Below are 72,089 nucleotides of genomic sequence, written 5' to 3'. Positions count from 1 at the left end.
CCAAAGGTGTATAAATAGGCTTATGGAGTCACAGAATGGGTGACGGAGAGTTTGGGGGAGATTACAGAGCTGTGAAAGTCGAGTTGCAGAAGACACACCACTCCTGCTGTTGTGAAGAACACCAAGAACATTAGGCGCGCAACAGCAGTCGTTTCTCAACAGTGGAAAAGACACACAGGCGAGGGTCGAGAATCAGCGACAGTACTCTGTTCTATCGTTCTTTTCAGTTTGTAACACTTATAACTGTTGCAAACCCGATTTTTAATAGTTTTTCTCCATTTCATCTTTGTAAATACCCTTTGAGCAATAAAAATGAATTTTTAGTGTGTTTCCAACATGATGATGAGCTAATTCTCCCACAACCAACGCAATGAGGAAGCTATTCACGCATGAATAATGGGTAACTATTTCATTTTCTCTAATTTTAATTATAATTCACTCAATCACTGATCTTGCAGAGTTTTTAAATGTTTACATAATTTTCTTAATTATTTTTGATTCAATTTGATATATTATACTTTGTTTAATCAATTGATAGTCTATGCTTGGGGAATACAATTAATATTTGAGAATATGTTTGATTAATTGTGAATAAGAAATAAGAGACTTAAAAGATAATTAGAGTTTTGGATTATTTTCCATAATTTATTCATGTGTGATAGTGGAATCAGTGTCTTGGTTATTCCTAATAATCTAGAATTAAGTTTCGTTTGTTTTTAAATTTCATTAAATCTAAAATATTTTCTTTCACAAGTCTCAACGAACTTTTTACTACAACTCAATTTGAAATAACATCAGAGACCTTGAAGGAGATATACCGTGGAAATCAAACTCCGAGGATCATAGTAAAGTATAAGGACCAAGCACTAATGAATGCCATAAGAGTGGTTTTTCCAGAGGCTAAGCATTTTCTTTGCACATGGCACATACAATGCAATATTAGAAGTAATTGTAGGGGTCGTATCCAAAATCCAAAGCCACAAAAGGTATCGCTCGTGAAAAGGCCGAAGATGAGCGTCTTCAAAAACTAACTCCTAAACAACGAGAGGAGGACAAGAAGAAAAGCAAATCGGAGTATGAAGCGAATGGGTTACTATGGAAGGCTTTTCAACATCATTGGGATTTAATGGTACACTCAATGTTCGTGGCTGAGTTCGAATCCTATTTGGAGAGTTTTATTGGGCTATGGAAGAAGGATTACAAGAAATGTGTGGTTTATTGCTTGAAGGAATTGTTGGATCCGCCCAAGGGAAAATTTGTCTATGCTTACACCTACCAACACATGCATTACAAGAATGAGACGACAAGTATCACAGAAGGATCTCATGGACGTTTGAAAAGCTTGCTCCGAGGGAGCCAAGAAAGTGTGGTTACGGTACAAGAAGCCATTCTTGAATACACCAAGGATGATATCGTCAAGATAACCACGCAAATGGAAGAGAGTAGGATGAAAATCATCACAAGCTACAAGGACTACCATTGGTTGATTAGACGTTTAAACTATAGGGTGTCTCACTGGGAAATCATTTATATGATGAAGGATTACAAATATCATGTGGAAAAGAGACGGGGAGAAGGAGAATTGTATCTTCGTGTATGACGATGACGGCCTTGGGATTTCCATGTCGTCACATAATTGCGAGGTACCAAAAAGGAATTCCTTTTGAAATCATTAATCCGTTTTGTAAGCAACTAACTTTCAAACCACCCCCAACCGAAGAACCACTCGAATCCTTTGTGGACACAGATATTGGAAGAGAACTCATCGAGAAATTCGCAAAAAAGGATGGTTTGGTACAAAAAAATTTGATGTACGACTTAAAACTAGCCGCTAACCCCCATATGGTACCGGTCGGAGAACCAAAGGTTCTACCGCCGACGGGTAGACCACCTACCAACATGGATTGGAAGGAAGAAAGGAAAGACTTTAAGGTTGCAATGAGTACCGGAAAAAAACCCGTTATAGAGTCATAAAAGAAACTTTTCTCAACATGAGTATGAAGACGCTAAATATGAAGAGGCACAAGTTCCAAAGAAAAGGGGTCGACCAAAGAAAGGAGAAAGTGGGACAAGTAGCGCACAATCCAAGACAAATGTTCCAAACGTTCCTTCACAAATTGAGCATGAAGAGGCACCGGATAAAAGGAAAAGGGGTCGACCAAAGAATGGAGAAAGCGGGACAAGTGGCGCACATATGGTCCTTTTAAATGATCCAATCACTCCTTCGCAACATGAGGATCTAATCGATCCTTCTCAAGAAAGTCAAGCTCCAACAATAAACGATGATCCAAACGATCTAATCGTTTCTTCTCAAGAGAGTCAAGCGAGTACAATAGGAGTATCAAGGATACGGGCATGGAAGGGACAAGCAAGACAAATGGGTTCTATGGTGACTCTAAGGGACGTTCTTGGTGATGGAAGCACGCCTAGGGATGAACGAGATAGACCCCATCGAACGTTTTACACCATATTCGAGGAGTATTATTTCGAAACTTCCTGAATTCATTAAGCCCTATGTGTTATCTACTGACGATGTGGATACAAATGGGAATTGTGGTTACCACGTTGCATCGGAACAAATAGGTCATATAAGTTTGGCGGACGATGAGAACCTAACCCAATGTCAATATTTTAGAAAGACGATGGCCTTACGCCTATAAGAAGACAAGGATTTTTACATTTCGATGATGAAGGAAGGATCAAGAAAGGATAAAGAAGTGAGATTTGATGAAATGGTTGCTAGTACTGTTTAAGGGCCAAAGGGGAATAGACCAATTACCCTAGAGTATTGGATGAGCATGCCTCTATGTGGTATCTTCTGGCAGAAACGTGGAGTTACGTTGTTCATTTATTTGGTCAGGGAACATATTATACATATGCCCCCAAGTAAACCATTTGGGATGAATCGCTTAAGGATCGGAGAATTGTTTTATTCAACCCTAACAACGTACATTATATCGGTCTCAGGCTACGTGAAGATTTTCCATTACCACCGCTGTGTAGGTTTCAATATGACTCGGAGCTCACCAATAAATGGCTTGAAAAATACGAGCCCAACATGAAGCGTTGGGAAGATTTAGTCGAGACGGATCAAATGAAGGGTCTCCAAGTTTGGAATGAGTATTTTCCTTTTGTTAAGAACTTGAACTATCAGATGTTTATATTTTGTCGCTTTCATATATTGTATATTGCAAATTGAACCAAACTTAATGAATGAAAGTGATTTGTCTTTTTTGGGTACGTTGGACTCATGAGATTTGTAACATAATTGGTCTTTTAATACGTTTTTAAAGTCCGATTTAGGAGGTAGTTTGCTGCAGCTTTTACAGAATCGGTTTATATTACAACTGTTATAAACCGATTCTGATTCAAATAAGAATCGGTTTACGAAGGAACAATTATAAACCGATTCTGAACAAAACTTATTTGGGATTCTTCCAGAATCGGTCTTTGTGGACGACAATGTAATCCGATTTTGGGAAGAAAAAGTTACAGAAGAACAGACAATTTTTAGCTCAATAATCGGATTACATATGGTCTAACATGATCCGATTGTGGATCATTTTCACTTTTCATAAACTCTTAAAATTGAAACTAGCATGTTTCTATTTCTTAGTGTGAGCTTTAACTATCAATGCCGCTTCAAAATGATAAAACCGCTCTCCTCTCCAAGCGGTATATTCATCCTGTGCCACGAACCTCTCTCCTCTATGTCTAGCGAGGATCTCGTTGTACTTGAGGCATAATTTCCTAACACGATTCATCCTTGAACAAATGTGGGTTGCTTCATAATTATAGCGTGGTTTCTTGCTCGTCTGTTTAATGAAAGGACCCCAACCAACTTGAAGCCAAAATATACTCTCATCTTGATGTTCTTTGGGAAGATCCTTGAATATGTAATAATTTTTAACCCATTCGTTCTCTTCCTCAATATCCTTCATTCTTTCCCTTAGTTGGAATTGCTCTTGACCTCGTTTTTTTGCCTTGAGTTTTTCTTCATATTTTGTCGCAGCTGATGACGATGATATGGTTTTTCTTTTAGTTATTTGTTTGCCTAACACTTCATCCATTACATTAATGTATTTGTTAAGTGATGAAGACGAAGTCGCGTTTGTAGTTGTTTGTTCGCTTCTTTTGCGTATCTCTTCTTCCATCGCCGCAATTGATTTGGTTGTTCGCTTGCATCTTCTTAGTATGTGTTCGATTGGATTGGTAGTTGATGATGATGGACTTGACATCTTTAGATGAAAATAAATCAATAAAAAGGTTCTTTTGGATTAGGTAGTGTATGAGGCTATCTCTTTATATACACAAAGAAACAACAACTATAATTTCAAAAAAAAAAAAAAACGCTAACTGTCACAATCGGATTATATATATGCACTAATAGTCCTTCTTGATTTCTCTACAAATCCGAACTTGAACCCAGAATCGGTTGATGTGTGCATTAGCGTAAGCCGATTGTGGTTGATGTTCATCCCATCAACCCAGAATCGGGTTATGTAGGTGCATAATAAAAACCGATTGCTACCACAATCGGACTATTATAGTGCACACATAAACCGATTCTGGGTGGATTTTCGGAAATTTGATGAGTGAATTTCTAAGATTTAGAGGTAAATCATTGTAGAGTACCTCTTAGAAGGAATGGATTAAAGGGATTTAACTCAATCACTTGAATTGTTTGTTTTTGGATTTTTTTTCAAAACCCAAAAAGAAATTAGATTTCAATTGTTGGTTGTGATTGATTAGGATTTAGTTTTGATTTTGATGGAAATTGAAAAAAAATTGAGTTTTGATTAATGATTTTTGTATTTGTTAATTAAGTGATTATGATTATGTATTTGTGTTAGAATAATTAAAATTTCTTTAAGAATTAATTTAGTATTTTACCATCCCCATATCCTTCTCTTTAGGTTGCTTGAAGTAATTCATATGCCCCAATTAAGTGTCATAGACCCCAATTTAACCAGGATTATATTCATTTTATCATAAATTTACTAGTTTTAGAAACTCAAAAATACAATTCACCTTGGTAATATTGCCGGCCATCATCTCCCCTTATCGCCTGGACGTGTGATAAATACAAAAGACAACAGGGTAAGTGTATGATATTTTCACCCATTAAACTGGGTGCACCTGTAAGAGAGTTGTTGATTTATAGTTGACCGCCCTCTCAAAAAATCAAAGATGCGAGTATGAAATGAGTAGGTAGACAGATCTAAGTTATGGTAAAAAGAGATGAAACAACAAGTTGCTGGTAGAAAAATTACTAATAAATCTTGGTTGCTGCCAAACGCTCAGAAGAGCATAAAGAAAAAGAAACAAAATGGTATATATACAGATCCTGATATGGTATGGGCGTAATCCGAAAAGTTTTGCTAAAAATTTCTTACTATTTCTTCATGTTCTCTGTTTGGGGATGAAAGACAAGACCCCTCCCAAGATACAAGTGTTCGATCACACTGATGTAATTCCAGTGATGGGCATAGGAACAGAATTATGAAGATTTACGAGGATAGGAAAAGGTTAATGAATTACTGATTTGGATGAATAGGTATTAAAAACAAAGACAAGAGAGAGAAAGGGTTTGTTTTCAATCGGCTTCTTCGTCGGAAAATGGTAAATTACAGTAGAGCAGTGGATAGAGAGGGTTTTATCACGGCAACAAGAAGGAGATCAAGAATTTCTGAGTATAATTCTCTTTCGACAAGGGGTTGCGAAGACTATGGTGGTGAAAGATTAAATCAGCAATCAAGAGTAGGAAAATCAACCAAGGTGGAACGAAAGATCATTGGCGGTTCCAAGTGAAAAAAAGGATCGAGGGATATTATTCATCTAGCAATCTGGTCAGGTATTAAAAGGAGATTTTGTTGGTGTTAGAATATGGGCATCCAACTCGATATCAATTGACAATGAGTGGAGAGGCCCATGAAATTATAAACCGCAGGATCTTAAATAATCCAGACAATGTGGGACTATAATCTCAATACGCCCACGTGTATCCTCGTTGGGTCTAACACGTGGACAATTAATCGGGTCACGCAGAGTAAAGGTGCGTTAAACTGACTCGACATAAATAGTCTGCTCTGACACCATGTTAGAATATGGGCATCCAACTCAAAACCAATTGGCAATGAGTGGAGAGGCCCTAAGGGATTATAAACCGCAGGATGTTGGATTGCCCGGACAATGTGGGACTAATAATCTCAACACGCCCCCTCACGTGTAGCCTCGTTGGGTCTAACACGTGGATAATAAATCGGGTGACGCGGAATACAGGCATCCAACTCAAAACCAATTGGCAATGAGCGGAGAGGCCCTAAGGATTATAAATCGCAAGATCTTAGATAAACCAGCCAATGTGGGACTAATAGTCTCAACACGCTCCCTCACGTGTATCCTCGTTGGATCTAACACGTGGACAATTAAATTGGGTGACGCGGAGTAAAGGCGCGGTCAAAGACTCGTCGCAAATAGCATGCTCTGATACCATGTTAGAATACGGGCATCCAACTCAAAACCAATTTACAATGAGTGGAGAAGCCCATAGAGTTACAAATTGCAGGATTTTAGATAACCCAGACAATGTGGGACTATAATCTTAACAGTTGGCTTAGCTTCAAGGCTAAAACGTGGCTGTTTCGGCTACTAAAGAAAGAGGCACATGTTGGTGATGGTAAATGTTTGAACTGGAAATACAGAGAAGGAGATGAATGGATGTTGGCAACCCGAAAATAGAATAAAAATGGGGAGTTTATTTGCTTATAGGTATCTTATAACAAGGAGTATCCATCTACTCTTTATTTTCCTGCCGGAATTAATGGAGCTGGATGGTGGGATCCAGAGATGTTTTTTGAAGATCTGATGTTTGGAACTTCCGATGCAAAGACAAAGAATGAGAAGGAAATATCGTGGGTTAAACCGGTCGTTAATGCTTGGTCAGTTGTTAACCAAAAAGAGCAGTTACCTCTTGTAAAGCAACAACAACTCTTAACTCCGATCAACTCAATCCCTAATGATGAACTAAACTCCATCTGGCAAAGAACAATGGTTGTTGAAATGGTTTCTACGTATTTTGATTGGAAAGAAGTTGGAATCTGGATGATGGATAAATTTGGATGGAGTTATGATTTTGATTTACAACCAATTGATGAATTTAAAGTTGTTTTTACTATAAAAACCTATGATGAATTATCTAGGGTCAGAGAAATCAAACACTGGAATGTTGGAGATGCAGATATTCGTATTTATCCTTGGTTTGAAGGAGTTAATACAATTCCCAGACCAAATCCTAAGGAGATAAGTAAAGTATGGATTGGAGTAGGTGGGATTCCATTTAAAGCCATAGGAGATAAGTTTGGGGGTTTAGTGGAGGTTTGCCCAGAAACATCAATAGCATCAGATTTATCTGAGGTCGGAGTGAAAGTGAATGGTCCAGTGAGCAATGGTGTTTTTTGGTGTGAGAATTTGATCCTGACGCATACTAAAATTTGGGTAGAAGTAAGGTTGATTGGTGAAGCACTTGAGACATCAAAAGCTGAGTTTAAACCTATTTTTATCGATAAGGTTCGGATTTATCAGAAAAATAACAAATTTTGGCACCGGCGAAAGACACAAGGAATAGGCGATGGAGAAGAAGATAAAGTTGTACGTGGTGACATGACAGTGATAGGGACTAATAATTTGTCCAAGTTGGTGTTTTAAACGAACACAATGAAGTCACTGCTCCATGCACATTACCAGTTGATTTTGGTCCCTTTCAGTCTGACGGAGCCTGCTGTGGTTGTTGGAAAACAGCCTGGTTTGTCTCAATCAGAGGGAACAACTTCCAACGGCTCTATGCTTGAAAATTCCCCATCAGAAGGTACCACTTCCTACGGCCCTAGGACTGAACCTGCAGCTGACGCTGACACCTCGAAGTCTGGAATGATTCCCCACGCGGAACCAACGAATATCAGCTCTAATCTTGTCGTGTCACCTGCAAAAGAGACCACTTTCAACGGCTCCAAGCCTGACGAGTCACTCTCAGGGGGGGACAACGCTAACTCATTTGGATGAGGAGTATCAAGACTTGGATGAGGGCAATCACGATTTCCTAATCAATTACAACAATCAGATTAAGATAGAAAAAGACTTAACTAGAATTTCTGACCTGGATCAAGCCAAACTTGAGCAGGCTAAGGCTGAGCTCCAAATTATGCGAGATCGCATCAACGAGAAGAACATACAAGCTGAAGGTTCTGGCATCAAAGAGAAGAACATACAAGCTGAAGGTTATGGGACCGCCGATGGGACAAAGGCTACAATCGAAGAGGCTACTCATACCATGCAATGCAGGAACAACATTGTAGTGGAGGAAACTAATAAACTCGAAGGTGGGCTTCCAAAGATGAGGAAGATCGCCTGAAAAAGGAACAAGCAGCGAAGAAGAAGGCCGAGCTTCTGGCAGGCAAGAAGGCCCCGAAGAAAACATCAAAAAAGAAGAAACAACAAGCTAAGGTTGTCCAAGAAGATGACAAGGGTCCAGCAAGCCCTTCTGATAATTTGATTACTTAATTCTGTAGTTTGGTCATGCATGCCTGTATGCTGTCTTTTGTCCTCTTCGTTTTTTCTGAAGTAAGGCCGTCTCTCTGTAGGACTGGCATCTTGTTTTTTCGTTTCATGTAGGCTCTTTTGCGTTTGGCTTTTGGCTAAAGGCTAAAGAGACCTATCCCTTTGTGTTTGTTCTTTTTATTCAATCCATTCTTTGACCGAGTAAAAAAAAAATACCAGTTGATTTTGGAAACAAAAATCTTAACGAACCGCGTGAAAAACCACACAAAAAACGGGTGTCTCACAAATCTTCCCATGGTGGCCCCCCTGCTAACTTCAAAGGGGTGTGGGACCCGCATCCATGTGAGGGGCGGTTTTCGTTTGATTTTTTTTGCCCGGTTCGTTTAGAATTATTGTTTTGGAAAAGGGGGTCATGCTTCTAGCTATGTTTCTCTGGATCACTCTTCATTGAGAAGTTTAAAGAAGAAATTAAAGAGCCAATGATCTCAAGAAGTCTCTCTTAGCTCTAGTTTGTCGGGCTCCATAAATGGTGACGTGTCAAGCAAAGAGGATGGTAGCGGAGGGATGGTGAGGGGGACTAGTTCCACAAGAAAGAATAATGGTAACAGAGAATTGGTGAGGGAAAACAATACCACACTGGACATCTTTGATGGGAAAGAAAAATCGCACACAGAGGTTGCTAGTGATAGTGATGATACGACATCGCAAATGAGTAATGGTAAGAAAAGAACAAGGCTTGATAATGGTGACGGTATGGAGATGGAAAAAGCCAAAAGGTTTTCATGATAAATTCAACGTACTTTTCGACAAACTTAAAAAATACGGAAGTTATTCGGGGATTGAGTTCTCTGACAACGAAATTAATTTTGCGTCAAATACGGTCCTTTCTCATGGAAAAGCCTTGATAGATGAACTTTTCAAGGGGGATAGTGTTGGAAATTAAGGATTGGTAAATTTGGTAGTTGGTCTCGTAAGGTTGTCATAGTTATAAATGTTTAAATTAGTATCTTTGAATATTAATGGTCTTGGAGACCCGGATAAGCGCTTTAAGTTAAAAACAACTGTGAAACGGTGGAAACCTACTATCCTTATGATTCGGGAGACGAAGCTTAATGTTTGTACCGATGATATTGTGCGTCAATGTTGGGGTGTAGCTCCGTTTAGGTGGATTTCTTTAAACTCTTACGAAATATCGGGCGGAATTTTGTTGATATGGAACTCGGATATGATTGAAGTTGATGACTTTTTTGAAGGTATTTTTACTATAAATATTTCTTGCCGTACTTTGGAAGATAATTTTCGTTGGGCTTTGATTGGGGTCTATGGTCCTTGCATTGTGAATGAGAAAAAAAGATGTCGTATTGAGCTAGCTATTGCACGGTTATTGGGATGGAATACCTTTATGTTTCAGTGGAGATTTCAATGAGATAAGATACATGGTGGAGAGAAAAGGTTGTCATAGAGCATTAAATTCAATGAAACTCTTTGATAAATTATGTAATGACATTTATCCTGTGGATTTTCCTCTTTTCAGTGTGAAGTACACTTGGAGTAGACCGCTTAACAAGAAGAGCAAGATTGACCGTTTTCTTTTCTCGCCGGATTGGAAGATCATTTTCCAAATATCATCTTCAAGCGCCTTGCAAGACCTTTTTCAGATCATTTTCCTATTCAGTTATGCTCATTGGATTTGTATTGGGGTGCTTGCCCTTTTCGATTTCAATTAGCTTTGCTTGAAGATACTAACATAATCCCTTAATGAAAGAATGGTGGGAGTCTTTCTCTTTTGTAGGTACGCCGGGTGATTGTTTTGCAAAGAAGTTAAACGCTTTGAAGGAGAAATTGAAGGTGTGGAATAGAGATATCTTTGGGAGTATTGATAGGTCTTTAGACACGGCTCTTACCAATTTGAAAGATTTGGACGATCTAGATGATGATAGGGGTCTCACGGAAGTTGAAGAAGACATGCTTGTTACGGCTAAAGTGGATTTTGAGGTGGCTCATCATCGTCAAAACATAATGTTGAGACAAAAATCAAGAATTAGATATTTTAGAGATGGAGATCGCAACACCAAACATTTTCATCGAGTGGTGAAAGGTCATATAGATTTTAACAACATCAACAACCTTCGTATAAATGGTCGTTGGACCGGAAACAAGGATGAAATAAAGATGGGTATTGCAAATCATTTTGAGTTAGCGTTTAAAGGAATTTCAAACAACCGTCCAAGAATCAAAAATATGTGTCTAAATCGTATTGATGAGAATGCAAGTATTTGGTTGGAGAGACCTTTTAGTGAAGAGGAAGTTATGAATGCAATTAAAGATTTGGGAATTGATCGTGCTCCAGGCCCGGATGGATATCCTATGAAATTCTTCATTGTTTGTTGGAGATTCTTAAAAGAATATTTGATGAAGGTTTTTGAAGAATTTCATGACCACAATGTTCTTCATTCGTCTTTGAAAAACAATTTCATTGCACTTATTCCTAAGAAGGTGGGTGTTGATGAAGTAAAAGATTTTTGGCCAATTAGCCTCATTGGTAATGTGTACAAAATCATCTCAAAGGTTTTGGCGGAGCGTTTAAAGGTATACCTTCCTACTCTAATCTCAACATCTCAATCTAGTTTTATTAAAGGAAGACAAATTCTTGATGAAGCATTGATAGCAAACGAGTGTGTGGACTCTAGGCTTCGTCAAAAATTACCGGGGTTGGTTTGCAAACTTGATTTTGAAAAGGCGTTTGATAATGTGAATTGGAATTTTTTAAATGAAGTCTTATTCAAAATGGGGTTTGGTGGTGTTTGGAGGGCATGGATTAGAAATTGTTTAACATTCTCTAAGTTCTCGATTCTTGTTAATGGATCGTCTTTCGGTTACTTTGGTAGTGAAAAGGGACTTCGTCAAGGAGACCCACTTTCTCCACTTCTTTTTACTATTTTTAGTAAAATCTTAAGTTGTATGTTGAGTAAAGCACAAGAACTTGATAAAATCTCGGGTTTTTCGGTAAAGGAGGGGGGAACAAAAATTAATCACTTGCAATTTGCCGATGATACAATCATATTTCTTGATGCTAAGAGTGAACAAGTTGATGCCCTTCGTTACCTACTTCTTTGTTTCGATCTAACATCGGGTTTAAAGATAAATTTCTCTAAAAGTAGCCTATTTGGGGTCGAGGTTGAAGAGGAAGTCGAAAATTATGCTAACATGTTACGGTGTAAATTTGCGAGTTTTCCTAGTATATATCTTGGCCTCCCTTTGGGGGACAAGGTGGGAGGCACTCAAAATTGGGAAAAAACGCTTGAAATTTGTGGGAAAAGAGTTACTTCTTGGAACGGAAAAACGATAGCAAGAGGAGGTAAGTTAACTCTCATCAAAAGCGTTTTATCTAGTCTTCCCATTTATTATCTCACTATCTTTCTTTCCCCTTGCTCCATAACTAAGAAAATTGATAAAGTTGTGAGAAATTTCTTATGAGATGATGAAAATAGGAAAAGAATTCACAATGTTGGTTGGAATTTGGCTTCAAAACCAAAAGAAAAAAGTGGTATTGGTTTTAGAAGAACTAAACAACTGAACTTGGCTTTGCTAAAAAAATGGTGGTGGCGCTTTGGCTTAAAGAAAGATGCATTATGGAGGAAGATGATAGTTGAAAAATTTGGCGAAACATTAACCGGTTGGGAAACTCTCCAACCCAAAGGACCAAAAGGTGGTAGCTTGTGGTTTAATATCTATAAAGAGCTTGAAGATTTCAACAAAGGTATTAGATTCAAGATTGGAGCGGGAAAGGAAACTAGATTTTGGGAAGATTCTTGGCTAGATGAAGGAAGACTATGTGATTTGTTTCCATTGGCATATGAAGCTTCAAGGACCAAGGAGTTTTTGGTGGCTAGTATGTATGAAGTTGGGGAAGGTTCTTTAAGATGGGGGTTTATGTCTAGGCAAAGATACCCTCAATCCATTTCACGTGAAGTAACAACTATATCAAATATTCTTTCTTCTATTTCAATTCAAGAAGGTGTTTTGGATATCCGAGTTTGGGTTGGAAATAATCATGGTATCTATACGGTTAAGGATGGTATTAGGAGCGTTGAAGATCAAGGTGAGTCAAATTTTTCAATAGATGTTGTATGGAGCCGGGAGTATCCTTGCAAAATCAACTTTTTCCTTTGGCTTCTTTCTCATGATAGGATAATGACGTCGGATAAGCTATTAAGAAGGGGTATGGAAGGCTCTAGCTTATGTTGTTTTTGTGATGAAGATGATGAAACTAGTTCGCATTTGTACTATGAATGTTGGAGAACCAGGAGAATTTGGGATTACTTTGTTGAAGGATGCCGTTTTGATTGGACTTACAATTCAAATGTCACCACAAATATGAAGTCATGGAAGTTTAATTGGGGTGACGAAAGACTTAGTCAAATTTGGAATAACATTCCGGTTGCAATATGGTGGTGCATATGGAGAGAGAGAAATACAAGAGTCTTAGAAAACAAAAAGAAAATTTTGGTAAGCCTCATTAGAAATGTTAAACTACAAGCATTCTTTTGGGCCGAATCGAACATAATGATGTTAGGTATAAAGGCGAATATGGTGATTGCATGACGGGACTCTTTGTTACGTCCTTTGTAAGTTTGTCTTTCGTTGTTTTGGGTTTGTCAAAATGCCTTTCACTTTTTGTTTGTGCTTGTATTCATTGGGTTGAGGTACCCCTCTTAAGTACCTCTCTTTTCAATGAATTTTCTCTTTGACCGATCAAAAAAAAAGGTATTAAAAACAATCTAAGAGTTTTTGTGGACACAAAGTTTAGTCGATATCTTTGGTTATTTGATATGTTTTATAGATTAAAAATATACTTTTGGATAATTTGAAATGATACTTGTCCATCTCCCTCAAATTAGTAACCAGACGTAACCAAAACATTAAACTATGTATCCTATAACAAATTACATCAGCCGAACTCATTATTATCGAGAATAATTATATAAGTATTGACAATGTTCATATCCTTGTTGATTTTATCCCCTTTAAGAAAATTATGAAAAGATTAAAACTCTGAATTGACTCAACAATATATATCGCATTATATGTTCTTACTATTTCAATAACATAAAGAAAAACTAATTCATTTACTCAAGTTATTATATTGTAACACGTTAAATCATTTCAAATGACAACCCATTTTACTCACATGAGATGCAGTTTTTCAGAATTTACAGATATGAGGCTATTTGCTGCATAAAAATAGTGAAATCATGATTAGTTTATTCAACTTAAATAACAACATACTATAACAACGACTAATAGCTAGACTTTGTTATCCATCATCATTGAGTGAAAATAAAATTATGCTATTTATTAGGAAATATGTGAGATGGCGCGATTGCTCATTGGGGACCACTATTCACCAATACTTGCCACTACCATAATTACACCACCACCACTACTGTTTTTACTGAAACAACTCCTACCACCACTTCGAATTAAACCATAGAGTGTTTGCCTTAACACCACTACAACCGCCACCATGGTCCACTTGTATAATTATTAGTGAATCTATCTGAGTTCATTATTTTATTTTATTTTTTGATTTCCAGAAAGTACTTCGAAAACATAAATATTATAATATTTTTCCATCATAGTGTTTGGTAAATATTTTTTAAAGTTTTTTTTATGCAACACACTTCCAAAATCTATCAACTTTGAAAAGTAGAAGAGAAAGATCTTTTAAAGGCTTCAAAAGTAAAAGCTACGATTAGCCTTAATTTTGTATTCCTATCCGTGTTTTATTTCATAAATGATAAAAATTACCCACAGATCTATATATACTATCGATCTTTATTCACTATATTTTATTCTTAAAGATAATAATTTTCTTTCAAACTATATATTATACTATAGCATCATTGTAAATTATTTAATTTATCAAAAACAAAAATAAAGGAAATATGAAATAACGTCTGAATTTTTGAAACAACAATACTTTTTAATAATAATACTAATTTTTAAATCTAATATTATTTATATATTTATTTATTTAATACTAAAAAAACTCATCATTCTTAAGCATAATAAAATACACAACAATTTTCAGAGATATGTCTATTATAGTCATTTGCCACAAAAACAAAAGTTGAACCTGATATTTTACGAAAAAGATTTGATTGGTTTTTTAATCAGCTCTAACTTAAGTTTATGTTTTGCCAAACATCAACAAAAAAAAATTGTACATGGCTCAGCATAGCAACGCACATTGGAAATACGTACAACTCACAACTAGACTAAATTAATCCTAAGCACATTGTTGATAGAATAATTTATTTACTATCATTTATAATTGACATTTATTATGGAAAATTAATAAAATATTTCTTATGAAGAATTAATGGAACGTTAGTAATAATTATTATGAAGAACTAATGGAACATTAGTAATATTGGAAGTAAATTTTAGCCGTTTGATGAACTTCTAGTCTTAATCACAACCATACTTATGACAAATAATTACAACTGTAGATTTATCTCTTGTGAGGACAAATTTGAACCGCCACTTCACTCATGGCTCTACTGATTCTGATGATACTGCTAAAGGAGGAGGTGTTCGTTTGTATCCTATTCAAGATTTCAGGTATAAATTAACACTACCTTTAGATGTGAATTTCGAAGAGGCACTTCAATTTTACGTATCTGCTTTCGATGCTGTTGTTCTACGTCGATATACTGAAAATGAAGAATATGATGTTATAGAACATGATAAAGATGATGGAACAACAAATGTAGATACTGAACATGATGAAGATGAAGAAGTTGAAGAATATATGGATTGGAAAACATGACGAAGAAATTGAAGAAGATGAAAATGAAGATGAAGAATTTGTGGATGTAGATTATGATGAAGAATATGAATATGAAGAATATATGGATGGAGATTATGATGAAGCATATGAATATGAAGAATATATGGATGGAGATGAAATCAAAGAGCATGTCGTTGAAGTTGAAGTGAGTTTGAATCCGAGAAACATGTGGAGGTGATCCGTAAAACTTTAATTTCATTCGGACGGATGTACTTTTTGGTTTCGCTTGCCTACGGGCTGTGCAAGTCTTGGTCAGGCCGGCGTAAAAACTATGTCCTATATTTGGAGTTAAAATTGTGTCCTACCCAAACCCGGTACTTGCTACTGGAAAATGGGTTTCGGTTCTCGGATGTACTTTTTGGTTTCGCAGCAACCAAGAAGAAATTCACACACAACTAGGTAAGACAATTCCTTGGATTAAATTGTGATCTGGATTCTAATCATCATATATACCCACTATTTCTCGTCCTCATCTGTTTAACATCTATTATGATCCTTTTTTTTGAGGTATTTGTTGTGATCTGTTTGCTAATATATATTTTTTTGGTTTTTTTTTTGTTTTTTTAAGTAATATCTGTTTTTGTATGTCCAGGGCTATTGGCGAAGTTGTGTTTCTCATGGAAGCTCAGACTGAGCTTGAGTTTCACTTGCGGTTTTTCTGCATATGCGGTTTCCAACAAAATCTTGTTGTGTCATTTACTTTTCCCTTCCGCAATTATAATTGTTGTTATTATAATTTAACGTAAATTACACAAACGTTAACTCCGCTTACTTGATAGTGATCCTATGGAGTTTGGTTAAGTCCGAACCTATTATCAAGTAATCACACTTTGATTGTTGTATTGTCTTGATCCCGTATCCATAGACGATCACACAAAGTGTGAATACCGATTTGTCATATTGTCTCGACTTTGTCCATAGACAATCAATTTCGGTAAAAGGACTTATAGGTGGATAATTTAAATATTGTGGTGTATTTGGGTACCCTCGTCTTTTCAGATTGGAATCCCAACGACCTACGATAGTCAAATGAGATTATTATAATAAATTAGGCTATCTTTGAAAATGTGTATACTTTCAGTTACATATACAACAAATGAAATTCAAGAAAATGATAGAAACCCCAATTATTCATACATCAAGCAATGTAAAAAAGAAAGGTTTTTTTCAAATATTGCTATCTCGGAATAGTTTGATTGGTCAGACATGGACGTTTTGGTGGAAGAAGGTTGAGAGAAAATGGAAAGTAGATTAAGCGAAAGTATATTCTTAGATTTAAAATTTTCTCTCTACAATGTATCTCACCTTCCCATTTTTATTTTTTATTTTCGTTTGCTCCAAAGTGGGGATTAGAGTTTTTAAATCTACTCATCCTACCGGATGTGAGTGAGAGAATCAATTATTCCGTTTTATGAGAAGGTATATTTGTTATTTTCAGTCGACCAAATTTCTTTGTTTTGAATTTGACTTTTGAGATGGGAAGAAGAGAATATGTAATGCAGTTTTTATCAATTAAAGAGTGTATTCATGGAGTCGATCGGCATCGTGGATTTATCAATTAGGAAGAAAAAACTGGACCGCCTTTATCTTTCCTAACTTAGCGAAGCCTCGTTTTATAATACAAAACAATGAGATAGGCGGAAAAGAATTCCTAGCTAGGGTACACCCTTGCAGTAACGACACGTTTCGTTAATAAGTCATTTTTTATGTATCGATTTTGACTCGTCATGTTCATTTTTCTGGCCATCAACCACATCTTCTACTTTATAATGTTACCCATTTTATGAAGACACAAAATTAACATAGTTTATTACTAACTGCCATCACCACCACAAAACTAATATTTCCCACGGATATTCACCAATACCACCACCATAAAAGCCACTCATCGCCATTATTTCTTCCACCACCACTAATATTATTTCCTCCATCACTAATATTACTGCCTCCACCACTCACTAACATCCGTGAACGCTTCTACCAGCCACTACTTCTTCCATTACCACCACTAATATCTATTGATATAAGTTTTATGAAATTATTTATTGATGGAAATATATATTTATTATATTAATTAAGAGAACATTTATAATGAAACATTATGAGCAATTAACGAGACACTAATTAATAAAATATTTATAATGTTTTTAAGTTATACAAACCACAACCATAGATTTATCTTTTCCCTAGACAAATCTTGACCACTCTTTATCTTGGCTAACTTGTCCAAGTTTTGTTTTATATAAAAAAAAAAAAAAAAGATTACGCGAAAGATCTTTGATTCTCATCCGTAGAAAACTTGGATGTTGTGTTTGAAATTTTCTTCCATATCACCTGGAGATTAATCTTCCAATGTAGGTTGCGTTCAAAACAATGCCATTCAATTCTTTCAAATCCAATCTTCATTACTACTTGGATGAAACTCAATAACTTCAATTCATGAACAACAATCATTTATAAGATTAATCTCTTCGTAAACAATTGTATCACAATTTCATCACAAAATACTTACTTGAAATTCTTCATATATACTCAATCTAGTTGCAAAGAGGTGTCAGCAACAGAGCTAACACAAATGCCTTGATGAATACGGGAAGATTATTGGATTTGGTAACCCAAATAATGTTCATGAATTCATCTAGGCATTTGTGTTAACTATATTGTGGACACCTTTTTGCAGTTAGATTGAGCAAATATGAAGAGTTCCGAGAAAATATTTGGTGATAAAGTTGTGGCATAATCGTTACCGGAGAGATTAGTATCATGAGTAATTGTTGTCCATGGATTGAAATTATCGATTTTCATCCGAGTAGTGATAAAGAATGGATTTGAACAAATTAAATGTCATTGATTTGAAACTGACCTGTGTTTGGAGATTATTCCAAGTACACGAAGGAAAGTCTCATACATAACATCTATATTTTTTTATATATGAGAGGAGACTCAGCAATTTAGACCTTCCCGATACTTATTTTTTTCTTTTCTTATTTACTGAATTTCCCTTTTATATCTGTAATTTAAATATTAGAGTGTTAGCAAGTAAGGGTTATGAGGGTCGAAGTGTTCTTACACTTGTATCCCTTTTACTACAAAGTGCACCATCGAGAAACAACTATGATAATCAGTATGAACAGAACAGGTGAAGTTAATATGCCACATGACCATTTTGGGATGATCTACACATCATTTTGATCAAGACTTTTCCGGCCCTCTCTTCATATGAGTTACAAATTTTCAATCACTGTGTATAACTACACCATGCCAATATTATCAAATTTTATTTTCTCAAACATTCATTCTATATTTTGATGTTAATATCCTTTACGGATAGCAAAAAAATTACACATAATATTGTTTAAATTTTTTTTAAATACTAAATTAAAGACATTCTAGGACACTAATATAGATATTTCCATTTTCTACTGACTACAAAATTCACAATTATTGATTTGTCAAATCCATTTTTGAAACAGGTTTTATTCATTTTATCATATCATAAAAAATTGAGTAGTTTTCAAAACCCAAGGATATATCTTCACCTCAGTAAATTGCGGGCCATCAGCTACCCTTATCCACCATGTACAGATGGTAAATATAAAGTGTATGATATTTTCAGCAATTAAATTGGGTGCAACTATAAGCCCAAAGCCCTAAGAGAGTTGTTGAGGTAGTGTGTCTACCCTCTCAAACAATCAAAGATCCATAGTATGAAATGAGTAGACAAACTGATCATACTAGTGATGTTTAATGATAACTTAGTAACTCTTTATTGTGTGAAATGATCAGAAAAGAAGAATAAATTTAAAAAGACTCTCTCTCATGTCTCGATCTGGCTATTTTCCTTCTCCTGCTTGTTCTCTTGCCGCCGATTCTCGCCTCCTTGATGCTTCCCAAATTCAGTTACCTTCTTCTGATTTGGTTATGTTAGATTCTTCTTCTCCTCCCTCTTATAAAGATACTCTAACTGGTGGTTCCTATGATTGGTCTATGTTAGATGATGATTCTTTTCTTGATCATTTAGATGAAAATCTTGCCTATTTGGATGTTTCTGACAATCCTTCTTTTATTCCTACTCTTTTTATTTCTTATATTCCTACTCTTTCTATTTCTTCTGCTGATCGTCGTCGTTTCACTGAGACGTACAAACGTGCTTTGATTGGGAAAGTTTTTGAAAAACGAGTTGGTTTTACGTATCTTCAAGAGAAATTTAACCAATTATGGAAGTTGGTTGGTTCTGTTCTTATCCTTGACCTAGGTTTTGATTACTTCCTTTTTCGTTTCTCTGATGTTTTTGATTTTAAAAAGGTTCTTTTTGATGGTCCTTGGTTTATTCCTGGACACTTTTTCTCTATCCAGCGTTGGAAACCTGATTTCAAACCATCTCCTGCTAAAATTACTCATGCTGTTATTTGGGCTCGGTTACCTGACCTCCCAATTGAGTATTTTGATCGTAAAGTTCTGTTTGACATTGATAATCTTATAGGAAAAACTCTGCATATTGATCTCACAACTGAACAAGTTTGTTCGTGGTAAGTTTGCACGTATATGTCTTGAATTAGACCTTCATCGACCTCTCCCTCCTCTCGTTTGTGTTGGTCGTTTAACTCAGGCTGTTGTTTAATTATGAGGGTATTGATTCTCTTTGCTTTAATTGTGGTCTTCTTTCCCACGCTCAGAATTCTTGTCCTCTTCTTCTTAATTCTTCTCCTTCCAATCAGATGCCTTCTACTGATTTACCGTCTACCAGTTCTTCGGCTTTAACTCCTTCTCCTATTTCTGGGCTTGGTCCTTGGACTCTTGTTCAACCGAAGAAAAAAACCCCAACTTCTGTTCTTCCCAGTTCTTCTCGAGTTCAACCGGTTTTTTGAATAACTCAACACATTTTAATTCCTTTTCATCACCTCGCCCTCAACTCGTCCGGTTTACTAATTTGGGTAAAAATGTTTTAACTGGTAAATATTATCCCGTTAGAACTTCTGTCAGTCATTTACCGCCTACGAATTCCACCTCATCATATGTTGCTCCAGTGTCATCTATTCTGCATCCTTGTCATACTATTTCTTCTGCCTTACCCTCTATCTTAGGTCTAGGTGGCTTGTCAGTCTCCATGCAGCCTTGCATGTTGACTTCTGAAAATTGCCTCACTATCTCTTCGTCTTCTGCAGTTCTGCTCTACCATCCCACTTCGACATTCTTAATTCTTCCACTTTGTCTTTTGGTTCTTCTTTATCTTCTTCTTCTCCTGTTAATTTTGTGTCTTCTTCTCCTTCTTCTAGTTTTTCTTTTCCTTCTTTGTTTTCTTCAGCTAACCCTAATGGAGATTCCTTATCCTCTTCCCAACCTCTTTTCGGGAGATTGCAATCAACCCTTTCTGGATTCGTGGATGGTGAAGGAACGCAATAGATCCTTCAATAATCACAGACGAGATTTGTTTTTGGGGGAGGATGTGATTGAGCAATATCAAATAATTCAACGCAATCGACTAGAAATGCTTTGACAACTTCGAGAGGAGATTCTGTTTCTACATCGTCGTCTTCTTCAAAGGAATCAGCTCGATTTAATTCCTCCATCTGTACTCGATAAAATAGTACCCTTTCCTCAAGACCCGATTCTCGTTCTTCAACCTCTCTCTCTGTCTCTATCCCTAGAAGAACTACCAACTCTAAGTCTTTTGGAGAAGAATGCAAGTCCAAAATGCGACTCAAGGAATTGGCTCGACAACAAGATAATATAAACCATTATTCCACCTCTTGTAGAAACTCTAGCCTTGATAAACATTCCTCAGAATATGCTGCTTTTCCAGTTGGAGATCATTGCTCGTTGGGATCTGGAGATGTTCGACCACAGGTTCTACCGGTTCAGGCTCCTTCCTTTATTCCAGGATCCTCCGTTGGTATTGGAGAAAAGACTGATATTGATGCAGCACAAGTTGTTAGATCATTTGACTCACCAGTGCTATCTGAATCTCTTCCCAATGCCAAACCTCCACATGAAAATTATATTTTGGAATAGTCGTGGCACCTGTAGGCTTTCTTTTGTAAGAGTAGCTCGTGATATAATTAGAGAATATAGTCCTGTTATTTTTTCTATTGTAGAAACTATGGCCTTTGCAGAAAGAGCTACTCAGATTGTAAATAAATTAGGTTTTAGTAAGGCTTTTGTTGTAGATCCTGTGGGTTTTTCTGGGGGTTTGTGGCTTTTGTGGAATCCTGCTGTTGTAGATATTTCTTGTACTTCTACGTCTGGATGGTCAATCCATGCTATTGTGTCTCTTGTTAACTCTCCTCTTTCTCAGCCCTGGTTGTTATCTTCTATCTACAGGATTCCAAATTCAGCTATAAGACAACGTCTGTAGGATGAGATGGAAGCTGTCTCTGGTTGTAGCTGGTTAACCCTTGGAGATTTCAACTATTTTCTTCATCATTCAGATAAAAGAGGTGGTAATCCAGTCTCTCTCTCTCTCTCTCTCAATCTCAAGAGCTTGCTGGTGTTTTAAGTCATTGCGGGTTGATTGATTTGGCTTCATCCGGCCCAAGGTTTACTTGGAATAACCAACAGACTGGCTGTCATAACATTAGAGAGAAGTTGGATAGGGTTGCTATTAACTCTGTTTTTCAACTTCAATTTCCTCAAGTTCAAGTAAGTAACCTTTCTTATTTAAATTCTGATCACAGGGCCTTGCTAATAGATTTTAATCCTCCCAAATCTAAGTTTGTTTCTCGTCCCTTTAGTCTTGAATCCATGTGGCTTGAGGACCCTAGGTTTGAGCATGTTGTTTCACAGTATTGGTCTGAATTGTATGCTTGTCTTTATAATTCCTCAATATATGATAAATTAAGTTCTTTACGCAAGCATGCTTTAGTTTGGAATAAACTGGTGTTTGGCCAACTCAAGAATAATATCCAAGTTGCTAAATCTGATTTGTGTATTGCTCAGCAACAATTTGATGTGGTTCCTTCGGCTTTTAACAAATCGTCTGTCGACTCTTGTCTTGCTTTATATTTGAATGCTTTGCATCTTGAAGAGATTTTTTGGCATCAAAAATCTCGTGTTAAGTGGCTTGGGGCGGGACATATTTCTACTCTTGTGCATAGACATAGAAACAAAGTTGTTAGGATCAAAACAGATGATGGGTCTTGGGTTACTGGTTAGGATGAGATTTCTTTGGTTCTTGTCGATTATTTCAAAAATCTTTTCACTAATTCTATCCCTACTTCTTGTTCTTTAACTTGGCTTCAACCTCTTATTTCTAATCATGTGTTCGCCTGATGTAAATTCTTGCCTTGTTGCTCATGTGACTGATTTATAAATTTCGACTTCCTTACATAGCATGGGCCTTTTGAAAGCCCCTGGCCCCGATGGTTTTCATGGTCAGTTCTTTATCAAGTATTGGTATATTGTAGGTTTGGATGTTTCAAATTTGATAAAAGACTTTTTCGCTAATAGTGTTATGCCTTCTACTCTTAATAACACTTATTTGGCTTTGATTCCCAAGGTTGATAATCCGTCCTCAGCATCCCAATTCCGCCCGATAAGCTTGTGCAACTTTTGCTATAAATTGATTACTAAGATTCTGACTTCCAGACTTCCTCTTATCTGGATTTTCTTATTTCAAAGTCTCAATCTGCTTTTGTTAAGAACAGGTCCATCTTTGATTCAGTTTTAACCACTAATGAATTGTTCCATTCTTTCAAACTTAAAAAAGGCAAGTCAGGTTGGTTTGCTTTGAAACTGGATTTTGAAAAAGATGACGACAGGATTCATTGGGATTTTTCGAAGTTGGCTCTTTAGGCATTTCATTTCAGTCCCATTTGGATTAACTGGATTATGTCTTGTGTTTCTTCAACCTATTTTCAAATTCTTGTAAATGGTTCTCTCTCTGTAGCTTTTTATTCGTCTCGTGGTCTTCGTCAGGGTGATCCTCTTTCACCCTCCTTGTTTATTATTTGTTTAGAATTTCTTTCTTTGCTTTTAGATGCAGCTGTTTCTAACGGTTCTTTAACTGGTTTCAAGGTTTGTACGGGAGCTCCTATGATCTAATTTCTATGCCGATGATAGTATCATCTTCTTAAAAGCTACTCATTCTAATTTCACTAATTTGGCTGCTATTCTTTCTCTTTTTTGTAATTGGTCTGGAGTCTGGACAGAAAATAAACTTTCATAAATCTAGCTTATTTTTTTCCTCTAACTTTGCTCCTTCTGCGGCAAAGTCTTTGCCTAGGATTTTGAATGTTAAAATCTCTCTCAATCCAGGTAGGTATTTAGGTACCCCTACTCTTTGGACTAGGATTGGTATTCAGTCCTTTAAGGAAGTTTTTGATACGATTTCTCAGAGGTATTCTGGTTGGAAAAAGAGATCTTTAAATTTTACTGGTAGAAATACTCTAATCAAAGCTTCTATTGATCCCATTTCGAATCATTTAATGGACACTATTATGGATAAGATGCGTAGGGATTTCTTTGTCATCCTACTTACATGGGTGGTCTTGGTATTAGAAACTTATCCTCTAATAATCTGGCTTTTTTTGGCTAAGTTAGCATGGCGAATTCATTCTTACATGGATTCTTCTCTAGTAAGCTCCTACATGCTAAATATTTTCGGTCGACTTCTTTCTGGTCTTGTGATTTGAAAGGTAGACATTCTTATTTTTGGTCTAGCATTTTGAAGGGTAAAGATATTTTGAAAGATGGTATTAGGTGGCAGATTGGTAATGGTTTATCTGTTAGTTTTTGGCATGACATTTGGGTTCAAAATCTTCCTTTATCTTCTTTTCTGCATCCTGATGCTTCTTTTAATTTTGACATGAAAGTTTCTGACCTTATAAATAAAAATACAGCCCAATGGGATCTTTCTTGTGTTGCTGGCTTACTTCCTTCTCATGTTCTTTCTCTTATTAGATCTATCCTTGTTATTACTGATCCTTCTGTTTCTGATAGAATGGTTTTCCATGCTTCTAAAACTGGTGTACCTTCTGTAAAATCTGTTTATTCTCATCTTGTTACTGATGTTTCTTTGGTTAATCCACTTTGGAAAAAAAATTGGCATTCTAAGTGTTCTCAAAAACTTAAACTCTTCCTTTGGTTGCTGCCCCATAAAAAGCTCTTGGTTACAGCTCGTCTACCATATATTGGTTTACAAATAAACCCGGTTTGTCCTCTTTGTCTTTCTCATGATGAATCCTTGGATCATCTGTTTGTAAATTGTCCTGTCTCTGCACAGGTTTGGATGAAATCACAAGAATCTTGGATATCATTTTGCCTCCTATGCATATTTCTTTACATGGTCTTATTCAAACTTGTTCTCTTTCTTCATGAATGGTGATCTGCCATAGCCTGTTTTTTACCCTATATTCTCTGGAATATATGGACTGCTAGAAATAATGTGGTCTTTAATCATACTGACTTTGATGCACATTCTGTTCTTCGTGTAGCTTATGCACAGGCATATGAGCATTGGTTTAATGTTGAACTTCCTAAACATAATTCTACTGTTCGTACTGATACTGTTTATTTGGATTGGAAATCTCCTCCTTTTCCTTTTTGTAAGCTTAATTGTGATGGTGCTTCATCTATAATTTCTCATCTTGCAGGGGCTGGAGGTATAATTCGTGATAGCAGGGGCTGATGCTAGTTATAGTGTTTGGTTGATATCAGAGGCCCCGTGACCGTGAGCATGTCTACTTATGCCGTATTTTCGGGCTGCATAAGAAACACCTGCATTTTTATACAACCCCCATATATCTGGATCGAATCTTGCCTTTTCACCGTCAGGAGTCAACTCTGCAACGTTTACGGCCACTATGAACGTTCCTCGGTAGAAACGGTGGACTTGAACATTCGTTGTAAAATCTTCAACAAATTTTGGTTTACCTGGCTCTTCCATGATAGTCACATGAGTGTTCTTTGGTAAGTGTAGGACATCAAGTTCCTCGAAAGGAACCCAATGACTAGGAATTGCATCACCACTCATCCATGGTTGGACGTCAGTGGATCCGCCACCTCCAGCACCAGCACCACGACACTCTTCAAGTTCCGTTGCCAAATCGGAAACTTTATTTTCGAGCAGTTGCTCCCGGCTCAGTTGCTCATTAAATTTTGCTTTCAGAAGGGAGATCTCTGCCTTCAACTCAGAATTTTGTACCTCAACAGCTCGTTTCTCTGCTAATATTGTTTCAGAAGGACTAATAATACCAGGTAAACTATAGAAAATCGAGTTTGGTTCCTCAAACTCGTGACCAAGTACCTGAAGATTTCTTGTATGCCCAGTTGACCACCAAACCTTGACAATTTACATACTTAACATTCTCATGAGTAATCACATCAACATTTTTAACCAAGTGAGATTTGAGAGCAGCATAATCACTCTCTCTGTTATTACCCAAAGAAAGATGTTTAGAGAAATTTAATTGTCCCTCATCATAGGTGATATCTCCATGGTTAAGAGGGACATTAAACTTCTTCACAATCCTCCCTATCCCATACCCGTAACTCGAATCCCAGTAGTATATGAACAACTCAGGATCTCTATACCAAGACATATATAGTTACTCACTGAGAGAGCCTCAACAAGAAAAAATCTAGCTAGCTTTGTGAAAGAATATGGAAATTTACTTATATCTTTAACAAGATCAAGTAGTATGGATATATAGCATTAAAGCACAAACTGCAGTACTATATGTTTATACCCGAGTCAACTATTTACATAAATATCCACAAAGACGTACGTCCGGTCTGCTGTTCAATGGACAACTTGATGTATATATTTGATCCATTCAAAATGCGGAAAAACATTGTCACTTGGGAAAACATAACTTCTGAGAAGGTGTTGTTAGCTGATAATTGAATTGAAAAACATTATTGGACGACTGGCAGGAGTCTCTTATAAAATGCATTTGTGTCTGTCAAAACAAACGTCCTAAAAAATTAAAGAATTTCATTTTTTTACCGCACGTCCTTGCAGTAGTATTAGAAGCCTTGGTCCTGGAGGGACTCCCACATCTTTAAGAGCACTTTCTGTAATCAAAGGCGTAGTAGTGTCTGTTAACAAGCCTTTCTCAAAGTTCTTCTGGTAATTTTGAAGGCCAAGGGTCGACGACATGCATCTTGTTCTGGTATACTCCACTACCGGTTGAGAGTGAGTTTGATCTAGCTGATGCATAGTACCTGCAACAAGTGCACAGACGACCCCTAGTATGACTGCATCGGCTTGTTAATTTCAATGTCTCATCAACTTGAAATTTCAATGTCGATTTCTAATAGTGGTTGAAGAAACTATTTGAGAGATTCTGTATGATCTCTATGCAAAATCTGTTCACATTGGCTGGATACATCTCTATTGTGTTTATAACTCCCAGCTGGACGGAAGTGTAATAGACTTGTGCATTGGGTGTGAATCATGCTGGCTAAAGCTAGCAAGGATCAAAAATATACAATGTATATAAGCTTATTTGATAAAGATAAATGAAGTATCAATCTCCGTACAAAGATTTTATGAGGAAAGAGCAAAGAAATATAGACAGTTCCAAAGGCGCAAAAGGATAAAGAGCAGACTTCAGGTTTTGTATGGAGTGCTTGTGATATACAAAAGGAACCTTAATTAGTAATACTGCACTTGATATCTAGACAATCAAATGGCGGGGAACTGGATGCACTTTTCTATTTACGCCCCAAAGGATCGAAATGCCTAAAGTGGAAGAGTTCTTCTTATTCTTAGCATTCGCAGCCTGTAGATCTCTGTTGTCGTCCTCCACCGCCAACATCAATGGTGTCAGGAAGGTACCTTCATCATCAAACCAATCAAATGTCAGGAACAGTTTGTATAAGAGAGCAATTAAATTATCTGTGTCTCCCATTAGATACTGAGTAATTAGAAATGAGACAACACTACATAAGACTTAACAGCCAACAGGGCAAATAAAACAGTATGTAAAGAGATCACTCACATTTCTTCCTCGGGTTCATTCTTGAGAGCATTTTTTGCTATACACTGAAAGGCTGCTTCCACATTGAAACCTTCTTTGGCAGAAGTTTCGAAGTAGGGTATTCCTTTAGAGGCACACCATGCCTTTGCTTTCTTCTCAGAGACCTGTAAGTCGGATTGAAGAATTCGTTCACATAAATGTATAAACAGAAAAACACAAGATGACAGGTCTACAGAAATGTTAAGAAAAATGCAAATGCATGGAGCGCATGAGCACGAGCAGACTAGTTTAAGTTGCATAAGTTCAGTGCAAATTTAACAATTTTATACTCCGAGTAGTAGCCAGTACTATAAGCATCGCTAGCAACTTCGGGAAAGAGTACATATATTTTGTCAATTGTATGCTAAAAAACCTATTTTGTCAATTGTACGCTAACAAACCTACCACTAGGACAACGACAAGAGACATTTTTTAGAGTATCTGCTATCATTGCTCATTGTTCTGATCTTTTACTGGTTTCCATGATGAATTTGCCCAAGCAAAACTTGCTACATATGAGTCTCTTTCATTAGATTGAAGCTAGAAACATATGATGCTGATGCTATACATGAGCAACAACAGTTTCTGGGGATTGATACTCAGCTCATACCCTCAAATTCCAGCTACGAGCCTATATACGGATGATGCGATTCTTATCTGCAGTTCTATACCTCACTATTAATTTGAGGGGGAATGAGATACACTTTTTTCACACCTCACCCAATTAGAAAAAGCAACATCAGTGACTCCAATACCTGCTTTTTCTTCCGTCTTAAACTTCCTTCGGGGGACATTTATGTTAACATAATGCCTCAAGGAAGGCAACTACGAAAACTACTTTACAGTTACAGATTTCTAATATGTACATTTTGAGAGAGAAAGAGGGAGGGGGAAACATCGTACCACTCGGCTGTTGCCACCATCAACATCTATCTTGTTCCCCAACACCACAAACGGAAAGTTTTCAGGGTCCGATGGACTAGCCTGGAAAATGAACCAGTACATTATACACTTAGGATTGTGCTTAAGCTAATACTTCGAAGAGATTATAAAACAAAGGTTAATAACAGTACCTGAATCAGAAACTCCTCACGCCAATTGTTGAGGTTCTCAAATGACTTGGCAACATTCACATCATATACCAGAACACAGCAGTCCGCACCACGGTAAAAAGCCACCCCAAGGCTTTGGAACCTTTCCTGCCCAGCCGTATCCCATATCTGTAAATGTGCCCACATAAAGTTCAATTCAATTACTTCCTTTATTAATTACACGCCAAGCCAATAGATATGGATACGAAACTTTAGAACAGATTTAAATCACATGACACCCCTCTAAAACCCATAAAGATGTAAAAGCAATACATGCAACAACCCAACATTTCGGAAAAAGATTGGGCCCTGATCAAGAAATCATGCCTAGTACCATATCGTTAACATAGTTAGAGCTTTATTCTTTTTGTCTCGCATTGAACACCCAAATCATGTATTTCCCCCAGAATCCATGTCCAACAAACCAACCACCAAAAGCAAAAGCAAATAACGAATTCGTACGCACAAAAAAGCATAATTGATTTACACCCACAATACAAGGACTATAAATGGAACTACACAAGGAATAAAACATCAAAAACTACCCAAGAAAAAAGATGATTCATTAAGTACCTGCAATGTGAACAACCTATCTTCAAACTCGACTTCTTTGGTCAAGAAATCTGCTCCAATAGTAGCTTTATACTGATTACTAAATTTACGATTCACATATCTGAACACAATCCCATTAAAGAAACAGCACAGAAAAGATTCATCTCCAAATCATAATTTACGATTAAATTCCTAAACTTTAAAACCTAAAAAAAAAAAATCAATAAGAAAATAAAAATAAAAAGGATACTGATTCATCAAAGATGTCTTCCCGACCCTATCAATAAAATCAACAGATAAATTAAAATCAAAATAAAAACAATTGAAAAACGAAGAATCATTAGGGATTTGAAAGACTAATCAAAATGGGGGAGAAATTGAGAGCTAACCCGCTATCACCGAGGATTATGACTTTCAGGAGAACTCTTCTACGCGATGCCATTGATTCTGAATTAGGGTTTTCAGAAATCAAAACCTAACGAAACTCTTTGATTTCAGTTGTAACAGAGAGAATCGGGAAAATAAAAATAAAACAAAATTAGTTGGAGGCAAAAATTAATGATATCATATTATATATAGATGTGGTATTATTAGGAGCTTTAATACCGTTAAGGGGTCGCTTAAACTAGGACTTTCCAGCCAAATGGGCATCTCTTGAATATTCTTCACGAGTACTAAAATGGCCCTTCAAGAGACTAAAATAGAGTATTTTTTACTTTTTAGAATTTTTCATATTATAAGGGAATCGTGGTGTCACCATAATTTGTTACGGATGGAGATTTTAAATATCTGGATCTCATGATTTTCGTGTAAGAATCTTCATTTTTGGAAATTCAGACTAATAGATCATGTGAATAAATTTTAAACTTAAAATGTTTGTTAATATAGAGTTGTGATGTTTACACTAAATGAACAATGATTAAAGACAATGAATTAAAAATGAGAGAACCCATTATTTGGTTGAATTGTTGGCAAGAAACACAAGCAAACAGGTGCATGAAAGAAGCCAAAAACGGGAGTTAGTTTTAATTTCTTTTGGTAACAAAATATTTTGAAAAATGGGTCATTTTGACTCATGACAGGTGGCTAAATCCAATATAATTTGTTTCCTTGTTTCTAGTCTAGGGGTAGATCCTAGACAACCTAATTACTTATTTCTAGGGTCTTGATACTTTTGAACAACTAATCTCTTGGTTATATGTATTTGGTATGATATCAATTCACAGCCCATTCTGCTGAATCATTCTCTTCAATTCACAGCTTGGAACCACTAAGTAAATGAGAGAAATCACCATCAAATGTTGTCATGTGATGTGATGTGATGTGGTACCCATTTCATCCTTAGGGAATGTGTGTGGGACTAAATTTCTGTGATTGGGGTTAACTGTACCTAGATTGTGCAGTAAAGCTTCAATATGGTAGTAGAATACTGAAAAGTCTTATGCTTGAATAAAAGCATGTGGCAGGCAAAATCAAAGTTCTAGCTGATGCATCATTTCCTTACTTTGTTGCTGGATGGATGTTCAGTTTCTTCTTCCATCTGCAATAATCATAGTGAGATACAAATCATAGCCCCACTCACCACCAAATTCATCTTTCTCATCAACCACAAAAGAACAAGGAGGTACCTGCTCAAGAGAAATGGATATGGCAACCAGCATATGTATCGTGCGGCAGATAAATGAGGTTTTAATAAACGATGGATTAGATAAAATATCAGAATCCAGCTCAGAACAGCTTGTTTGCCTGTCTTTTACTCCATTGACAGAATCCAACTCCAAAAAAAAATCCAGTCAAAGAACCGCACAAACATAATGAAAGAATATTCAATAAATATCCACAACCAAAACATTGCCGCCCATGAAACAGCCTTACAACCAAAAGAATTGAATTGATTCTGCATTATTTTGTTTTACAATCACTAACAAATAGATACAATGTAGGGGAAAAAAAATTGAAGGAGAAAAAAAAAATCTGTATAGGTTAACGTAGTCGGAAACACAAGTTGCTTTGACATTTTCTCGAGTTTGCAGGTCATACATAAAGGTAATGATGTCAGTTATTTTATGAGTTTCCACTAAAATCCTTGACTGTCTTTTTTCGTTGTCCGCCTTGACATTTCTCCAGTTTGCTGGCCTTCGCTACTTGATCCAGATGGGTTGAGACCATACTCACTTGTAGGTGGAGCACTATACTCTGTGCTAGTATACTCTGTGCTGTTTAGTGCCATTTTCCTAAATTTCTTCATGTCTTCGTTGTACTGGAAGGTGTCGTAGTCGGAGCTTTCATGGGAACTATAGGTCGATCTATGTCCAGGTTTCATGCCTTCGTTCAGATCAGAGACAGACGCATCTCCTTCCAAAGCTCGGACTATCTGTTTTTAGTTATGGGTATATGTGTTTGTTAGTCTCAAGCAGTAGAGATAACATTGCATATATGGAACACAAGAACTTCACATTGATACAAGCAGATAACTAATCTCATAGGAAGTAAAAGAGACCAAATAACTCGATCCAATTAAAACTGGGAACTGGGAAGTTCAGTGTCTGTCCAGCTCAGAAGTGAATTAAATGGCTAACCATTGACAGTTGTAGACTCATAATAAGCAGTAAATATATCTAGAATTTGAATGAGTTACCTGGCTCATTTGAGGCCGACGTCGAGCAGAATGGCGCACAGCTGCAGCAGCACAAGCTACCATGCGCTTCATCTCATTGTGGTTGTAACTTTGCAGATGCTGATCCACGAGAATATCATAAGCTTCGTCGCTGTCATCCTCCAAAGCTCGTTGAAGGATGGGCCTTGCCTATAAAACCAACAGATGATTCAATTAAGTAACCATGAAGGGAACCTTGGAGAATCCCAAACCAGACACACATAGCGAATCTAGGAATGACTGTATTGGTTAGGAATACTGACCCAATCTACCAAGCTATCCTCTGTGAAAGAGTTGTTAGCATCCACAGGTCGTCGTCCAGTAATCAATTCTAGAAGCATGACCCCGAAAGAGAAGACATCTGACTTTTCTGAGAGTTTACCACTTGCTGCATATTCTGGAGCTAGATACCTGAGCATGCTAGCACGTTAGTACAAATTGATCCAGAGTAGAACAAGTCGCAGCATCAATTAGTGAATAAAATACATGAGATTTTATAATATCTAAGTACTGTGCTTACCCGAATGTTCCCATTACCCTGGTTGAAACGTGGGTATTGGTATCAGAAGAGAACTTTGCAAGCCCAAAATCTGCAACCTGAAAGAATATCAAGATCAAGTTATTAGTAACTCGAAGGAGACGTGAAACACCATTTGTGTGTGCACCACAAGATGAAGATACCAGGTATCTTCTAGAGTTTGTGATTTAGGAACAACCTATTAATGAATTAACGTTTATCATATCAACTAGCAAACACTGACGGATCTGAATCCTACCTTGGCTTCAAATTTGGCATCAAGAAGAATGTTAGCTGCTTTAATGTCACGATGAATGATTTTAGGATGACCTGCAAATGAAATTATTTTAGTCCCCAAGGAAATTTAGTAACAAAACTGATTGTGACTAAATATTGTTGTCCATAAAGACAACAAAGGAGCTCACAATCTTCATGTAGATACGCAAGTCCTTTTGCAGAGCCAAGAGCAATTCTAAGTCTAGTGGCCCAGTCCATTGTCGGTCGTCCCTTTCCTGCAAATTAGATTCCAAGATACGTGGTTAGTAAAAGCAATAACTGGAAGACACCAAAGTAATTCTAGTAGCACCCCAGCAATAGTTATGGAAGAAAAAATAAGAATTCCCTGGATTTAAAGGCATACCATGTAAATGGAACTCCATGGTGCTGTTTGGAACAAACTCATAAACAAGCATTCTTTGAGACCCGGTGCTGCAGTAACCAACCAATGAAACAAGGTGCTTATGATGTACACGGCTAATAATTTCAACTTCAGCCTGAAACTCACGCTCTCCCTGCCCACTTCCTAGTTTAAGATGTTTAACTGCTACTTCTTTCCCATTAGGTAGTATTCCTTTATGTACATACCCAAAACCCCCTTGACCCAAAAGATTATAATCAGAGAAACCATCTGTGGCCCTAACTAACTCTTCGTATGTAAATGTACTCTTTGAAAAACCCAAAGCCATTGGCGGCGGCGGTGGATGCGGACTTTCATACTCCGAGTAATTAGAACCAGAATCTCCACTGCTTATAAATGGTGGTGGTGGAGGCGGATGTACTGAACCCATACTGCTTAGTGACTGCTGTCGTCCTGGTGGAGGATTGAGCTTTGGTGGCATATTAACAATATGATCAGCTGGTGGCGGAGGAGGAACATTGTACGACCACTGTTGTGGTTGTCCACCATAGCCTTCTGTTAAACCAAAATCACAAATAAACACAAATAAGATAATTTCAAAGAAGTTCTGGCATCAACTATGAAGGACCTCAGCAACATGGTTAGAACTAAACTCTGGCCAACATAGAGCGTATAATTTCCGATTCAATTTGTCATCTCATCTCCTAAGTAACATTATGTCCAATTTCAATGTTTCTCCCAAGAAATGTAGTTCCAGGGACATCAAAATATGTCCAATTCTAAGCTACAATTTCAATACCAAAATTCTGATGAATTTTTCTTTTGTAGATTTCAAAAATGAAAATTATACCTTTAGGTGGAGGAGGTCCTCCATAGTAATCAACAGGATATTGATCTCTTTTCTTCTTTTTCTTACAACAAATAAACAACAAAGTCAAAACAACCAGAACAGCTACACCACCAATCGCAACTCCAACAACAAGACTAGTCGATATTCCTCCTCCTCCGGAATCTGGCGGAGACGGTGTGTTTGGTGTGTTTGACGGCGTTCGTGGTGGAGATCTACCAACAGCCGGAGGTGGAGGAGAAGCTCTAGTCCCAGGAGTTTTAGGAGTCGGAGTTGTACCAGACGGTGACGGCGGCGATGGTGGAGACGGCGGAGAAGGGGAAGAGCTAGGCGGCGTTCCAGATGGAGTTGAAGGAGTTGTAGGTGCTGGTGGAGATTCAGACGGCGTAGATGGAGTGGTTGGAGTTGACGTTGGTGGTGGTACAGATGGAGTCGTCGTTGGTGGTGGTGCAACCGGTGTTGTTGGTGGAGGAACCGCCGGTGTTGTCGTTGGAGGTGGAACCACTGGTGTCGTTGGTGGAGGAACCACTGGTGTTGCAGTTGGTGGTGGTGCTGTTGTTGGTGGTGGTGCTGTTGAGTTTGTTGATGGTGGTGATGTTGGTGATGGTGTTGACATTGCTTATACACTAATCAATCAAAACCCTAAACTATAAATAAATTTTCAAGATCCGATAATGGAATTGAATTTTTGTTTGTCAGAGGTTCATCATTAATGAGATGGAAGATGGAGAGAAGAATAAGGAGGAAGAATTCTCTTCTCCTCTTCTTTTATCTTCTTTATCTCTCTCTCAATCACAGAGAGACAGACCCACTGTACTTTCACAACTTGATGAAGAAGGAGATTTGATTTTTAGAGAGAGAGAGAAAAGAAGGAATATTGTTTTAAGTTGAGTAAAATAATGAGAAAGAAAAAAAAACGGATGAAAAGTCTTAAACCCTGTTTTCACACGCGGGTTAAGTGACTGACAGAGATGAAGAAGTGTTTTGATTACTCTAAACTGGATCTGTTTACTAGGGGCCTACACACGGTTGGCCCGCGTTTTTCTATTTTAGTTAACCAAAACCCCTAGAGCAATTTCAAATCTACTTCATAGCTAGACCATTTGTGACCGGAATTATTAACTTTAAAGCGCGTCTACCTGCTAGAACTGAAATTAAAAGTAAAATATTTTTTTCGGAAAAATATTCTGAGATTTTATATTTTTTGTTTTTGGTTTCTAGACATATTATTAGAAAATGTCATAAGTTGTGCAGAACACCTGGCGGATAGGATATATTTTCGGTTTTCATAATACCATTTTGTGCACTTTCTTGTTAGTTGTTCAACTAGTATATATTAATTTCATCATTTAGTTTAAATTTTGGTAAAAAAAAAATCACAAAACTCACTAGGAGATTTTATTGACAAAAAGCAAAGAAAACAGAAATAAGTGGATAGGGGAAACCCCATGAGACATAAATAAGAGATGAAAAGATTTTTAAAAGAAAAAAAGTATACTACAAATTATCTGATTTAATAAGAAGACAGGCTCTATCCGTCACTATCCAAAGCTGCCTGGATAAAACATGGTGGATCATTCCACCATTTAGAACTTGTGGTAGCTTCGTGTTTAGCCAACCAAACAGCCGTTGCATTACATTCTCCATAAATGAACTGCAAACCTCCAAGGCACCGGAAAAGGATTTGATAAAGCTTTAATAACTTGCATCGAGCAGACACTGAGTTACTTACTCCAATTGACTGCGGCAAGCATCCAACAACCAAACCGTTGTGATTATGAAGTAAAACTCCACACTCACATGGTCTTGAATTGCCTAAAGAACATACATCCCAATTATCTTAAACCAGCCATATAATGGAGGATGACAACCTACCTCTTTAGCAGGGACGGATCTATCCCCGGGCTAAAGGGTGCTAAAGTCTGGGTGATCTTGTTAGTCCACAAGCCTATTTTTATTTTTATTTTGCTCGACCAAGCTTCTAGCCCGGACCTTAAAAGAAAATTTATATTTCATGGGTCCCTCCTGCTCTTTAGAGTTTCAGTCCTTTTACCTTCGAGAAACACACTTGCGGGTCCTACTGCTGCGGGTCTTTTAAATGTTTGGGACGGTTGGACCTGATTTTGGTCCCTTCCGCACTAAACATTGCTTAGGTACTAAGTACAGTTACTTGACGTATCCTAAACAGCTACCGGTTGCCGGAATCAATCCCGGCGTACTCTCTTGATAATCCTGTAGCAACCGTGCTAACGGGTACTAATTTTAGGATTCAAATTTGGTGTACCTAGAATGACTACCCACTAACCGCATCTTATATTGACCCTACTTTCCTTGCTTTAATTCGGGGATTGGTCGCATGAACAATGCTCTCCCACGTTGTGTTTACATTACAGCCCTCCCTTGTTTGTTGTTCAGCTCAAATAATTTTCAAAAATTCAGATATGTTGTCAAGCTTAAAATCAAACCTAAATAAACTGGTAGGTTAAGTTGTGTAGATAAGTTTATCTGTGCTTAATCATGATCAATTATTATTAGATTAATGTTAAAATTCCCTTCCTTATTTTCTGGCCCGACTATTCGTATCCAATTATTCATTTGGTACAACTAATTACTGATTTTCTTGTAGTAATATATATTCTGAAACAGTGCTTTTCTACAGAGCGAGAGAAAAAATCATACTAAAATCGCCTCTCACAGTTATCTTTTTTTTCTTTTTTTATTTGATCCGAATAGGCTCGTGCCCTTCCTCTGGAGATGTGTAGGGGATGGGCTGTCAGAGACTGTTTTTCTTGTATTGGTTTTTTCTCGGTCGGTTAAGAGTTTTTGATTCTCAAAATGGGGAGTGGAAACTATAAATCGGTGGATTCAACATTTTAAATTTTACAGTCACAAGTAGTTATTTTTAAACGAGGGTCCACACTGTGGCGCCTTGTGATAAAGAAAGGCTGCCATAGAACCCATTCAACAATACAAGACTTTTACCAGCGCCGACTCAGTCGATGCCGCGTTACTGAGAAAACGAGACCAAAAACTTCCAACTTGATCAGGCTTGGGACTGCAATTCGGTATTCAACTCAATTAGCAATGCTAGTTTCATATTTGACTAAAAAAAATGTTCTTCATCATTATCTACTAGTACTATACTGATATTTGAATATCTGCCGATGATAATATATAGTTTTTATGTACCAATGCACCTGTCTGGAACATGGATGCTGTCCCCTCCGTCTAATCCAGATTAACCGCGTGGCTCGAAATTTATTATTCCGCTCTGGGTTTATACACGATGGAATGATGCTCCGATCCTTACCTATGTGGGTTGTGTCGAGGCTCTGGCAACCCGACGTAAAAATCTGTTATATTTTTAATGAGATAAAAATCTCTAGACCACCCTAACTTGCTCGGGAAAAAAGTTTCTGTTTTCGGTATTCAGAATGATGCTTTGATCCAAGATAATGTTAACATTCCGTTACCGTGTGCATAAGGGTTTTAACTGCTGCAAATCTATCTATTGCTAAAGTTGATTTATGACAATTCTGTGATTTTACGGAGGAATTTGATTGAACCTTAAAAATTAATTTTTTAAAATGTACCAAAAGATAATTCTGCCAAACACAATCATTGGCACCACATGACATTCAAAGACTTTTGCAGCATGTATTTCATTGTTTATTATGGGTCCTATATAGAGGTAGTGCTGTAGTGGTGGTGGACCGGTGGTGCTGATATTCTTTTATCCCATTATCTCTTGAGATTCATAATTGATTCAAATATCATGACGACAAATGGACCATTTGGAATGAAGATCCTTTACAGATCGACCACCTTTAAATTGAATACAATTGGCAGAAAACTTTTTGCCTACTGGTACTAGCATCCTAGGAGGATTTCTCATTTTCAAAATTGCAGTAAAGCCTTTGTAGGCGCAATCAAAGGAGAATTTAGAGATAACGTGGAGGGAGTATCATTTTTTTCCTTTATCACAGTCAGAATCAAGCTCCCCACCAAAAAACTTTCACTTTATATTTTCTTATTTTGCGTAGAGTCAGCAGTTGCAAGGATCAAAAGCTTCATACATTTTTGTGAAAACATGCACACCGGCACAGGTTACAGGAACCGGTTAGCAAATGGGGCACAGGTTTTGCTCGCATCTATCTGGATCCACCCGTCGGAATAGGTTCCAAATTCATACCCATAAACGTGTGTATTTCCTTAGACAACTTTGAGTTTCCATAGCGTATAAGCATTGGCTAAAAAATTCTTTTGCAAGTCTTTATTTCAAGGTTTGGTTCCATTACACTGACTTTTGACATGAGGCATGTTTAACTACTGTAGAAGATGGAAGCCATCTGTAAGATACTCATACCTATGACTTTTCGATTGTTAATGTTATGTCAAACACACGCAAAACAATCGGTGACGAAGGAGTGACGGTGCGATATAAACAAGTAATAGGAGAAAAGTAAGTAAAGAGAGAAATATAACGTGCAACGAACATGACAAGTGATACTCCTAGTAAATGAAATTTTCATTAGAACTACAATAAAGAAATACATTCTAAATTCTATAAGCTAACCGACTGAAAATGATCAGTCGATGAAACTTCTCTTTTGTTTTTTATGTTTACAGGAAAACAATTCTGCTAGAATAGTTTTGCCATTCACCCAGGACTTGGGTCCAAGGGTGAATTTGATAATGAACAGATGGGTTTTAGATTTACATACTTTTTCTACAAATGGGTAGAACATCTGTTAAAAAAGATTGGATGAACGATTTAATGAAACCGTTACATCTGTAGTTTGGTTGATGTACCTGATTTCAGCTGTGTTGTTGTTGACGTTGTTCTGAGTTAAGTCTTACTTTGCCAAGATTTAGAGTAATTTGTTTCAGTTTTTTGTGGCAATTGATACGGAATCATGAGTGAAGGGTTATGTGCCAGGCAGTATGGGAGTAGCACTTGAAAGGATTATGAAGGCGCAAACAACTGAGAGAGAAAACACTGAGACCCAAGTGTTTTCTGTGTACATCTCCATTGCATCGGTGAAAGAAAACCTTGCACGGCTTTCTGCCCAGTTACGGATTCTATCTGCCTCTGATGCGTATAATGCTCTTCCCTGCAGTGGTGAAATTTATCCACAAGTTAGCTCTTGGATGAAACAAATATTAAATATTTTTTTATGCAAGTTTTAATGATGACTGACACTATGCCAAATGATACACGAGTAGGATTTCCAGAAAACATGAAGATGAAGGATAAGAAGAATCAGAACTAAGATTACCTTATCATCGAACCACCGGCCTCTGCGCACCCATGCACTGACTAACGCAAGCAAGATTCTAGGTGGAGTTAAGTAATTGATAGATTTTCCAGTTCCCTTGACAACCCGCATTCGTGGAACTAATGTTCTTGCAACTGTCTCCGGAAGTTCACATATTATGTTAAACGCCTGTTTGTTTTTGAGACTTGCACCACTGAAAGTGAACAGCAAATGTAGTATGCATTGTTAGTTCACAGTCTTATTTGGTGTTTACAGATAGTGCTAGCGAAAAAAGCGAAGTAGTCAACTCAGGAGACATGTCAGTATTAGTGGTTATTTTCTTCGCTAGCATAAAAGTAAAAAAGTAAAAATCAGAGCGGAACATATTTAGTACCTCAGGAGCAATTCTGTCAGGACCATCCCTGGAGATGCTGTATGTACTCCTACTCTACATCGCTTGGACTCTTTCAGAAGTGATGATTGAAGCTGCCTTAAGCCACACTTTGTAGAACCATAGCTGTAAAATGTAAATATCATAACCAGCATCAGCACAACTCCGGAACAAGTTTAATCATCAATTAAGGATATATTATGATTTCTGTAGTGTGGGTGCAAAGGATTTCAAACAAGCCCAAGAATTAACAACTTACACAGCTGTCAAAGGGGTGCTAGAACCTCCTGAGCCAGCCCCATCCATGTTAAAAATATGACCAGCCTTGCCTTGCAATTCCATCACGCGCATGGCTTCTCGTGTGCAAAGTAAAGATCCAACCAAATTCGTGGAGACAATCTAATCATAAAAGCACATCAGTTAGAAGAATGCCCAAAAGCTTCATTAAGATCTATTCAGTTGAATAATTCGCAATTATCATATGATAATATACTCCCAAACTCCACTAAATGGGCGAAGATGAAACTTCTCCAATGTAGCTAGCAGAAATACAATGTTCAGCGTAATAGACTCATACCTGTTCAATATCTTCATTTGTAAACTCCAATAAGGGTCTGAAACCTTTATTTGTGCCGGCGTTGTTAATCTGCCAAAGATTGTACAGAATCATTACTAGATAGTTGCATACAGGAAATTAGATCAAAGGGTTCCATATTTGATTATAAGTTCAAGGATCTCCATGTAAATGTCATTAACCCAAATGCTGCACCACTTACCCAAATATCAATAACACCAAGTTCACCAACAGCAAAGTTTGACAATTTCTCCACATCATCAGGGTTGCCAACATCACATGCTATGCCAATGACTTTAGCATGCGACAGTTTCTCTTTAGCTTTTTCACCTAAGCTGAGTATACCTTCCCTTAGATTCTCTTCAAGCTCCCTCACAGTTGTTTGAACGGATTCAGGGCTGTTTTAAAACATCCAATTAGGACACGCTTGAATTCAAATCCCGTAAACCATACACAAAATGGGTTGATTGTAGGACAGGAAAAAAAATTGAATTGGCACCTGCGGGAAGCAATAACAACACGATCTCCAGAAAGAAGAAACTCTCGTGCAAGTGCTTTGCCGAGTCCCCTGGTGCTGTTTAAATAAAACACACAAAAACGGACATGTAAGCAAAATGGATAACAAAACAATTACAAGAGCATCTCAGACCCGCAAAATGAAATTTGGGCAAAATGGATTACTATGATAACAACAGTATCTTCAAGTAAAGATCAGCACGTAGAAGTTAAAATTTTCGCAATATAAGAGATGTAAATGAGAATACTATTACTACCTTCCAGTAATGACGACATTTCGTGGACCCTTTCTAGCCATTTCCTCTAAAACCAGATTAGCACCTATCATTGTTCCAATGATAATACCACCAAGCCAACTATACCAAATCAACGTATTCAAGTGACTATCCCCACCTTCATAAACAACCATGTACAAATCAAAATCAAAACTCAAGTCTCAAAGTAAAAACTACAAATAATTTCCAATGAATTGGGGAAAGTTTAGAATTATTGATGTCACACCTGAAATTTGAAATCCAACTGCAACAATGACTCCAGTACTCATCATAGTGATAAGGTATCTTCCAATTTGAGTCGCACACTGAAAATTCAAAAATAAGAACAAATTAACAATTGAACCTAATCAGCTCATCAGCTTCCTAATTGCAATTAAGAAGCATAAAAATCAAGCAATTTAAGGGTTTTTTATAGTAACTTACAGAAAAGAAAATCTCTTCAACTTTAGCAACAACACTTTGATACTCTTCCTTTCTAGATTCACCACCACCAGACAATTTAAGAATAGCTGATTTCAAAGAGGAAAGAGCATTCTTTTTCTTCATATCTTCTTTCACTAACTTCCCTTCTTCTTCAGACCTAAACGCTTTACATTTTTGTAAAGACAATAATCCACCTCTACACCCATTTTTATGCCCCGTAATGGATGTCACACCATCAAATTTAGCTGGTTTTTTGTGCAAAAATGGTTGGACATTTCTAAATGGTTCTTTAAAACTCAAACAATTGAATTTCTCTGGTGATAGATAAATCTTAGCTACTGTATCCATGGTGAAGAAGATGCAAAGATCTGTAAAGGTTTTTGTTTTTCTCTACTAGCACTTCAAATTCTGTAAGTTATAGTGAGTGAGAAATTTCTGAAGATGAAAAGATCTTCTTTTCTTCCACTTGTACCAACCTTAACTACTTATGATTCAATACAACACACAACATTACATTATTTTGTGTACTACTCACGTGACTCTTTTATATCCAAATTTTGAAAACAACAAAGATAATGTTAGCCAATCATATTATGCCATGTAGATGGATGTAGGTTTTTTCAGTGAGTTGGGATGTAGGGGATAGAGGCTTTTCCATTTTACAAGGAGTAGAAGAAATATCTTGAAAGGGAAGCGTACTGTGATGTCCACACGTTAGAAAAACCTCATCTGATCTCTTCGTATAAGGTTGCCACGTGGATGGATTGTCCTTGTCAGCGCAGTCTCTTTTGCGTCCAAGTCACGAAAGTACCCCTCAATGTTTATACGCAATGATTTTTTGTGGAATGTTTGGGGATGGGTTAAGGTTATTCTGGTTTTTGGAGTAACTGACTGTATGTCACAGATCCAAGATGTTTTGGTAAATATCAGTTCATAGGTAGGTTTACTTTTGACATGATGATGCTGTTGAAATACTGTATTATATATTCATCCTTCGCGGAGTTCGTCTAAGAATCTATTTTTACAAAAGTTATTGTTTGTACACATTTGAACATCATGGCGTTTGCAAGGATAAATTGGTCGAGGTATCACCAGGATACACGACCCCGACTCAACCTCTAATAAGTGTCAGGAGGCTCCCGCTCAACCTTTGATTAGTCTCATGCGGCAGTGGAAGAAAAAATCGATGAGAGCCCGTTGTTCATAATTTTGTAGGGATTCCAACTACAAAGACGAGGGTACCGAATACTGATATAATTTACATGTGTTTAAGTGTCAATTTCATACTTGTTTTAGCTATTATTCTTACATATTATGTTGGTTTTTCTATCTTATGTGTTATATTAGGTGAATCATCCGAAAAGGAGCTACAAAGTGAACAAGAAAATAGAGCATCACTACAAGCAGGGACGGGTCAAGGACCAAATGAACTCATTCAAATACGAAATTTATTTTCTTCATCTTGTAAATACGAGGGCAACACAAAAAAAAAAGAAAAAAAAAAGGTCATTCCGACATCGGACGAAGAAGTTATGGGCAAAACGAGAATGAAAGACTTGAGTCTACAGAGAGAAGTCCCGATGATAAATGTTCAGCTCGAGTCAATCGAATCTTAAGCCTAAAAAAATCAAGTTTTGGACGAGAAACGCAAAGTGTACATGAGGAAGTTCGGCTCACAACTCCCTATCTCATATGAGTCGGACCTAACACTAATTTGGAGCAAAAATAACTTGTCAAGTTCGGCTGGAAAGATCCATACAGTTTGAGCCGAACCTGACAACTTTTGTGATATATTTTGACGTGAAATTGACTTCCAACTTAAGGAAACACGGTCCCAGAAATTTTCTAAAGCCTAATTTTGAGAGCTTTATACAAGGAGACTTGCACAACCCTGGGAAGAGATCTTTAAATCATAAGTTTTACACAGGGATGTAGAGAAAAGCCATATTTCATATTATAGGGTTTACCCCTTTAGGGGAAACCAAGACATTTTTTCTTATTCTTGTGTAATCACGAGAAGCTAGTTTTGATTGATTAGGATGAATTCTATGTTATGGGCGTGGATCTTAACTATTATACATGTTTATTTGAAGTTTTTAACATCTTATAGATTGTCTTTTCTATATACAAAGTTTAAGATTGGTTTGTTGATTATTCAAGTGTATAATTGAATTAATTTATTGATCATCCAATGCTAGTACAGAGTTGAGCGATCTGTAATTCTCGAGCATCTCCTACACAAGTAAAAATCGCGAGACCTTTCAGAGGGATTCTGTGGATAAATTGCGAGTGGAGATACTACCAGTAAGTGAATCGATCGTACTGAGTTTAACTGTCGAATTCAACCTAAAGTCACAAACCCTAAAGTGTTCGGCTGAGTTACACCTTGAGAGCATACTTCTTGGCGGCTCAGATGAATAGAATCCATTGACTAAGTATACTTGTTATCCGGTGATACAACGAGTTTTGGGGATAGCTACACGTACCTGCTATCCTACGGTTGAAGATAAATAATTCTTACAAAAGGTAAACGAGTATATTATGCAAGTCAACATTTGATAACGACGGATGATTCCTAATCATCTTTTCATTTTATTGTTTATTATTTTTTTAGTTAATTATTCAACTAATTCCCATTTAGTACTTGTTTCTATTATAGTTTTGTTAATCCAAATAACATATCAATTACAAAGCTCTCCATAGGATCGATCCTTACTACATCTATATTACTAGTTAATTAGTGGGAAATATCTTGAGTAATTTGTTGCACTTACAACACGTATCATGTACATCATTACTTCCTTCACAATTAACTATATAAACACACCTTGTATAATCTTATCGATGTTAATAACTCAGTATTTCTTCAACAAGGTGATCTTGGATATAATTTAGATTTCGATTATGGAACAAGCAATTTATACTACGTAACTCAATAAAATAATTTGTAAAAAACAACTAATGTATATCCTTCTTTTATACTTAGAGAATAAGAATTATCAAGTCATCTAAACAATCAAATCCATGTAAAATAAACTTCGCATGTTATTTTTTTAATGAATACGACTGTAAGAACTTGATAGAAATTGAACAATTCAAATTCAATAGCTTCTAACCTCAATATGAAGGATAATGTCTTTGTTTGTTTTTAATACATCTCCATATTTTCAATGGGTAACTAGAGATTGTCTAAAAAAATATTTATATTATAAGTCTATCCTAATGAAGTTGACTTTAGTAAATAATTCAAGCAACCGAGTTTAATTGAACTTGAAAAACAAAATTGAGATACCAACCCTTGGTGGGTTCAACCGAGTAGTACTCTAACTGTTATAGACCGAAAAATTATGCCTACGGAGCAATGCCCTACATGCCAAAACTCCTTGATGCGCCACTCTTTACGTATTAACCGTGCCATAGAGATTCAGTTCTCACTAGGTAATGCACATCGATTTTCCTTTCTAAGCATGATGTCTTAAACGTAGTTTCCATAAGTAGCTCCACATCCTTACAACTTACCCTTGTTTCGCATAGGCTGCAAGGTCTTAAAGGCTAATGTTGAATGCATCTTTTCATGCATTGCTGACTTTCGAGTTTTATCCATGCATAAGGTATGCCTTGGACTTGCACATACACCATATTGCAAGCCTATTTTCAGCTTCCTTACTTTGCTCCAGCGTTAAGCTGAATGAACGCACTTCTTACAGCACTACTCGGTCGAACTCGCAAGTTTTGTTATCTCAAGCTTGTTGTCAATATTAGAACCACAATTATATCTTGATTTCTGGTCTACTAAAGTCAAGTCTCATATTAGGATTAGACTATGGTAATTGAGTATCAGACATCACTGAATACCTCGAATACTTAAGACTGGAGATCAAATAAAGACATTTGGAGAACTTTATCGACAAAGAGGTATGTGAAGACTGAACCATCCTATTTACTCACAGAAATACCATTCTATCCTTTTGAAACTATGTCGTATGATTTTAGTAGATTTTATATTACAAATAAGAAGTTTCAAGTCAAGCTTGTCTTTTTTTTAATATATCAAAATATGACTCAAGCAATGGTGTTCATAGATTCTTACCAATCTTAGTTAAGAACAACTTACTGTTCAAGAAGTATTTTTTTTATTCAAGTTGATCATTTCGAAATTTTCTAAGGAATGATACTTCATATCTATGTCAATTGGGAATGTTTCAAAAAATGAAAGCCGGTTTTTCAGAACAAACGAAATCAAGACATAGGGTAGGTACACATACTAGCAGGCCCGTTTCTGAAGGGTGGCAAGATGTGCTACAACACAAGGCATCCCAAAGATTTATTTTTTCAAGTTATTAAATAGGAGGTGGGATCGGATGACAGGGATTAAAGATGACAGAGTTCACAGGGTCATGTGAACCGTTGATTCATAATAAATAGATGGTTGAGATAGTTCATAGTTACATAAGTAACCCGGGTTACACTCAGGATCCATGTTGAGTTCCAAAATATAATTACCGTGTCTTACTCTTTTTTTTCCTTTGGATTAACCAGAGATATAGCATCTTAGGTTGATTAGATTTATAAATTATGTGATCTTCATTATTATTATAGAGGTTTATGATTTAATCTTTCTATATGATTAGTTTTGAGGATCAATGAGTTTTCTATTTTGATTTGGTGGAACAAGAAAGGGATTCTTTTAAAAATAAAATAAAATTAATCATCAAGATTTAGTTTGTTTGGTTCTTCAAAATTCAGATGAATTATTTGCAGAAAAGTGAAGTGAATTTCAAAAGTTATCAATTAAACATTCTCTCCCAATTATTCATTCTAATCTATAAGATCCCTAATTTTTTAAATTTCATAACACCAATATTGTATTATCTGAAACTCGTCATAAGATTACATTATCCAAGTTCTACCATTTGGCTGCCCTGATTCTCCATTATTTTTAACTTTTATGCAAAAATCAAAAGTAGTAAGCTTGCAACATCACTATATCCGCCTGAAATTGGTGCTTGATTCGAACTCATAGAAATATCTCTGTTAAAAAAATTCTCTATTAGATATATGAGAATATTTTAATCTCAGATAACCCGGGTTACTTAGGTGAATAGTGAAGATCTCAACCATCTATTTATTGTAATCAGCGGTTTACATGTCCCTGTGAACTCTATCATCCTAAAGCCCTGTCAGCCGATCCCACCTCATAGAATGACCAACTTTATTATTAAGTTTTGATTATAGGTGGGACCACTTAAGAGAACTTTCTTTAGCCTAAAATATTTAAGGGCATTCTTATCTTATATACGGGTATATAAGTTAAGGTGCATTAAATAGGTTACTTTTGGTATTGGAATTCATAAGTTTTATAGGAATTGTAGTTTTTATCGGGATACAAATCCAGCGTGAATTATAAAATATGAATTCCTTTATTACCCTTATTAACATGTGTAACCCTCTCCCTTAAATCAACACATGTATGGTTAATTGCTAAGTCATCGTTTATTCTTCTTTAACTTTGCCTGGTCTGATAGTTATGGAGAACATTTGATCTCGACCCATGATAAACAACCTCTTCAAGATGTCCACGTTATAATTCTTACCATTACAATTATCTTTTTTCAACCTATGTGAAATCATTCTCTTGGTTTATTCTAAATCATTTATTCCTGATACTTGAATTACTTGAATTTTAATCTCTTAAGAAATTTTATTTTCTATAATCAATGGAGATCTCAAAATATACTCAAAACCCCAAGAAGGAAAGCAAAAAAAATATATTTCCTTTTTTACAATTAATAATAATCGAAAATAAAAAACTAATCCTTGATTTTTTCCAAGGCTTGCTCAATCTTCAATATGTATCAGTGATCCACCGTGAAGAAAAAATACATGTCAATTAGTGGATTTCACTGTAACTAATCAAGGTTCTTTAGTCTTTAGATTCCATTGGATTTCACTACAACTATGATTATGAACAGAAAGAACAAATGAAGGCCTAACGAACGATAAAATTTTGACCCTAGAATATATCTAGGCAGGGCCCACACTAAGATTCCCCATGCTACAAGGTCATTTTTGAAAAAATATATATTTATTAGTATGATTTTTTAAATTGAGAAACTTACAATTCTTATACAAAATATTGTAGAATCGATAAAATGATGTGCTAATAATCAATGCTTAACATGTACCTGGGTATACAGGTTAACAAGACTCCATCTTTAATAAGCTCTTATTTTATTCAACTGATTGAAATTCACGAACAATCATTACTTAACATCAAGAAATGTAATTACTGGACTAAAGTGTAATTACAAAACTGTTTAGTTAAAGAAGACACCATATATCAAACATCCTAGAACTCAACCCCCTCCTTAATGTGAAAGAAACCAACGGTTATTTTATATCTTGATGTGTGGTTGTGAAGAAATACTAAATAAACTAGGTTGACGTTTAAAATTGAACTTGTTCTCCATATTTTTAGTCAAGCTAAATGCGTGATATTATATTGTTGTTTCGGAACATTTAGTACTAAATCCAATCTAATACAATTATTGTCTTTAGATCTAATATGCGTACTAAGCGATCCTACCAGCTGAAAATGAACATTCTAGATGCAAAAGAAAAATACATAATTATATAAAAGGAATCACACCAAATGACGTTCCAAGCTATTTCTGCCCAGGGTCATCCAAATATCAGAGACGTCCCTGCATACCAATACGCGTACCCTAGGCATCTGAGTCCCGAAAGTAGGTAGGTACGCTTACCCAGTATGGGTACCCTAAGGTTCTGAATATTTGTAAAGGAGGAATGTATGCATATTGAGGACTGAATTCGTGAAGTACTAGAGATAAACAAACCCAGTATGCGTTCCCTAGCACCTTAAATTCATGAATCGGTCCATAGGTATGTGTACCCTTATACAAACCTACCCAGTACGAATTAAGCAGATGCTTACAAACTATTTTCGCAGATATGTTTGGAATTGCTACAACTCTCATAAACACTTCTAAGAAATCTTTGATCATTAAATCACTGTGTGTTTGTGAATCATGATTTAAAGACTTGAATGTATATTCTTCTATGTAATTTCAAGATGAACTTCTCATATGCTTACATGAAGTCCTTACAAGAGTTTCATCTAAACTGAGAAAGTGTTTGCTTGAATGTTAAGTTATATAATCTTGAGTTCAAAGCCTATAGTCTTGAAAGTATATAAATAGAGAGACTCAAATACCTGAGAGTTCCAATCCCTGACACATCTTTGTCCTACTTGGATGCTAAATTCTTCCTATATTAACCTAGGTTTCCTCTAAGAAACGTAACTAGGTTTACGATTTAAAGACTTCACTTAGGGATTCGAGAAGCCATGTACGACTATCTTTACCTTGATAGTTCGTGTGTTTTGATCTTGTTCTTATTGATTGTCGAGGTTCTCGTAAATCTCCAATTAAGAACGAGATAGATAAAAATCACAAAGTTCTCTTCGTCACAGACTTTGTGATTCCTCAAGATAGATATCTAAAACTATTTTTCTTGAGAGGTGATTGGTAATCCAGGCTTCTCAGTTAAGTAAGTATAATTTTTTCGGATTTGTGACGTTTGCTAGCTTTGTCTATTGCAAACAGGTTCCTCAACCTTGATTTAAATGATCTAAAGGGAAATCAGATAGGGTTATCTGCTTAAAAGCAGATTTGTATAAAAATATTCACTGATGTTGAAGTAACTCTTAGGTAGTAAATGATTTCATCTAAGGGAATCAATTGCATAGAGACGTAAGGAGCACAAATGCAACTAAATTTCTTGGAGGTTAATTCAGTCTCAACGACATTCCAGTCCAAAGTATGATAGTATGCCAGTGTCTATAGCGACTTAATACATTTTGGTGTTCAAAGATGGATGAGGTCCCTAGATTTTCCTCAAAATGTAGTTATCTCGTTGACAAAACTTCTGGTGTCCTGTATTTTACCTTTTCCTCGTTATATCATTTTATCTTTATAATAGGAATAAAAAAGGTGATACGTATTTAATATAGGTAGCTTAAGTCCGTATTATTTGTGATCAATTATGAGACTTGTTTTATAGAGTTTGTATCTTGAAAGATATATAAAAGTTTATATATATATATATATTGTTCATACTTAGCAGAACTCAGATTCTCTAAGTCTGTAGAGTTTGTGATCATACTTAGCAGAATTCAGATTCTCTTGATTTGGATACGACTAGATTGATCTTGGATATTGATTTGTAAGATCGTCAAACAACTGTTCTACTCAATCAGGTTCATTAAATTTATTATCTAGACATACTGATTATGAAAGAGATAAGAGGAAAAGTATATATATATATATATTATATCTACTTGCAATTGTATTAGGTTTTGTCTATACAGGTTGTCGAACGTAAAATTTGGTGGTGTACTTGGTAGCCACTCATTTTCAGCACTTACTTGCTCGTTCTAAGGGTGCATCATCCGTAGTTAATCCATTGCGGACTATCAACTAAATCTAACTCGTGTTGTAAGGCCGAAATCCAAGAAAATCCTAGTATGTATAGGCCAAAGGGTCTTTCGCAAGTGATGCACAAGAATGGTATCATTGACCTTTCCATCGGAATGCATCAGGATGATGCATTTTTGGTTTATCAGCATAATAATAATGATGCCTATGCATCATGAAGCTCTCTCAAGTAACTAACGCATCATGATGATGCTTTTAGCATCATATATGCTTCACTGTCTAATATTTATAGCTTAATTAAGGATGTATTTCCCTTTAATGAACCTTCAACCAACATCTCATATCTATATATGTCTTATTGAATTCTATAAATGCAAATGGGGGAGTTATGCATAGGCTGAGTCCACCTGCTTCCGCGACAAAGCATTTTGAATTGTGCACCATAGTGATGCATTTCCAGTTCTCAGCCAACTAGCAAAAATGCACCATAGTGATGCACTTTATCGCTTTGGAATCATTTTACTGGCGTGATGCACCATGGTGGTGCAATTTTAGTTATGTGCCAACATTCCATGAACGTGCAACACAATCTTGAGACGAAGGCTTCATCCAATTTAATAACGCATCTTTGAGCATGCATATGGAAAAAAAAATATGGGTGTTACACACACTTTACGGGGTCTCTATATCAATTTATAAATTGCAATCGAATTATAGTAAAAGTCGAGGACCTTCTGTTGGTAGGATTAAGAAACCCATCTTTAGTGAAGGTTCTTCTGCAATGCTGAAGCTATAGACAGTAAATTTCACAAGGCAAGATGTTGCATCATTATGGCAATACAAGCAGGTAACTACCATCGACGTTCATATTTCGCAATTGATACTTCTTGGGAGAGTTTCTTTTGCAATTTTATAATTCCTGAACAAAATATATATTCCATGGTATTTCTTATCCTTAACATATACAAAACCTAGGGCAAAACATAACAATTATGGCCTGTTTTTTCGTAATTTTATGACATATACGCGTATAAATAAGAAAAAGAAAAAAAATAACATTTGGAAAAAAAAATTGTACTTCCAACATATTTATAACCATAAAACTAACAAAGAAAAAACCTATAAAACAAGCACCGTTCGAATACAGTTATAATATATATATATATATGTATAAATAATATATTACATTTTAAAATACAAAAATTATCGCATGAATCACATGTATGTTATATATATATATATATAAAATACTACATGAATCACATATGAGAAATAGGACATAAAAGATATATTGATGTATGCTTAGACTAGGTAATAAAAGAGGTCAATTGTTTAACAGTTTTTTGATTTATTTGTGGGAGAACAAATTTAGCATTTCAGGTAATAAAAGACGTCAACGTGCTAGTGGGGGTACTAAATTAGTGGAAGCCCAAGGCAAAACCCGTTTTTTCTTATATGAAAAATTGTTTTGTCTTCCCACTAATTTGGTACCCTTTATTAACAATTTTGAATTGTTTAGATAGTTTTTGTTTCATTTGTTGGAGTATAGATTGATTAACATTCTATGTGTTTGGGTAGTCTAGGCCTGTGCTTGAATATTATTTTATTTTATTTTATTGTGATAAAATGTTAATGAATGTTTTGTTTGTATTGACAGGTAAATCATCATTCATTGCATATTTCTTGGGTAACTACCGGCGGGCAATATTTCTAGCTTTCTCTGTATTTGTTTCTTTCGTGGCGACTTTAATCTATCATCACAGACAAGTATTAGAGACTATTTCCACAGTGAAATTGTGCTCTCCACTCTTCTCTACTTATCGTTTCAGGTGGGTGATGAATACGACAAACTATTCTGCCTCAATATCCATATGAATATATTTTGATTGTTGTCCCTTCCTAAGGACATTCATCCCACAGGGATTGTCTACAAGTGCAATATATTGAAGAGAACAAAAAGAAAACATGACATGTTTGTAAAGCACCAATGTCATTAAACCCCAAGTATAAGGATAAGTAAGTATGAGTATAAATCAGTAGATAACATAAATAAAGATACATACGGTATTCATTAAGAGAAACCCATCTTTTTTTCAGGTAACAATTTATCCACTTACAATCTCAACTTTCATATTTTGATTGTTATGTTTCAAGTTTTTTATTTGAAATTGTTGTTGCTTATTGTGTTTATAGGTCTGTTCTGAAAAATTATATAGCATCAATGAAGAATATAGCTACCGAACTTCTTCGATTACTAGAAGATAGGCTAATGATTAAACAAAGAAATATATTTAGTAGATTACTAGAAGACGAAGAAATTGACTACTCTTATGCTCCTTAATACTCCCTCGATTACAAAATTTTAGTTTGCATTGTCAAAGTCAAAATATTAAGAAGACCGTGAGATTTTCTAAACTACCCTTAGTTATTTACCATATTTGATTTTATAAAAAAAATTACCTAAAATTGACTAATTATATATTAAACAAGAAATAAAAGAGAATAATAAAGGATGTTCCTATTTGAAAAAAATGAAGATAAAATGATAAAAATACTAATCATATTTGTTTCCTATTTAGATAGATATTTTAATGATTTTAAATAGAAGGATTAATTGAGGTATAGGTAAATAATTGGGGGATATTTACAGCTCGTGCCGGCATGGAAAAACCATGTCGATTTTGATTGTCGGTATTGAAAAACCATGCACAGTAAAATATTTCCCAATTATTTTCGACATACCCCAATTAATTTTTCATTAAATAGGAGTGTATTGAAAATACATATTATAATGAAAATAGAATAAAGATGTAATTCGAGAGTTTTTTGAAAAAATATAAGCATGACATAATTTTGGAATTGAGGAAAATAATATTGAGCATTAAAATTTTGAAATGGAAAGAGAATAAAATATATATACATACACTTACTAGTAAAATACATTCCTATAATCATCCTACAATATATCTAATAAGTTTTTCATTAATGGATTCAGTATTGTTGGCAATAAGACTGATTGCCCATTTATTTTTGCATCAGCTAGAATTTCGATTGATTAATAGAGCGATCAAATATGAAATTTTAGGAGAATCAGGGTTCACTTCTCTGATCATTATCGGATTTAGGAGATATATTGTGAGGTGGTTACTGGAACATGTTAGTTCTTTACTGTTTCGGGTTACGATCCAAAGGAGTTGAGATAAAAAGTCTTCACATCAGGTGAAACGACTTAAGATAGTGGACTCTATCTTGGGATTCACGTGCGTAGACCAGATTAGTAATAGGCGCATGGTACTACAGAAAATGAGTAACCTAGAATAGTTGACTTGGTCTCAACTATACGAAGTTGCAGTAGCCAATTTGTGTAACGGTTTAATTTTGAGAGTACTCAAAACTGGACGAGGTTCCAGGATTTTTCTGCCAGTGCAAGTTTCCTCATTAACAAATTTTGTGTTTGTGTTTGTGTTTGTGTGGTTTCTACGTTTCCGCACTAAAAGTAATCTTTCAATTTTTAAAAGTGCCATACAGGTTCATTCTCTTATCGAACGAAAAAGTTGGTGGTATACTTGGTACCCTCATTTTCACTAAATATAAAACCTAGAAGTTTATCACAAACCCCAGATGTAGTCACACTTGAGGATTTATATTCCTTTTTTTAAATAATAATTAGATCTTAAAATCCAGATCCATATAGCCGAAAAATTAGAAATCACTCTTCAAAAAAAAATTTGGAAGTGTATTTTGGACTTAAACGGATCTAAATATCTATCTTGATGATTTTGGGGCATACCGACCGATCTCATCTCTATGTTTTGTAAGCAATTAACTGGATTAGAAACTCATAGCAATCTATTTTCCTAATATTATAGGTTATCCAAGGCAGAAATAATTAGTTAATCAGCGATTTCAAACAAATCGTCTGAAAATTAACCCAAAACTATATAATCCAAAAAGAGGGAGTAATGAAATATTTCCGGAAAATAATGGATCTCACACGAAAAACATCAGGCCCACTATAAAAAGTAAAATTTGTGAGAGGAACAATTATGAAGTTGTTTTTCCCACAAATACATCAAGGATTTTGGCTCGTCGATCTTGGTATAGCTTAATAACGAATCTTATTATTGGGGATGCACTAGAATTAGTTTTTGGGGGCTTAATATGATAGTTATAACCAAAATGTGGATATGGGGGACCTAATTATATAAAAGTTCAAAAATACCGTTAATAAATTTAATTTATTTCTCTTTTGCCCTTCTATTAAGTAATTAAACAAAAAATAAATCATTAAAAAAAACGAAGAGAGAATAGTCTTCTCCTCTATTTCTTTTCTTCGTTGAACGATTAATTGTTGATTAAAAAAAATCATCGTCAATTAGATTCATTGTATAAAACCATAGTGAAAACAATGAAAAAGGCATGATCGTCGAAACAACCTCCTCCTGAACCGAAAAAATCAAGTTCCTCAAGATGAAACTGAAATCAAGAAAAAAGGAATGTGTTAGAGCATAACTCAGTTGAACTTACCAAGCGTTTGTATGTCAAGTTTGGTTGTCATATTTTAGTATCAAAATTCATATAGAGTCGCTTGATTAAATACTAGAGTCAACTTCGTTTAGGTTAGACTAGAAATTCCGGGAATGTTGAGACATACAAGTATTACTCTGAAGACCTGAAGAATGTGAAGAAGTAGCGAACTACAACAACGACATCATCCTTCCACTTGAGGTTAGTAATATTGACTTGGACTGTTTCATTCTGAACGTATCTTTCAAGACGTGCTATATTTAAAACATAACCCCTAAGATGTATATACTGTATATAATTTATAATACTCTAGTGATGTGACATGATCATAATTGTATGATCATAGTATTAGGGAATTAAACTACGAAGCATAACACTTATCTTTTGAACTTCGAAGATATGACATCGACATAATCTTGTATATATTGTTATGATTATGTGAATGGGTTATGGTGGATATTTCATCATAGGAAACAATGTTTTACATTTGTTTAAAGGAAGTACATTCATGAACTTATTTTGTGAACCGAAAGGGAAATCGTTAGGCTTATTGGTCCGGCTATTCATTGCAAATATTTGGATGACCAATATGTGTGAGATGGTAGAATCGATATTAACTTAGGTTATGTATCTTGGTATAACTAATCACAATGTCTGATTTATGATTTGGTATGACTTATAATACCCCAATATTCGGCAGTGGTTGGCTGAATGGAATATAAGTAATGGTCTGTCATTTCCTAACACCGAGGCCTTTTCAGCACAATTGGCTCCAGAATTGGCAGAAAACTATGCAGTTAAGCTTGCTCGGGCGGGAGTAATCCAGGGATGGGTGACCTCCCAGGAAGTTTCTGTTGGATTACCGCAATTTTGTCCGTCAAAAACCCCATACTGCCAGATAACCACAGTGGATAAGTGTGGACAATATAGGTGGAGAGGAGGGTCATTACAAACGGTATCAGAGCCGACGACGGTTCACCTGCTGAGGGTAGGAAGGTACGATGGACAGGGTTGGTCCAGGTTCTTCTCATGAGGGTCGGGAAACGTCGGAGATCTGGGCTTGTATATATTCTGGAGCCGAGGACAGCTCCAATTTAAGGTGGGGGTATTGTAATACCGCAGGGATGGGTGAACTCCAAGGAAGTTGTTGTTGGATGACCGCAGCGATGCCCATTGAAAACCCAAAAAAGACACGGTTACATCGAAGTTTTGCACCAACAACCCGTATCTCCTCATATTTGATCAGATTACTAGGTTTCCGCCGTAGCGATGCCCGTTGAAAACCCAAAAAAAAAACACGGTTATAGCGAAGTTTTGCACCAACAACCCGTTTCTCCTCATATTTGATCAGATTACTAGGTTGCCGCCACTAGTTATGGTGGTGAAGAAGGGGCCAATTTTAGCTAAAACCACATTGTCGGATGAACGCAGTGGCCAAGTAGGGACAATATCGATGAGGGACAGGTCACTACAAATGGAAAATTTGGACCATTTCTCGATTTGTTCGTGTCATCCTTGCGCAGGGGACATATAAAGTCTAAGATTGAAAACTAGCCATCAAAATTATCAAAATTGAAAACTGGCCATATAAAGTGTTAGATTGGCAACTGGCCATCTAAATTATTGGATTGGCAACTGGCCATATAAAGCTTTATAATTGGAAACTGGCCATATAAAGTGTTAGACTGGCAACTGGCCATCTAAATTATTAGAATCGCCAACTGGCCGTACAAAGTGTTTGAATCCGCAACTGGCGTATAAACTATAAAGTGTTATGTTGGCAACTGGGAGACTCTTATTTTTTTTTGGAAATTGGAACCCTTGTGGAATTTTATGAGTACTATGGTATGAGACATATGCTCATTGAATTTTAACCTTGAGTCCAATGAGATTTCTGCTCAGCAGGATCTTAAGTTTGTTGTTCTGCGGGAAATGATTGTTACCTACTTTGATAGGGGTTTTATCAATGAACATAATTATTTTTTTATTTGTTTCCTTTAATGGAGAATTAGAGAGTCGGAGATTGCCAAGCGGGTTGTAACCCGACCCATTTGGAGCAAAAAAAAATTTGATCCGTCACCTGGAAGGAGTTATTCCAGGTTCTTTTCATGAGGTACAGGGAACGTCAGAGATCTGGGCTTGTACATATTCCGGAGCCGGGGATGGCTCCAATTTAAGGTGGTTGTATTGTAATACCCTAATATTCGGTAGTGGTTGGTTGAATGAAATATAAGCAATGGTTTGTCCTTTTCTAACAACGAGGCTTTTTCAGCACAATTGGCTCCAGAGTTGGCAGAAAACTCTTCAGTTAAGCGTGCTCAGGAGGGAGTAATCCAGGGACAGGTGACCATCCGAGAAGTTTCTACTGGATTGCTGCAGCGAAGCCCGTTGAAAACCCCATACTGCTGGATGACCGCAGTGGCTAACTGGGGACAGTATCGGTGGAGGGACGGGTCATTACATGACTGGTTTTTATTAATTGGTGTAACCGATCCTAAGTAATCACCATGTGTTGGTATGATAGATCCTGGTAATTAGTGTGACCGATCACGAGTGTTGTGTAAGACGGACACAGTAGATAAGTGGGGACAGTATCGGCAGAGGGATGGGTCATTACATGACTGGTTTTTATTAATTGGTGTAATCGATCCTAAGTAATCACCATATATTGGTATGATCGATCCCGGTAATTGGTGTGACCGATCACGAGTATTGTGTAATCGATCTAATTGGTGTAACCGGTCCTGGTAACTGGTGTGACCGATCACAAGTAATACCATGTGTATATGGAACCGATCCTTGTAACTGGTGTGACCGATCACAAGTATTTCCATAATTAGGTATAACCGATCCTAGTGATTGGTAGAACCGACTGAACCCATGTATGTGATTTGGTATTTGATCAATCACATAGTAGTCTTGAAAAACAGGTGAACCAATTCTAAACTTGTTTGAAAGTGTGGTATGACTGATTCCAAGAATGCAAACCCATGTAAATATGAAATAAGGATTTGCAGTGAAACAATGTCAACATACTTTGAACACGTTCAGTAACTCTTATCTTTTATTGTTCAAAGATATTCCTTAGTACTCAAGGAGATCTTGTGCCGAGATAAATAAAGAATTTTTTAATTAAGTTTTTTGGTTTTATATGCTTTAGTTACCAGCAATTAAATGCATATCTCTAGAGAATAAAAATTAGTAATGTGCATTTACTAATTGGATATTTTCTATTGAGAGATTTCGGAAATATTGGACAAGCATTATTGGAATTACGAAAAACCAATTTTGGCGTTCATTGCATATCTTGAGAATATTTTCGGTTTTGGGAATTTCTTAATGTCCAAACTATCCTAAGATCCAGGCAAACTTTATTTCTTGTTGTTTATGGTGGAGCCGTCTATTCGTAGAGTAAAGTATCCTAATTAGGTGAAATCTCTTATGACCGCGCGTTTAAAGACTTCTGTGGGATCAAAAATCTCTACGAGTACCGTTGGTGGGAACTAGATAATTGTAGTGTTATTAGTTTTCGATTGATTTGATTGACTAACGGTTGTTGAAACTTTGATTGCACCTAGTTTATTTATTCTTGAGAATCTTCTCTTCTGATATAAGATTCATTCAAACTGGATCGAAGTATCGATAGGATATTTAGAACTGTTGTTAGATCTAAAGACATCTTGTGATAATCTACTGTTAATAGACTCCGTTTTGTGTGTGATTCATCATAAGAGATTCAAGTGGTGTTCTGCAGGTTATTGAAGATTAAAGAAAATTTGAAGACGAAGAAGATTTCTTATTGGTTTTCGTATCTTGTGAATTTGTGTGCACAAACCTTGATCGGCTGGGATCCAACTAGAATCAGAATTATTCGATTGATTAGCTGCGTGATATCGGCATTCTTAATATATTTCTTTGAGATTTATTTTGATTGAGTGTGAATCTATACTTGACTATTTCGGTAGTGAAAGTTAGATTGATCTAACCAGACAAAGGAGTTTATTAGATTAAACATAAGAGCCTTTGTCAATGACTCATCTAAATCTTGTAGCAAAGATCGATTAGAGTGGTTACCAAACAGATTCTTCCTTTGTTGTTTGGAATACGATCCAAAGGACTTGCTATTCACGTGTGTGATTCTAAAAGTCGAAGGCGCAGGGATACTGAGGGAACTAAGTAGCTTGGGGTAGTCTGATTGGTCTCAACTATACGAAGCTGGTTTAGATTTTGTATAACGACTTAATTATGAGAGTATTCAAAACTGGACTAGGTCCCGGGGTTATCTTCATTTTCGGTTTCCTCGTTAACAAAATCTTGCTGTGTCATTTACTTTATTTCCGCAGTTATATTTTTTTATATAATTTAAGTAAATGCAATTGTATGTTAACTATGCACTTGATATGTATCCTATAAGGTTTCGGTTATAACGTACCTATTATCAAGTGAACACTTTGTTGTAGTTTTGTCTCGATTTCATATCCATATACAATCACACAAAGTGTATTGGATTTCTCCACTTGACTTTGATATTCTCACATTGTTAGCCAGTTTGGACTAACCCTATTTCAAGTAGACACCGTATTGAAATATTCCTTGAGTGATTGTTGCTCAAAGAGGTTTATACACGATAGAGATTGGAAAATTGTGATTGAACAAAAAGATTATGGTGTATTTGGGTACCCTCGTCTTTTCAATTGGTATCAGAGCAGGAAAACACGAAAAGATCTAACAATCTGTGTTTGGTGCGATCCAACGTATAAGAAACGAACTCAAGTTCACATGAACCTATTTCGGTTAACGTACCTACAAGATTTGAAGGAACAAACTATCTATGGTGGAGATCTTCTATGAGATCTTTTTTTCAATCATGCGACTTTAATACTTGGCTATTAGTCGTTGATGGTTATAATAGCCCGAAAATGGAAGGTTCGGAAACTGAGTTTAAATGCTTAGTGGATTATACAGGCGAAGAAAAGGATTTTGCAAAGCAGAATTCAGATGGTTTGAATGCTATTATACATGATGTATGCCGTGATATACAACATCATGTATCCACATTCCAAACTTCACAGGAAGCTTGGAATAATCTTCAGATTGTATTCGAAGGAAACACATCAGAAAAGGAAGCTAGACTTCAAACTCTCACATATGATTGGGAAAACCTTCGAATGGATGATAATGATACATTTTAAGAGTTTCATATTAAACTCTCTGAGATAGTAAACACTTCTTTCTCTCTTAGAAAGACTATTTATGAAAAGGATATAGCGTGCAAAATTCTCAGGTCATTGGCATCTAGATACGAATCTAAAAAGCATGTAATCATAGAGGAAAATGATCTTTCAACTCTCTCATGAAGCACACTTGTTGGGAAGTTAAAGATCTTCGATCATGAATCACAATCTATTCAAGCTAAATGAATCGCTTGCAAAGCTGAAAAACTTCCAAAAACTCATGTGGAGAAAAATAGATTGTTAAATGATTCTGATGAATTGATTGCAGAAGATTCTGATGATGATGTAAAACAAATATTATCACTGATCACAGGACAATTTCGAGATCTCTTAAAGAAAATAAATAAGAGATTTGTAAAAGATGTTCATCGATCTTGTCGACCCCATGATCGAGTTCCAATCAAGAACAAAAAAGATCAAGAAGAAGATGATGAATATCAGCCACAATGCTTCAGGTGTAAAGGTTTTGGTCATCTGTCTAAAGACTATACTAATCTTAGGAAATACACTGGAAGCAAGGCATTAGCTGTAACTCTAGACGAGACCTATTATTCATATAACTGTGAAGAAAAGGAAACAACTAATATTGCATTAGTTGTTAATTTGATTCCCTCATGTTCGATTAGTGATTTAACCATTTTGAAAATGGGCATGTCTTCCGATGTTGAAAAATCATCTATTGGTGAAGGGAAAAATAAATCAAAGTGTAAAACTGTCTCAAAAACAATAATTGTTAAGAAGTGCACATGCAATTCCAACCAATCTCAAGAAACTTTGTTAATTCGAGGTAACAAGTAAAGATATTTGAATCATACTTTACTAGATCAAGAACACCCTGGTTGTTCTAAACCCCATGATGAGAGAAAATCTCATACTAATACCACCTAATCGTTATTAGATTGCATCCTCACCTTGTATGCCGATTGAGTGTGAGGTAGCAAAAATAAAGGCGTTTACGTGTAGATTATGGGAATAAAATCTAGTAATTGAAAATATATTTTAAGATATTCGTATTTATAGAAAAACTATATTTTCGGTAATATGAAAAATATAAAAAGATGTCTCTCATTCTCTGGTCAATCCTTGTCCGAACTATGAGCAGGATCCGATGTCTTCTCTTGCAAAGGTGCTTGATCTGAAAGATCTTTTTAAGAATAAGTCTGCGCCATCTCTTGATGCTAAGAAACCTAATTGGAATATCAAAAAGAGATATTGGCTTAGCAAGAAGGAAAGAGAGAATATACTGAAGAAAGATCAGTGTATTGATATATTGACACAATTTTGTGTTCAATCAAAGACATAATTACATATACTTGCCGAGTCCTTCACGAAAACATCACAAATGCAAGTAAAATTGGGGTCAAGCAACGAGGTTATCTTCTTGAAGAAATTCACAAGCTCAAGACTGAAAGTAATAACCTGCCTTCCTCTAAAACTGATATGAAGGATTAAGTTGCTCATGGAATAAAAATAAGAGTAGATTCTTATTTCCAGAAAATATACATCAATGTTTTGATTTACTTCAATTATTGTACAAGATCTATTTTTGAATAAAACTATCAATTATTTATGAATAAAATTATTATTTTATAATTTTTCTTATGATAGTTACCGATTACATAACCTGTGGATGAATGTTTATATTTTTGCTATGTATATTCAGTTTATGGGATGTATGATTTCGGTTTTCATTAACCTTTATATTAGATCTCATATGATGAAACCCTTATGGTTTTTGTGGCTTTTTGATTTAGAGGCATTAAGTTCTATCCCATGTTGGTAGGCTTTATCAAAAGATCATAAAGTGTTCCGATTGAAACTCATATGTGAAAAGTCACATTATGTTGAATCAATTTATGTTGACATGAGTTGTGTTTAGCATAACATATGTGTTTCGGGTTTTAACTTTTGCTATTACCACACATTAGTTAAAACCGTTTCAACCTTTCTCTGGTAAAGGTTGATTTTTTTTTTGTTATTTTGTTCGTGCGAGAGGATGACAACACACTGGGGGAGAGTTTTTATTTGAACTTGCGCTTAATGATATATCTTTTTGGGGAGAAGAGGCTGCGGAATTTCAGGTAACAAATTTGTTAGTTAATCTTTTTCCCGTTTAAGAAAATCATGTTGATATTGCATATATTTTGCTTTTGCTTAATGAATTGTTCCATTATATTATGTATGGATGTGTGTGTGTGTGATTCAATTGTTTCCGGTTAAGAAAAAATGTGTCAATTTATTTGGCTTATTGTTTGATATCTTCTTTATTGTTGGGTATCAAGTGTTTTTGCTTAATGAAATATGGTGCAATTGCGGTGCTATAATGTGTATAATTGTGCAAGTCAATTTATTTTGGATTGTATGTATTGTTTATGTCTTAACAAAATACGAGATCATTTGTTTAGTCTAGGTTGATTCAGGATAAGAGAAACTAAGTTAATTCTGATCTTAGTTAGACTTATCAAATTGAAGAATTCAGTTATTCAAGTATAATCGAATGCCTTGACAAGAAAGACTAGTTAACTAACCTAGTGTTTGTCTTGTCTAAAGAGAAATGTCTAAGTTATTGTCTGAATAATTAGAGCCTGATGAAAAAAATAAAGTTAATTATGATCTTTATTTTGGACCTATCGTAATATATGAAATCGGTTTAACAAGGGAGTTAAGTTTCTTAGTTGATTTGTTAAACTATTAGGGAAAATTGCTTCGGTAAATTGTTTCCTTGATAACATATTAAAATTAAATTACTTGTAGTTTCGGTTTTAATATTGGTTATATAAAGTTTCAGGAAATTGTTTCCTTGATAAAATATTAAAATTAAATTACTTGTAATTTCGGTTTTAATATTTTTGTTATCTTTGTGAAACCTTCGTGCTTAACTCTTATAGGTTGTTTACTAGTCTTTTAGATTTGTAAGATCCTTTCTGTTTGTCCTTTATTTGCTCGAACCTTTCTCATTTTGTGATAAAAAGGGGGAGAAATATATGGAGTAAACAAGTGATTTGCAATCACTAAGGAAAGGACAATTGTGCTTAAACGTTATATATAACGAAAGAGTAAAACATTAACTAAGGGGGAGAAACATATCATATTGTTGTTGTAGATTTCTGACTACAAAAGGGGAATAACAAAAATGTTGGGATTCAATATTTACCTAACTTACCTTTAGGGGGAGTAAAAGATTTTTTTATTCAGATGTCAACAACGACATTTATTGATTGAATATGAAAAGGCGAGGGTACCCAAATATACCTCAAGCTAAAACTTTTCCTACCTATAAGTCCTTTCTCCGAAAGTGATTGTTCATGGACTGAGTCGAGACAATACAACTAATCGGTTCACACTTTGTGTGATCGTCTATGGATACGAGATCGAGAAAATACAACAACGAAGTATGTTACTTGATAAAAAGGTCTGGACTTAACCAAACACAATATGATTCACTTATCAAGTAAATAGGAATTAACGTTTGTGTAATTTACTTTAATTATAATGCGAAAATATAAAGTAAATGACACAACAAGATTTTGTTAACGAGGAAACCGCAAATGCAGAAAAACCCCAGAACCTTGTCCAGAATTGAATACTCTCAGGATTAAGCCGCTACACAAAATTACACCTAACTTTGTATAGTTTAGACGAAGCAACTAAACCTATAGTTCACCTAGTTCCGTCTGTATTCCCACGCCTCCAACTTATAAATAAGTCACGTACTTGGAATAATTCATGTGGTTCGTATTCCAATCAGTAAATAAACAACAAATCTATTTGGTATCAACTCTATTCAACCAAGTGATATGAGTCGGACAAAGGCTCTTGTGTTTATCTTAACATAAACTCCTTAGTCAGGTCCTTAGATCTATCTTATATTCAATTACCGAAGTAATCGTTTAAGATTAAGCCAATAACACTATTAATCCAAAATATTGTGTTGATTCCGATCTACTCAATTAATCAATCCAATCTATCACAAGGATAAACCGATTATTAATTGGATCCTCTTTTACCGAAACAAGTATTGTGCACACCAAAGATTATGAACCCACAAATCAGAAATCTTCAATATCTTCTTCGTCTTCAAATATTCTTAGATCTTCAATAATAACATGCACACAATCACTTGAATCTCTTGTGATCAATCACGCACAGAACAGAGTCTGTTAACAATGGATTATCACAAGATCATCTTTAGAACTAACAACAGTCTAAAGATCCCTGTCGAAACTCTGAACTAGTTTGAGTGAATCTTATATCAGAAGAGAATATTCTCAAGCATAAACAAACTAGGTGCAATCAAAGTTCAACCACCGTTAGTCAATCAAATCAATGAAAACAAAAGATAAACCGTAATTATCTAGTTTCCCACCAACGGTACACGCTAGAGCTTCTCAATCCCAAAGAAGACTTTAAACTGAGCGGCTGTAAGAGATTTCGCCTAATTAGGTTACTCTCCTCTCCGAATAGGAGGCTACATCAGTAAAAACACAACGAAGATGAAGCTTGTTGTTACGAAGGATTAGTTTGCTAGAAATGAAAACTTAAAGTATTTATAGACAAGGAAGTTTGGACACCAAGGAATTTTCAAAACCGAAAATATTCTCAAGATATTCATTAAAGCACAAATTCGGTTTCCATAATTCCTGGAAATGCTCTGTCCAAAAATAATGATCGAAATCTCTCAGAAAATCTCTAATTAGTAAATGCACATTACTAATTCTTATTTTACCAAAAATGAAGTTAATTACCTTAATTAAAAGATTCTTAACTTATTTATGTTTCGATCCTGGGATTCTCTTCCCTTAGCTATTAAGGAATAACTTTGAACAATTAAAGAAATAAACATTCACATCACGTGTTCAAAGTATGTCGACATCCTTACTTTGTAAGTTCTCTTTCACACTTACAGCCTTGAAACCGATTTTCCACACTTCCAAACAAGTTTAGAATTGGTTCATCTGACTTTGAAGAACTATGTGATTGATCAAATAACATTCAATCACAATCATGGGTTTAACGGTTCTACCAAAACAAGTTTCGGTTCTGCCTTCCATGTGAGTACTGTGCATAGTCACGCTAGCTTTCCAAAATTCGGTTGACTAGGTACTAGGATCGGTTCCCCACATATATATGGTATCTAACTTATATGTGTTGCACATGTCCATAGGATCGGTTCCCCTTTCTGTTATAAACCTTGTTGCACCTCATACAAGGATCGGTTCCCCTTTATGATGTAATGCACCTCTTACTAGGATCAGTTCCCCTTTCCCATATTTAGTCAGATATAAAATCACAAACCCGATCATACCATCTCAGGTGATTACTTAAGATCGGTTTCACTAATAAAAATCATACCAATACATAAGTCGGGCCTTTGTGAATAGTTCTACCAAGAACACAAACAAGTCATGAACGGTTATATTCAATCACACATATTGGTTGTTCATAATATATGCAATGAATAACAAGACCAATAACGCCTGGCGGATTCCTTTTCGATCCACAAGCAAGTTTATGAACTTACTTCCTTAGAACACATGTAAAACATTGTTCCCTATGATGAAATTCCCACCTCATACCCATACATAATCACAATAGCATTCAAATGATTATGGCGATGTCTTATCTACAAAGTTTAATGGTTAAGCAATAAACCTCGTATTGTATTCCTTAATACTATGTCTATCTAGAGTTCAAATATGCTTCGCAGTTTTGTTTTCAATATGCACGAATTGGAAGATACGTTAGGGAATGAAACAGTTCAAGTCAAATATCACTAACCTCAAGTGGAAGGATGATTGTTGACGTTGTAGCTCCTTACTTCTTCACATCTTCAAGTCTTCACAATACTTGTAATGTTTCATTATCCTAATATTTTCAAGCTAACCTATACGAAGTTGACTCTAGTACATAATCAAGCGACTCTTAACATGAGTTTTGATTCACTAAAATATGACAAGCAAACTTGACATACCAACTCTTGGTGGGTTCAACCGAGCAATGCTCTAATAGAATATATGCAGGTTATTGTGTTGTTGAAACTTGGAATTAAACGTATGTAAAATGAATTTTTTAGTATTTTGTTTATTGTTAGAGCACTGCTCGGTCTAACTCGCAAGCATTGCTATCTCAAGCTTGTTTGTCAATGTTAGTGATCAAAACTTTAAGTCTTGATTTCTACTCTATTTATAGATGTCTCGGATTAGGATAGATTGTGTAGTTGAGCATTAGAATTCACGGTGTTCATCAATTGAAGAAGAAGAACTACTAAGGAGATCTTGTGGAACTTCATAAAAAAAGGTATGTGGAGACTGAAACTCATCTATCACTTGGAAAGTCTATTTCTACTTTATCTCCTATCTTGATACATAAGTCATGTTACGATATAATTTTCTATTATACGCATTTGAGATTTCGAGCTGAGTTTAACTCGCTTACATATTTCTCGGAATATGTGTTGGTAATCTCTCGCTTCAACCAAGTTCATCTTGATCATGCGAAAATCTCCGAGTAACATCTTACATGTTTTGTGTAATACAATCATTTGGTGTAGACTTGGAATGTTTCGTTATGATTATTTCAATAAGTTGAAAATTGCTTTGATACCAATAGTGTGTGAAAACGGCTATTGTCATCCTCTAAGAAAGTTTCAATAAGAGTTTAGAATACTTAACCATCATTGGATTATAAACATAGTGTGCATTCTTGCATGTATATGATCCATGACCGGAACTAAAGTATGCATACCCGTATGCGTACTTGAAGTTGTGAAATTCCGTGTACCAAGTACACATACTGGTACGCATACTTGCGTAAGGTATAGGTCCGAGAATTTCTGCTGGGTTTTGGAAGTGTACTAAGTATGCGTACCCGTTTGCATACTGGCGAACCCAAACTCAAACCGGGTACTTAAGTATGCGTACCCATTTGCATACTTGAGTGGTTAAAGTTCTAAAATCGGATGGCTCATGAACTAATATATTTATATATTAAGAAATGTATTCTTTGCAAACCGTGGCTATAATGTTCATGAATTTATTCGAGTGAATCAAAACGATTTTGCTTCAATTGTGTTCTTGTATACTTCTATGAGAATATAGCAATTAAACAATTCTTTAACTAGTTTCATCTGAGTCATTTGAACTAGTTATGGTTAAGATGAATAAGGTTGATATGAGAGTGTTCATATAGCTAACCTCGGTTAACTACGGTTGAGCCAACATGGTGTACACGTTTAGGTACGGCTACATAAACCTAAATGAGGGTACATTTCATTTGTGTATAACAAGATAAGTTCGATCTAACGATTGAAATATATTAGCTTGATCTAATCAAGTTTTCATCTAATGGTGAATATTGAATGCTTTGTTACCATGGTAATTTAGATTGCAAACCCTGATTTGAAAACTATATAAATGAGAACTCTAGCAACTGGGAAACCTAACCTCCACACCTCCTGTGTGATACTAGTTGCATAAGCTAGAGTCGATTCTCCTTTAACCTTAGGTTTTTTACGAAACCCTGTAGGTTAACGACTTAAAGACTTCATTGGGATTGTGAAGCCATACCCAACTATTTTCTCTGTAGTTACATGATCTGATCTTGATGTTTCTATCGTGTTTGAGTACTATATTCTCTAAGATTGGCTCGATATTTGATCTCCGATAGGCAAGATAAAAAGTAGTCACAAACATCTGCGTCACATCGTTTGTGATTCCACAATATCTTGTTTCGCTACCATACTGTGAGTTGATTGATATTTTTAGGTTGTTCTTCGGGAATATAAGTCTGGTATATCAATTGGTTCATGTTCACCTTGATTTATCAAAAGACGAAGCAAAACTCATAGGTATTTTTGTGGGAGACGTATTTATCTCTTCCTATAGACTTTTCTGTGTGAGACAGATTTGTTTATCAAGTCTTTGACTTTGGGTCGTAGCAACTCTTGGTTGTGGGTAAGATCATCTAAGGGAATCAAGTGCGTAGTATCCTGCTGGGATCAGATACGTAAGGAGCGCAACTATACCTTGAATCAGTGTGAGATTGATTAGGGTTCAACTACAGTCCAGTCCGAAGATCATTGGTAGTATGCTAGTGTCTGTAGTGGCTTAATACAGTATGATGTTCAAATCTGGACTAGGTCCCGGGGTTTTTCTGCATTAGCAGTTTTCCTCGTTAACAAAATTCTGGCGTCTTTGTTATTTCTTTTCCGCATTATATTTTTTTATATAATTGAAATATCACAGGTTGTGCGTTGAATCGATCAATTGGTAAATCCAACCTTTGGTTGTCGATTGATATTGATTGATCCTTGAACATTGGTCTTTGGTACCGTTCAAGTTACTTCTCTTATATTCAATCGGGCTCGCAAATTCCTATTTGTTGATTGCAGATTGAATTGAGAAAGAGAGATACAAAACTCTTTGATATACTTTTCTAGATTGAGTCTGACTGTCTAGTTGATTCTCTTGAAAGTATATTGGAGTTTTTCTATTCAGATTTCCAAATGAAATATTGGGTGTGGTTGTTAGACCCCGCTTTTTAAATTGGTATCAGAGCAGGCAAACACATTAAAGACTTTATAATTCTGTGTTTGTAAGCAATCTGACTATGGACAGCAATATCTATGAAAACGCATCACCAGTTCAGAAACATTCTAACCCGGTGAAAAGTCTTGTTTTCCCTGAGAAATATCTCATGTCTTCTCCATCTTCTAAAGACGTGTATAATTGGGAAGCACACCTAGATGAACTTTCCGATGAAAGTTATTCAGAAGAGGGACAAGATGTTGATGAGGAAGTCTTATTGTACATCAAGCTTTTCGGTCGTCTCCTAAAGAAAGAAAAGTCAACTTCTTGTTTGGCTGAATTTCTGACCCTCTATGTCTTGAAAACAGGAAAATGAAAAAACTCTTTAATGGATATGACTGTGGTTATAATTTGCTACAATATATTCTTAAAGATCGTGAAGAAGATCCATGTTCAAAAAATTCTGAATGTGATGAACTTCGTCAAAATCTCTTTGAGTTGAAAGAAAGACTTGCAGAAACCGATGCGAGGTATGACTCTCAACAAAATTATTTAAATGACATAGAAAAAGTTTTTCTCGCCCGAGAGAAACAATTGGAGACTGATCTGAGTGCTGCTCTTGAGAAGGTTAAAACCTTGGAAGAGTATTTGAAAAAATTAAATTCTAGCTCTAAAAATTGTCTTCTATGCTAGGAGCATGTAAAGATCATCGTGATACTTTTTTTTTGCTTAATCATATGTTTTTTATTACCAAAAAACAACTAAAAGTTGATGTACAAAAATCTGTCTAGATAGGCCCATATCAGATATAACTAAACTCAGTCATATAATGAAAGATTGGTAAATATAAGCCCAGGTCATGAGTAAGCCCAACAATTTTTAGCAAAACCGAAAATATGATTGACTTTCACATTCCGTATCTCCCAAAAACAAAAGTTTCTCTTCATATATCATCACTTCTCCTATTTTGAGTAATGCACCTCTCTTAGCCATTTTATCCGCTGAGAAGTTTATTTCCTTAAAAGAATGCCTAAAGGAAATACTATGCAATCTTGCCATTATTCTTCTCCATCTATTTATTACCATCCAAGGGACATTCCCTGAGCTGAATGCCTTCAACACTGCCTGTGAATCCAAGCTAAAACAAATGTTTAAAAATTGTCTTCTAATAGCCCATTCACCTGCACAAATTAGAGTCATCATCTCTGCAGTGTAATTGGCGGCCAACCCCAAACCTCCAGCTACTGCACCAAGATAACCACCAGTATTGTTTCTTCCAACAAACCCATACCCAGAAATACCAGGATTCCCTTTGGAGGATCCATCACATCATATGAGTACTTGATTGATTGCAGAAAATCTAAACATGCATTCTTTCACTTCAGATGTAATAACCTTCACATCTTTGATACCAAATGTTGTCATGATGCTCATATCATATATGGATCCCCTAATTTTACCCTTCATCCTTACACTGTTTTATTTTGTAAATTGCATTATTCTCTGTTTGAAATTGACCAAGTTTGGTTGTTCCTCATCATAACAACTTCTATTTATGGTAAACCAGAGTTCCTCCATTAAAGTAAAAGCACTTATAAACCAAACTTCTCTCACAGCTGAACTTTTATGTTGGACACACTTCAATACTTCCAGAAATTTAGAAGGATTCAAAATTTTAAACATTCCACCAAGCCAGTGCTAGATTTTCTCACTAAAATCACAATACCACAGTATGTGATCCATTGTATCCTGCCCATTCTCATATGAATAACATTTGGAGACTGTTTGAAATCCTTTCTTTCTATAATTATCCTCAGTTGCACATGCTCCTCTAAGAATTTTCCACAAATTAGTTGAAATTTTAGGATGAATTGTGGAATTCCATACCTGTTTTGCCCAAGTAACACAAGGATATTTTTTCCTGATGATTTGCACTGCACTTTTAACTGAAAATTCTCCAGATAAATCAGTTTTCCGTATGACCTTGTCCTTCCTATTACCAATGGTTGGTAAGTCTTCTAGAGTAAAAAATTTGAACATTTCTGCAGGTACATTTCATTGTCCATTAACTGACTTTCATATCTTTGTGTTGTGTAAAAAATGTATTGTTAGCATGCACATCACTTAGAGCATATTCCTTAATCCATTTATCCCTCCATACTGAAATTTCATTTCCATCTCCAACCAGCCACCTACTTCCTTCTTGTATATCATTCATAACCCACTTTAAGTCTGGCCAGATTGAGGATTTTTTATGATATGTTATCCATGCACCATTTTTATCCTTAAACTTTGCATTCATAAACTTTGTCCACTCTACTTCTTCTGTTTTTATCTTCCCGAGTAGTTTTATGAGAATTGCTTTATTCACAGTCTCAAATCTTCTAATTCCAAGTCCACCTTCAGTTATTGGAGCACAAATTTCATCAAACTTCACTGTAATAAGCTTCTTAAATGCAGGATCTTTAAACCATAAGAAGTTCTTTACAATTTTTTTCACATTCTTTTATGACAGTTTTAGGCCATTTATACACAGACATGTTGTATGCAGGTATACTGCATAACACTGACTTCACCAAAGTTAATCTATCAGAGAAGGACAACATTTTCCGCATCCAGCCACTAGAATTTTATGTATTGTCTCCACCATTCCCCATACCTGATAGCTCTTTACTCTCCCGGGACATATATCACTCCCAAGTATTTGTCAGGAAATTTAGAAAGTTTCATTTGTAAGCTTTCAGCTATAAACTTTTTCCTGCTTTCAGTTACTCCACCAACAAAACACTTACTTTTCATCTTGTTTATCACTTTTCCTGATGCATTTTTGATATTTCATTAGAAGCTTCATTAAATTCTCCAGTGATTTTTTTCCCATTACAGAAAACAAAAATGTCATCTGCAAAAAGTAGATGTGAAGGTTGACAACTATTTCTGTTAACCATTGGCACAATCTTTCCTTCATGTACAAATTTAGAAATACTTCTGCTCAAAACTTCTTCAGCTATCACAAATAAAACTGATGACAAGGGATCACCTTGTCTAAGTCGTCTTCCCACATTAAAGAAACCACAAGGTCCTCCATTTACTAATACTGAGATTTTAGCAGACTCAAACAAGATTCTAATCCATTTAATTCCAACTTCATAAAAGCCAAAGTGTTTTATAGTTTCAACGAGGAAATCCCAACTCAATGAGTCATATGCTTGTGTAATTTCTAATTTCAAACATACATTCCCTCCTCTTCTCTTTATATCTAATTCATTCACCATCTCAGAAGCTAAGACAATTTTTTCATGGATATTGCTGCCTTTGATAAATGCTCCCTCCTGACAAGATACTATTTTCTCAATCAAAGAACTAATTCTTAATATTATAGTTCTTGTAATAATCTTGAAACTGAAATTGGCAAGTCCTATAGGTCTAAATTGTTCTGCTTTTTTTGCACCTTGTACTTTAGGAAGTAGAAATAAAATTTTTGAATTCATACCTCTTGGTATAAACCTGCACCTCCAACAGTATTGAAGAGCGTTAATCAAATCTTGGCCAACAATATTCCAGGCAAATCTGTAAAAACTTCCAGGAAATCCATCAGGGCCTGGTGCACTATTTGCATCCACTCCAAAAACAACTTTTTTGATTTCTGCAGAAGAAGGAATTGCATCTAGAAAAATATTGTCTTCCTCATATATTACCTTAGGAATCAGCTCAAAAACACTTTCATCAAAGCTAACAGATTGATATTCAATTTTTTTTGAAAATGTTTAACTAAAGTATCAGCTATTTGAGATTGATTAGTCACCAGATTTCCAGTTTCATCCTCCAGTTCAGTTATGTTGTTATGAGCTTTTCTAATCTTTATAGAAGTATGAAAGAAAGAAGTATTTGCTCCACCCTCTTTTACCCATTTGATTCTATCCTTAGCTCTCATAAGTTCATTAAATTGTTGAGAAACTATTTCTTGCTTCTCTCTAGTAGTTATTAGATGATTAAGTAACTCAACATTCTCAGGATTTGCATAAGAAATCATTGCTACCTTTTCCACCTCTTCTTCAGCTTGTGTCATTTTTACTCTTAAATCCCCAAAAATCTCCCAGTTCCACTTTTTAACAAACTCTTTGAATCTTTTTAGTTTAGCCATAAACCCAAATGCAGGATTACCATTTATATTTTCTTCCCAAGAGCTTTGAATCACTTTTAGAAAATCAGAATGAGAAGTCCATACAGCTTGGTATCTG

General features: G+C 35.8%; 4 protein-coding genes across 4 annotated transcripts in view; all 4 read right to left on the bottom strand.

Annotated features, from left to right (window-relative positions):
- Positions 1-26,828: 26,828 nt before the first annotated feature.
- LOC113303843 (ras-related protein Rab7) lies at positions 26,829-29,565 on the bottom strand. Its single transcript, XM_026552929.1, has 7 exons — positions 29,405-29,565; positions 29,266-29,292; positions 29,037-29,136; positions 28,446-28,592; positions 28,276-28,356; positions 27,355-27,497; positions 26,829-27,191 (listed from the first exon to the last, which is right to left on the bottom strand). Exons 1-7 carry the CDS (start codon positions 29,455-29,457, stop codon positions 27,122-27,124), a joined length of 621 nt encoding a protein of 206 aa, XP_026408714.1. The 5' UTR covers positions 29,458-29,565; the 3' UTR covers positions 26,829-27,121.
- A 1,311-nt stretch (positions 29,566-30,876) lies between these two features.
- Positions 30,877-34,547, bottom strand: LOC113303842 (proline-rich receptor-like protein kinase PERK1). The gene is made up of 8 exons (XM_026552928.1): positions 33,676-34,547; positions 32,829-33,380; positions 32,614-32,700; positions 32,448-32,518; positions 32,192-32,268; positions 31,935-32,082; positions 31,654-31,821; positions 30,877-31,389 (listed from the first exon to the last, which is right to left on the bottom strand). Exons 1-8 carry the CDS (start codon positions 34,286-34,288, stop codon positions 31,093-31,095), a joined length of 2,013 nt encoding a protein of 670 aa, XP_026408713.1. The 5' UTR covers positions 34,289-34,547; the 3' UTR covers positions 30,877-31,092.
- Positions 34,548-38,169: 3,622 nt separating this feature from the next.
- LOC113303841 (probable chlorophyll(ide) b reductase NYC1, chloroplastic) lies at positions 38,170-41,540 on the bottom strand. The gene is made up of 10 exons (XM_026552926.1): positions 41,110-41,540; positions 40,913-40,991; positions 40,669-40,804; positions 40,395-40,469; positions 40,098-40,293; positions 39,899-39,967; positions 39,581-39,720; positions 39,325-39,447; positions 38,952-39,144; positions 38,170-38,786 (listed from the first exon to the last, which is right to left on the bottom strand). The coding sequence occupies exons 1-10, from the start codon at positions 41,455-41,457 to the stop codon at positions 38,601-38,603; spliced, it is 1,545 nt and encodes a 514-aa protein (XP_026408711.1). The 5' UTR covers positions 41,458-41,540; the 3' UTR covers positions 38,170-38,600.
- Positions 41,541-70,658: 29,118 nt separating this feature from the next.
- The window catches only part of LOC113306371, a 2,110-nt gene continuing 679 nt past the window's right edge, over positions 70,659-72,089 (bottom strand). The window contains exons 2-3 of the mRNA XM_026555315.1: positions 71,654-72,089; positions 70,659-71,546 (exon numbers count right to left, since the gene is read on the bottom strand). The exon at positions 71,654-72,089 is cut by the window's right edge and continues 86 nt beyond it. Coding sequence (XP_026411100.1) covers positions 70,659-71,546; positions 71,654-72,089 — 1,324 coding nt within the window. The remainder of the gene's footprint in view (positions 71,547-71,653) is intronic.

This window comes from Papaver somniferum, chromosome 8 (assembly GCF_003573695.1).
Source record: "Papaver somniferum cultivar HN1 chromosome 8, ASM357369v1, whole genome shotgun sequence".
Classification (NCBI taxonomy): domain Eukaryota; kingdom Viridiplantae; phylum Streptophyta; class Magnoliopsida; order Ranunculales; family Papaveraceae; genus Papaver; species Papaver somniferum.
Note: the sequence above shows the minus strand (reverse complement) of the source record. Positions and strands in the feature narration are given on the sequence as shown.

Coding starts and splice junctions, on each gene's coding strand:
- LOC113303843 (XM_026552929.1), bottom strand. CDS start 29,457: ATGGCATCGCGTAGAAGAGTTCTCCTGAAAGTCATAATCCTCGGTGAT. Junction 29,293..29,404: donor ATAATCCTCGGTGATAGCGG/GTTAGCTCTCAA, acceptor TTTTATTGATAG/GGTCGGGAAGACATCTTTGA. Junction 27,498..28,275: donor ATGGTGGCAACAGCCGAGTG/GTACGATGTTTC, acceptor TCCGACTTACAG/GTCTCTGAGAAGAAAGCAAA.
- LOC113303842 (XM_026552928.1), bottom strand. CDS start 34,288: ATGTCAACACCATCACCAACATCACCACCATCAACAAACTCAACAGCA. Junction 33,381..33,675: donor AGGACCTCCTCCACCTAAAG/GTATAATTTTCA, acceptor TTGGTTTAACAG/AAGGCTATGGTGGACAACCA. Junction 32,083..32,191: donor AGGGTAATGGGAACATTCGG/GTAAGCACAGTA, acceptor TAGCATGCTCAG/GTATCTAGCTCCAGAATATG.
- LOC113303841 (XM_026552926.1), bottom strand. CDS start 41,457: ATGGATACAGTAGCTAAGATTTATCTATCACCAGAGAAATTCAATTGT. Junction 40,992..41,109: donor TTGAAGAGATTTTCTTTTCT/GTAAGTTACTAT, acceptor TTGAATTTTCAG/TGTGCGACTCAAATTGGAAG. Junction 40,470..40,668: donor AATGTCGTCATTACTGGAAG/GTAGTAATAGTA, acceptor TTATTTAAACAG/CACCAGGGGACTCGGCAAAG.